Raw genomic sequence first — 72,089 nt, 5'->3', positions numbered from 1 at the left:
ATTTGCAGAAACTATAAATACATACTCCACAAATAAAGAATATTTCCCCAAAGGCTTAGCCTGTCTGTGGGGTGAACCATCAAATTAAATTCCTTTTCATGATATTAGGTATGTGCCTAGGTTGGTCCATCAAAAAAAGCTTCACCTTTCCCTTGAATATCCCTTGAATAATATCCACCGAATGCCTAATATCCACCGGAAGAAAATTATAGAGTTTACAGGCCAAGTACTCAAATGGCCTCTGGGATATTGTTTTCGAGGCATATTGGGTGCGAAGTATTTCATTTATCTTAGATCGTGTGTTGTGGTGGTGATCGATATAACTAAGTTCGGTTTATTTACCATAAGTCCAATTACCTATTTGAGGAAATATGGCATGGTCAACCCTTGGAAATATTTGTATTCTCAGATGCATCCCTGAAAGCATATGGCGCTATAGTATACATAAAAACAACAGACACGAATGGGAACACCCACGTGGGACTACTCACTTCCAAATTGAAAGTATCATTACTAAAAAAGACAAAAACATCCCGCAGTTAGAACTCTGCGCAGCTCTTCTTCTAGCCAAACTCATCAAACGCCTCGTTACGGCCCTGAATCGCAACAATTCAAAAATGATCAATCAAGCAGTGTTTGAAATATTTACAATGATAGTTACTCTGAAATGTTTTGAAATATGTGTGTTTGTTTATTCAATGTAGCAAAAGAATATTTCAAACATTCATAGGTGAAACCATCCTTTAAAGTGTAAAATATTTTTAATAAGAGCAACTCCGCAATTTTTCGGAATATAAGATTCGAAGATATTTCTTAAATATATCACCATCAATATTCAGACCTTTATAAATTAGGTCATTCTGACACGTTTCTAATGTTCATAAAAACAGTAACCTTGAAATATTTTAAAATATTTGATTCTGAAATATTTATGAAATGTAAATAATAATATGTTATATAATAGTAAAAGAAAAGATTCGCAATTGAGGTCATTCTGAAACGTTTCATAGCAACTCTGAAATATTTCTGAATATAGGATTCGAAGATAATTCTTTTACATATCACTATTAATATTCAGACCTTCATAAATTAGGTCATTCTGAAACGTTTCTAATGTTCATAAAAACAGTAACCTTGAAATATGTTAAAATATTTTATTCTGAAATATTTATGAAATGTGAATAACAATAATATAATAGTAAAATGTTTCAAAGATTTGCAATAGAGGTCATTCTGAAACGTTTCAGAGCAACTCTGAAATATTTCTAAATATAGGATTCGAGGATATTTCCCAAATATAGCAATATAAATGTTTTAAACCTCCATAAATCAGGTAATTCTGAAACATTCTTATAGTTCATAGAAACAGCAACTTTGAAATATTTTGAAATGTATAATATTCATGAAATGTTACAGTATAATGTTTCAAAGATTCGCAATTGAGAAAACAAATGCTGACAAAAATAATTGTTTTTTTAATATTTCTCTTTATATGATATATATCCGGGATGTTTTTGAAATTTTTCAAATTTTTCTGGAACATTTCTGCATTATACCAATATTACGTTTTAAATATTTGAAATTACAGGAATATGGAAATTTTTTATATACATCACATGTTCACCGCGTTGTACTGTTAAATGATTGTTACTGCAACTAATTAATGTTTTCCGTAATTTCCGAATCGCTTGCTCGCTGTTTTAAGATTCCATCCAATATATGTAAATCTAATTTTTTCGCGTAACATATGCTGGAGGATTGCACGGATGTCGTTAAGCCAGTATTCATATGGCTCTCGTCCGATGAACTACAGACCAATTTTCCCGTATAATATAAATTTTCTTCGAATAATCCACGAACTCGAACCTCAGCGAAAGTGATTATTTCGCGAGTGAGTGCCTAGACGACGAATTCAGCCGTACTGTGAAGCCGCAGGTAGGCAGAAGTCGGTACTCCAGCATTCGCTTTTCTGCTCTTGCATTTTGCATATTTTTTTTTCATATTTTTCGGTCCTTCATTTTCAAAGGCCCTTGTCGTGCCATTTTGGTCCTTCGAGCCGGATTTTCGAACCGCGTTTTCAAAATTAATGCGATCAAGCATTTCGGAATTTCATTCATTCCATATTGATCCAACCTCAAAAAAAACTGATAACATATCCAACTTGACATTCAGGAATCTTATGACCATAGACAAATTTATGTTCATAACCATATATCTGTTATACTATATCTAATATAATAGATATATGTTCATAACCTGTTGTTTTGAATGTCAATTAAGTCATCTTCCATTTTCTCAGAACATAGACAACTTCTGATTGTTTTCTGATCTATGTTCATAACCTCTTTTCAAAACATCAACAATAAAATCAAACTTTCAAATTTCACATTTTCAAAACAATTTATTATTGAATCTATATTGTTTCATTTCAACAATTATTGTACTTACTCATTCTTAAAATTATTCAGGTAGAATTTTCAAATAACACATTGTTTTCTGCAGTATACCTTGAATAACCACTAATCATGGCAACAAAATTGAAACAACTCAAAGCTCGTCGACAGATACTAAGTGACGATCTTGAAGAAATCTTAAATCTAGCGCAATCTGCCATTACTGACGAAAGTCTCCACGTACGATTCAAGTTAAGATTTGAAAGACTTGAGGAAATTTTCGTCGAATTTCAAAATTTACATTCGTCAATTGTATCTATTATAGCTTCTTCCGAAGAACCTGAATTAGAAGCTGAAAGGTTTACTCGAACGGCCTTCATGGATAATTATTACACCATTAAGACGAGTTACGTTAATTTATTTCCTTCAGTAAAACAGGAAAATAGTAACCCCTCTCTCAGTTCGCCGAATGTGAAACTTCCAAAAATAGTATTACCCATTTTCGATGGGAATTATAAAGAGTGGCCTACTTTCTTTGATATGTTCAAAAGCTTGGTGCACGAAAATTCTAACTTAAGTCAGATAGAAAAGTTTCAATACCTTCTTAGTTCACTTTCTTCTCATGCTTTGAGTCTATTAAAAGGATATCCACTGACTGCTCAAAACTATGAAAATGCCTTTCAGACATTAACTGAAAGGTATCAGAATAAACGACTTCTTGCTAATACTTGTTGGAGGGAAATTTACAATGTTCCAAAACTGCAGAATGATTCATCCATAGGCCTTAGGCGAATCCTGGAGGTTTTTGCGGAAAATTTATCGGTATTAAAGAATTTAGGTTTACCTACTGATCAATGGGATTTTGTTTTATTTCATCTTCTCATTCAGAAACTGGACTCAGCTTCGATCACGCGCTTTGAATTACATGAGTGTTCAACGGATATTCCTTCATTTGTTAATCTACGAAATTTCCTCACGAATCAATGTATAGCATTGGAGTCTGCCGCGCTTTCTATTCCTTCAAAGACTCAAGCAGTTTCGAATTCTCAAAGTTCGAAATCTAGTTCTGTCTCAATGCAGAAACGAAATTCTGCACTTCTTGTTCAAACCAAATATGATTCAAATAAGAAACACATAAGCTGCAATTATTGTAAATTGAGTCATAGTATTTACAAATGTCCAACATTTTTGGAACAATCCACGCAGGATCGTTTCAAAATTGTGAAAGATAAAAACTGGTGTATCAATTGTCTGCATTCAGGGCATCAGATGAATACTTGCTCTTCAAAATCAAATTGTCGTACGTGCAACGGTAAACATCATACCCTATTACACATGCGCAGTACTACCGATAATAATCCTTTAACGGAAACTTTGTATTCAAACAGTGCAAGCACATCAGGTTCCACTTCAGGTTCAGCTCAAGTTTTAACGAATGTTTCTTCAAATTCAACCGTCCTCTTGGCAACTGCTCAAGTCGAAATTCGCGATTCTTGGGGTAGATTTCAAAAGGTCCGAGTTCTTTTGGATGGTGGTTCTCAGATAAATATCATAACTCAATCTTGTGTGAATAAATTAGGTTTGAAAATTTGTAAATCTTCACTTTCTATTAATGGTATTGGGGAAGGCTCATCTACTGCTAATGGTAGCACCGAATGTACTATTCGTCCAACGGGTCAAATAAATCCGTCTTTCACATTCGATGCTGTTATTATTCCAAAGATATGTACACAAATGCCAAGTTCTTTTATCAATCCTTCTTATTGGACTTGTATCGATAACAAAAAATTAGCCGATCCGGACTTTTCCATCCCGAAGTCAATCGATCTCCTTCTTGGAGCAGATATTTTCTCTTTAATACTTCGGCATGGTCGCATTGAAGGAAACGGTTTGGAACCGACTGCACTAGAGACGATATTTGGTTGGATCTTCATGGGGAAGATTCAATCACCGAGCATATCAGTTAACACATTTCATTTGTCATTATCCGAGTCCTCTTTAAACTTTTCGTTGAAAAGATTCTGGGAGATTGAAGAGGTTTCAGATACTACCGTAATATCACCAGAAGATCAACTTTGCGATACCTTGTTCGCACAGAATTATTCGAGAGATGCCTCTGGACGCTACACGGTGGCCTTACCATTTAAACCTGATCATTCCACAATTTCATTTGGTGACACATATTCTCTTGCATTACGTCGTTTTTTCTCTCTTGAAAATAGATTGGTCAAGACTCCGCATATTTACGAGGAATACTGTAATTTCATGAGGGAATACCTGGAAAGAAATCATATGACATTGATTTCTTCAAGTTCTGACAATGAGAACGTGTTTTACATTCCTCATCATTGTATAGTTAAACCAAATAGTCCGTCAACAAAGTTGAGGGTTGTTTTTGACGCTTCAGCACGCGTACCGGGTAAATTATCTTTGAATGATGCGCTCTTGGTAGGTCCAAATTTGCAGAAAGATATAATAGGAATTTTGTTGAATTTTCGTGTCCATAGGTTTGTTTTCACAGCCGATATCAAACAAATGTACCGACAAATATTAATTCAACCTTCACATCGTGATTTTCAAAGAATACTGTGGCGGTTTTCTCCCTCGGATCCCATAAAGGTGTATCGGCTGAACACAGTTACGTACGGAGTGGCGCCGGCTCCTTTTCTTGCACTTCGAACCTTATTTCAATTGGCCAAGGATGAGAAGGATCGATTTCCGAATGCCTGTCGAATACTGCTCACAGACATTTATGTTGATGATGTTGTTACAGGCTGTGATGATTTAGAAGAGGCGAAACTTTTACAGAAGGAACTGATTTCCTTATTGAATTGTGGTGGCTTTCAACTCAGAAAGTGGAGTAGTAACCATTCTCAATTACTTTTGTCCATACCGTTGGATCATCAATACCAAAGTTCTTTGGATTTTGATCTCGATCCAACAATCAAGATTCTGGGTTTGAGGTGGTTTCCTTCGTCGGACGAATTTTCGTACTTTGCAGAGGCGAGTAGTTGTGTATCTACTAAGCGAACCATACTCTCTGAACTTTCTCGGATTTTTGACCCTCTGGGATTCCTTTCTCCTTTCACTTTCCTGGCAAAACATTTGATCCAGCATCTTTGGACACTGGGATTGCAGTGGGATGACTCACTTCCAGATGATGTCAATCGTCGCTGGAATCAGTGTAAATCAGAGCTGAGTGAATTAGATAGTTTGAAAATACCTCGGAAACTTGCATCGAAACCTTTTCATCGCTGTGAACTTCATGGTTTTGGAGATAGCAGTGAGCAAGGTTACGCAGCAGTTGTCTACTTCAGGTTTTTCTACTCTGATGGCTCCATTGACACATCATTCGTATGTGGCAAATCAAAGGTTTCTCCGTTAAAAAGAATCTCACTTCCACGACTGGAACTGTGTGCATGTCTGTTATTGTCTAAACTTATTCATATGATTTCATCAGTTTATCGTTCTGCCTTCAGAATTGACGAAGTTTTCGCATGGTCTGATTCTATGGTAGCCCTAACTTGGATAAGGTCCTCTCCTCATAGGTGGAAAACGTTCGTAAGTAATCGAACAACTCAGATTCAGGATTTAGTTTCAACAGAAAATTGGTATCATGTCAAATCCAAGGACAACCCGGCTGACTGCGCCTCACGAGGTTTAACGCCAACCGAACTGTTGAACTGTTCTTTATGGTGGGCGGGCCCTGACTGGCTTCGTTCAGAAAACATCAGCTTCGGAAGTAATGAGATAGAAAATTCTTTAGATTTTGTACAAGAAGAAGAACGTCACATCTCCTTAACGACTTTCACTTCTCAATCGTTTGTAGACCACTTTCTCTCAAAGTTTTCATCTCTTTCAAAAATTCAGAGGATAGTTTCTTATATTTTCAGATTCGCTCACAACACAAAAAACTCAAAAGCTCCTAAGGCAAACGGATTGTCCTCATTTGAACTCAAAGAAGCACTTTTTTTCATTATTAAACAGGTTCAACGAGACGTGTTCAAGGAGCAAATAGATAATCTCATGTCGGGTAAGCCTATATCCAAATCGCTTCGAAAATTAAATCCTTTCATTGGAGAAGATGGTGTTCTCAAGGTGGGCGGTCGCCTGTCATTTTCTGGTCTGGCTTATGATCACAAACACCCAGCTCTACTTCCTTCATCTCATCGCCTTACTGAACTTCTTATTCAGCATTTTCACAGAATATATCTGCATCCAGGTGCTCAGACCCTACAGTTTCTTCTCACTCAACAGGTCTGGATATTATCAGCGAGACGAGCTATAAACAAAGTTATCTCTTGCTGTAATACCTGTTTCAAGGTTAATCCCAGAGTATCTCAGCCTCCCATGGGCAACTTGCCACCCTTGCGCATCAATCAGTTGAAGCCGTTTCAGTGCGTAGGAGTAGACTATGGTGGTCCATACTTTATAACCATGTCAAAATCTCGTGGCTCCAAATCGTTAAAGGCGTATATATGTCTCTTTGTATGTTTTACAACGAAGGCATTGCATTTGGTGTTAGTGTCCGATTTGACTTCCGACGCTTTTCTCGCGGCATTGCGTCGGTTCATTGCTCGAAGAGGTAGATGCAATCACATCTTTAGTGATGGTGGGACAAATTTCAGGGGAGCTTTTCGGGAGATTTCGAGTTATATGCACAGTGCTGTGTTGGAAGAAAAAATTGAGTGGGGTTTCAATCCGCCTTCTGGTCCTCATTTTGGGGGTCTTTGGGAATCCGGTATAAAATCTGTCAAATCCCATTTATTAAGAGTGATCGGTCATCAGATTCTAACCTATGAAGAATTTTATACAGTTCTCACACAGATTGAATCTGTACTCAATTCACGCCCTCTGTGTCCGCTTAGCAACGATCCGATTGACATGTCTGCTTTGACACCAGGCCATTTTCTTACCTTAGCCCCCTTAACTGCTATTCCGGAACCCGATTTATCGCACCTATCTATCGGTCGATTATCACGTTGGCAGCTCTTAACTCGTATCCATCAGGATTTTTGGAAACGATGGAGTTTAGAGTATTTGAACACATTACAGCAACGGAAAAAGTGGTTCAATACCAACTCATCTCCTTATTCAATAGGCGCACTGGTCTTGATAAAAGACGATCAAATTCCGCCATTACGTTGGCGACTTGGACGCATTGAGAACTTGCATCCTGGCACCGACAAAATAGCTAGGGTAGCTACTGTACGAACTACTCAAGGTGTACTGCAGAGACCAGTGGTTAAATTATGTCCATTGCCACTGCAATGATTGTATTTTATATATTCGTGTATATAAATTTTTTTTAATGTTCGATATCTTTTCACTTTTGTATTTTTTTTTTTTTTCATCTCATAAAATATTCTATTTTAGGTGGGCGGTAATGTTACTGCAACTAATTAATGTTTTCCGTAATTTCCGAATCGCTTGCTCGCTGTTTTAAGATTCCATCCAATATATGTAAATCTAATTTTTTCGCGTAACATATGCTGGAGGATTGCACGGATGTCGTTAAGCCAGTATTCATATGGCTCTCGTCCGATGAACTACAGACCAATTTTTCCGTATAATATAAATTTTCTTCGAATAATCCACGAACTCGAACCTCAGCGAAAGTGATTATTTCGCGAGTGAGTGCCTAGACGACGAATTCAGCCGTACTGTGAAGCCGCAGGTAGGCAGAAGTCGGTACTCCAGCATTCGCTTTTCTGCTCTTGCATTTTGCATATTTTTTTTTTCATATTTTTCGGTCCTTCATTTTCAAAGGCCCTTGTCGTGCCAATGATACTTCTGGAAATTGAAAACCACTTGCATGTTCATGATTGGCTGCCACGGAGGGAGAAAGGGACAGATTTTTAATTTGATGATCATTATAAAAGGAATATCTACACTTTTGAAATTCTATAATTATATTTCAATTCAATAACATCCTAACTATTGAGAAGTGGATATTAATTGGATTAGTATTATGCAATACATCACAAGATAACTGTGCTTGGTGAACAAGAAAGGACTACTGCTTGATATCAAATTATATCACAAATTATAATTTTTCAAATGTTCCTCACTTTTTTTTTCCTGCATAGGTTTCATAACATGAGGGTAACTTGATTTTTTCCTTCTTTTCCAGAGATTGGAAGAAATTTCATATAGAAGGTTTCAATAAAACTGGATTTCAATTTCGAAAACAGAATCCATCAAGCGTTCACTCTCAACTGTTCTCACCTTAAAATGTTATATCCAGAAATTCTCAGCAATACACGTGACGAGAAGTAATTAAAATTATATGTTGCTCTTATTCTTCCCATAACAAAGTTTTCGTTGCTTAAACTGAACCATTTTTAATTCAAAATATCACCTGAGCGACATGCGCAGCTTAATTCAATTTAGAACAACCCAAAATCTTGCGATGTTGCCAAAATGTATCGTACAAGTCGACCATTTCCGTAACGTATACGTTGCCGATGGTTTCGAGAATAGATCCAATGGGTTCTATGCGCTATCATATCCGTGCGCCGCGGCTCGTAAACTCCGGTATCTATCAAATTCAAATTCAAAACATTTATTCAGTGTTATCATAAGTACATGTCATCTATTAACATTTATGGTAATTCAATTGAACTAATGGTTCCTACATAGTGTTAGCCATTTTTGGACAAAAAATATACTTGAAGTATTAAGTATTTACAATAATTCATCGAAATAGTAGAATTATATTACTAATCTGTCTTTGGATCTGATATTTGAAGATTTTTACAGGAAAATAAAAACAAAAAAACCTGCTCTAATTAATTGACAATTATTTAATGCTATTTACATATTTACAAAATGTATACACTATTTACAATGCTTCGAGGTTATTCTCGGTCATCCTAGTGGGCCATTTCCTTCCGGTGCGTTGCGCCCTTCGCTGGGCGGAGTCAGTCATCCAGGCCTCGTCGAACTCCAATCCGGTGGCAGGTCGGTACCTATTTGGTTGGTTTTGGGAAGTCGACTTGGTGGCAGGCTCCGCTCTCTGCGCTGGCTGGCCAATGTCCTCAGGGATGGCTCGACTTCACAATGTTTCTGTAATTACGGATAATTATGCAGTATCAATGATACAATTAGCGTTGTGGGGTTGGGATATTCATTCATTCATTGCTGTATCCCGTTACCGGGAATAAATCTACAAATAGAAAAAAAAAAAATAAATAAATTCGAACAGACTTGTAATTTCTTAGTGCTAGTTGCGACTGTGTGCCCTCCTGTGACTAAAGAGACCCAACCGTGACCTGCAGATCCTTCTACACTCAGGGCATGGATAGTCACCAACCAGATCTGGCCGCCGCTGTATCCTTCTCGATTCTCCATTATAACTGTGTACCAAAGACCTCCACTGTGACCTGTCTAACGCTAGTTGTTCCCAGTTATGATTGGCATTAACTGATTTTAGGGATTGCTGTAGTGTATCCTTAAACCGCTTATACTGGCCTCCTGGTTTCCGGGCTCCCTCAGTGAATTCGCCATATAGAGGCATTTTGGGGAGTCTTGTGTCTTGCATCCTCAGAATGTGGTCGCTCCATCTGAGTCGGGTCCTCGTTACTTGAATCTCAATTGTTGTACAACTCTCGCGCTGCAAGACTTCTGCATTCGAAACTTTGTGGAACCATCTGATGTGCATTATCTGTCTTAGATGACGTTGCTGCGTCTGTTCAAGCTGTTTAATATGTCGCCTGTAGGGAGTCCAGCTTTCGCTTCCGTTAAGAAGCGTTGGGAGGACCACTGCTCTGTAAACAGCTGTCTTGGTCTTCAGATTGAGGTCGTGATTTTGAAATTTTGAAATTTTGAAATTTGGGATATGGGATATGGTGGAATATGGAAAGGAATTGGTAGAGCAGGGGGTGAGGATGTTGAGGATTTTTATTATGTATCCTCGTTTTCGTAACTTTGTCGAGTAGGACGTTCCCGCGGCATTTTTTCTCTTAGAAATTATTGGAAATTTTATCGATGAATTCCCTGATGGTGGGGATTTCGGCGATCTCGTGAAGTGTTGATATCCTAGTTGAGAGGTTTCTATTCAAAATTAGACGTAGGATTTTGTTTTGAAGATTTTGTAACGGTCGGAGAGGGAATGGTCGAAGATGGCAAAAGGCGGGTGCCGCATATGTGATGAGCGGTCTTATTAGAGCCGTGTATAATAATTTTTCATTTTGGTTCAACTTGCTCTCCTTGGAGAGGAGGGGGTATAGATTTTTCTTGGCAGCGTAACCTTTGCATACCGATTTTTTAATGTGACTGTCGAAGTTCAGTTTACTCTCAAGTTCTCCACCTAGATAGGTACTTGACAGTATTTTTCGGGGTGACTACATGACCGTTTATTTGGATTGGGGATTGAATCGTTTTGTCATTGACCCTTCTGCTGAACACGGTATCTTTCAGTGCTCGAAAGTGTTTGCCGGCTGTTCTGACTTCTGACCTCTACTAACGGACGAAGTCGAGATTCTGGGAGATGTGGTGGACTCCGCCTCCAATCTCCCCTTCAGTTTCACAAACATGAACATGGCAGAGGATATTTACCCTCTGGCATCGAGAACAGAATATCTTCGGTGGCCTGCGTCATTCTCGACGCATTTTTTACGTTTTTCTAATTTTTCTAAGTTGTCCATAGAGATCCTACTAGTCGATTGTAAATAAAGGTCTCCCCACTGCAGTGACCACATACGGCGGGGAAGGCTATATGTACCACGTGATGCGCTTTTTGCCACGTGGTAAGGAAGTCTAGGGACGGAACACCCCTCGGCCATGCATCCCGTCGGCAACCTCTACACCTTGGGATTGGGGATTTTTATAGAGTCTATCTTATCTCTATATCTATACTCCATTCACTTTTATTTTAGCAGTCGGTTGGCCATGGAAATTTGACACTTTTCACTCTGTATAGTACGAAAGTGTGGGGTTATGACGCTTGTCAAAAGATTTTTGGGTTTTAAGTCAACGCTATGTTGCCCGTTCTACGAAAGTTTCTGTGATTACGTATTTTATCACAATGACAAATCTCTTCGGAAAATATGTGACGAACATAATCGAAGTTTATACAAACTGATTGAAGGCATACCAAATCCAGTTATTTGCATGGAAAATACAAGAGATCATCAGTACAATATCATAATATGCAATAGCCTGAGGAGAGTTAATGTTCGTTATCCTCTTTGGCTAGAATTTGAATACGTTACATCAGTTGTAGATTTCAAAAATATTGGCCCGAAGATGAAATGTATATGATGCAATGGTTGGGAATGGGTATCTACCTAAGTAATTAACAGATAATTACAAGAATGTTAAATTCTCCAACAAAAAGCATCTTGCATCAATATAAGTAAAAGGAATGAAAGGAAGTTTCAAGTCAAGATGAACTTCGCCTTTGAACAAAAATTTCACATGAATAAACAATTAACAGGACAACTGGCGCGTATTTGTAGCTGTTCATCTTAAAACATTGATATAATAATAATAATTAGGTATTTAGTGCTACCTTAAGACATTTACAATGTATAGGACAAGTCAAATGAAGATTAGAAAAATCAATCTTCGGGAACTTATTCTACGATGACATTATCGAGAATCCTGTAGTGAACTTTTCGCATTAAATCACTCAAACATAAAATTCTCAAATGCCACCCCTTTTTTGGGTCTCCCAATAGAAGGAAATTCTATGTCATCCTCTTCATTCACAATCTTTCTGATTGTGGAAATATTCAGCTGAAATATAAGTCGTTTAGATTCAGATGAAACATTACATAAATCCTCTTACATTGAATAGGTATATTCGCTAGCCATGGGCGGTCCTACGGGGGGGGGGGTAAAGGGGGTAATTCCCCCTCCCCAGGGCCCATAACGAATACGATTTTTTGAATTTTTCATATAAAAAAACTAAGAAGAAACAATATTATAATGAAATGAAAAGGAGAGATTCCTTTACAGTGCATCTCATCTTGGCTGAGACAACCAGGTTTCTCGCTTGTTATTTAAGATAAATAAACATTCAAGGACATTTTTTACAACATTCGCCGAATGTCGATCAAAATATTGATTGTAGTCACTAGTTTGTTTTTCCCTCATCATAATAAATTGTGAATCTACTCAATCCGAGTAGATGAATAAAATTGATTTGAAGTAGACCAGAATTTAACCCAGAATATATGTGTACTATTTTTTCCATAAAAATGGCGGCAAAATATAATGTCTTATCACACAGACAGCGGACGACTAGTGAAGTTAGCAACATGGATGTGGAGCCTTCTCTAATTAACAAACTAATATATTAAATTTTCATTCAAATAGTGCTATACTTGAACCGAAATCCACATTGTAACTCCACTGCTTTCCACAATTCTTGTCTTGTGTTAGCTTCCCACAGGCCCTCCTTCAATCTAAAAACAGATTCTTATACCATTTTTACCTATCAACTCTTCGAGTATGCTCTCTCTCGACCAAAGTCAAGAAATCGTCTTCGAAATTTAATTCAGTCCAATTGAACGAATTTTCGAGATCTTCTTATATGTATGAATCCGATTTTTCTGTTCTTTGAATAACTCGTTAACTTTTTCTCTATTCACTTTGTTAGTAATTTCCGGGACAAGTTTTCATTTAAATAGTGATACTTGAACCGAAATCTACATTGTAACTTCACTGCTTTCCACAATTCTAGTGGTAGCAACGCTTGTCACAGGACCTTCTTCAATCTAAAACAGCTTTTTACACTATTTTTTAAATACGACCTATCAGCTTTTCCAACTTATTTCCTCTCGACCAGACTCAAGAATTCGTCTTCGAAAATGTATACAGAAAATTTCTCAATGTTTTTTTTTAAAGAAAAACATCGTTGCAATTAGATTTTTCTTGAAACTACGTTCTATTGAATTATTGTTCCCAAACGATATATTGGTATCACTAACAGAACTTTATATTTTTCGGTACATGCTAAAGAATATAGAGATCTCGATGACAATTTCTAATTTTATCGCTCAGCCAACTCTGCCAAATCGGATGAATTTGCGGGATCACCTTGTTATTCATAAAAATCCGATTTTTATGTTCATTGAATAACGGTGATAACTTGTTCCCTATTCCCTTTGTTAGTCACTTCCAGGACCAGTTTCAATTTCAAAATCCATAGTGCGAACGCAATAGTATTGAAATGACTTGTGCACAAAAACGCACCTCTCGGCACAACTAAGGGTAATAGTTGATCAGATGTTCAAATGTTTTCAAACTACTAGTTGGAGAATATGGTGGTGAAATATTCAAAAAGGAACAATGGTTGAGAGTAATGCAATGTTTAGAGAAACAAGTTGTTGGTTTATTCTGCAGAATAGATCTTTTATGTTCCTCGAGTCTAACCCCGAAAGAACAGCCAGTTTGATCTATGTAAAATGCAGGGCATTCATCACATAACAGCATATATACACCACTTAACTGCGAATTAGTCAGTCGATCCTTGCCATTAAAAAATATTGATCTTAAATTCTTCTTATTGGTACATATAACATCAATTTCATTTTTTCTGATTCTTTTACAAAGTTTTCCACTGAGAGAAGGGATTTATTTATTTATTTATTTATTTCAACAGGAACCCCAACAGGAAACCCAATAATAGAGGTTCACAAATTTTTAACTTAATTATAAATAAAAAACATGTATGTGGTTTCTTAACATCTAACAGAACAAATATTCAGAATGAGAAAACATATTCGCCTATATACGTTATTCACTTTCAAGAAACCAGAAAAAAAAAGAGAAAAAAGGAGGAAACATCCCATCACCGTGAACTCTCATCAACATGATGACTTCAAATATCCTATAACCGACTTTCTGAAACAACCCATGCTCACGTTGAAGACGTCTATGTTACTTATGTGCCAATTATAGAAACGCATGATCCTGAGAAACACTGAATGATATCTCCCATTTGTAGAAGCCTTAGCTATATAAAAGAGCGCCTTCCGACGATCCGAATATTGAGGAATATTGAAGGTGATAAAATTCATCATAGGATAGTCAAAACAGTTGTTCAAAATCCGATACAGAAACAAACAATCGAAAAGTACTCTTCTCTGCTGCAGACTCAGAATATTATGTTTCCTCAAATTCTCCCCATACTGAACCGATAGCTGGCGGTGACCGGATCTATAGTCAAGACTTTTGAAAAACTTCTTCTGCACTCTTTCGATCCTGTCTATATACTTGTGATAATGGGGTGACCAGATAGGGGTTGTATACTCTAAATTTCTTCTGACAAGGGAAAAATATAAGGTTTTCAATGTTGAAATACTTGTGAATTCCTTCGTTACACGTAAGATGAAACCAAGCATCCTGATACTTTTTGTGACTATATTATCAATGTGGAGACTGAAGGAAAGCTTAGAGTCTAAAATAATACCTAAATCCCTCACATGGTCAACCGTCCCTAAGGTACACCCCTCAAGCGATAACGGATATCTAATGACGTTGATGTTTCGCGTAAACGCAATATGAAAACATTTTTCCAGATTTAGAACAAGATATCTTTCTGCACAAAACCCACTCAGCCGATTCAAATCTTCTTGTAAACGTAAAAGATCTTGTATAGTTCGAACATTCTTATAAATCTTGAGATCATCAGCATACATTTCAAATAGAGCATAAAGAAAACAATCCGAAATTTTATCTATGTACACCTCAAACAAGTATGGACCCAAGTGTGAACCCTGTATGACCCCCGATGTAACCTCAGCATCCTCAGATGAAACGCCATTCACAACTACAAATTGCCGCCTACCCGAGAGATAGGACTCCATCCACTCCAAAAATTTTCCCGTCACGCCATAATCCGCCAAAATAGCTAATAGAGTAGGATGATGTACCCTATCGAAAGCCTTCGACATGTCCGCATATATCGAGTCTACTTGAATACGATCGTCCATATTTTTTGTGATAAAGTCAATATAGGGGGCCAAATTTGTCAATACCGATCTCCCTTTGAAAAATCCATGTTGACGATCTGATAGTTTAGATTTCATCTCATGAAAAAAAAAATCGGATATAATAGACTCAAAAATTTTTCCGAAATGGCTCATGATAGATACCGGTCTGTAATTCTTTATGTCATTTTTGCTACCGTTCTTTAGAATGGGGACAACTTTAGCCAATTTCCACCTATTGGGGAAAACACCCGTGAGCAAGGATTTATTAAAAATTATGTGTAGTGGTTCCGCGAGCAAATCACCACATGACTTTATGAAAACAGGAGGAATCGAATCGGGCCCAGAGCCCTTATTCTGATCTAAACTATTAATTTTCGTTTTTATTGCATCCAACTCTATACTGTCAATACAAACTGTCGTGCTGAACGAGCTTCTACTCTTATAAAGAATTGGCTTATCCGAACCCTCAAAGACACCAGCAAAATAAGACGAAAAGGCATTAGCTATGGAAAAATCATCCTTGAAAGTTAAATCTCCCGAGTTCACTACAGATGGGATGCCTGAAGAACCCTTCCTCAAAGAACCAACGTATGTCCAGAAGGCTTTGGGATTACCAGGAATATTCATCTCGACAGAGGAAATATAACCCTTATAATCCCTTTGAATCAAAAACTTCGACTTTTTCCGAGCCTGAACAAACATTTCATAATTGAATCTGTCTCGGAATCTTTTGAATTTTTTGTGAAATTTAGTCTCAACATTGACGGCAGCGATTGATTCTTTTGAATACCAAAAGGGATACTTTACTGTTTTCACATTTCTTTTAGGGACATATTCTTCTATTAATTCATTCAAAGTTTCATAAAAATTATCAACACACTTATTTACATCCGTATCCGATAATCGCTCCCTCCAATTTATCAAAGACAGATTCGCCCTCATCCCCTCATAATTGGCACGAAAAAATTTATGTTGTGATCGGGATTTAAAAGCAACCCTGGAAACTGAGATATCAACATAAATATCTAATGATGGATGATGAGCATCCTCCGGCACAAAGCATGATGCATTTTTACGCACTCTAACATGCTCCCCATTATACATAACTAAATCTAAAATTCTATTATAGGAATTCAACACATCATTAAATTGAAACAAAGAGTTCAATGAAACAAAATCTCTGAACGCAGAGTACACGTCATTATCAACTAAATTACATTCCAAACCTGGGTCCCCCCCAACCGTCCATGAAAACTGTCCCAGATTGAAATCACCGAGTATCAAGAAATGTCTCTTCGGGTTCTCCTCCATCAGGGACGACACATAATTGAAGAAGCGCATATAGTCCTCAGTACTGGTGTTGGGAGGGCAGTAACAGACACACAATATGAGATTTCTCCCATCCTCAGCAACAGTTATGGGATGTAATTGATGTACGTAAATTTCTTGATTTCATCTCTAAATTGAGGTGGATGAATTAAAGTTAACAATTTTGTTTGTTTTTTTTTTTGAAAATCAATTTGTCTATTATGTAAGTGGAATAGCCGTTGTTTTTGGCTAATAATTTAAGGACTCTTACTTCATTTTCAAAACTGCTTTTTGACAAAGGGATCGAAATTAACCTATGTACCAGTATTTCATTTCCTCACTACCGCTACATCAGTAGTAATGCCAGTGAGCTTTCCCCAATTCCAATAGGGACGCGCCCGATAGAGGTAACTGGTAAATCCCACGGGATCGATATATTTTATCGTTACTATTTCAATTTCATTGGTTTCAAAATGTGGATCTGCAATTGCGAATATACCTTTTTTTGCACATCTCCATTTGCAGTTGCATTTGTGCTTGATATTTTTCAACAATAATATCCTGTTTAACCAAATTGGAAAGGGATTCTTTGAGGCATTTAACTCCAACTATATATTGCTCTGAAATAGCATCAGGTGAAGCCCCAGAAGCTGGTAATTGCTTATCCAAAACCAACCCACATTTTCTCGTTTTAATTGTGCACATTTCTTCAACTCTCTTCATTACATCATCCTCGAGCCTCAATCTTCTCTGCATAGCTTCCGTTGGTGAAACTTTGGGTACCCCAAATATTGCTTCCACCAATGAACCATCGGTAGAACAAATTTTTCGAAGCAAGCAGATTGTTTGGGTTTATCCAAAAACACCCTTTGTGTAAAAATCTTTTTTATTTTTTCCCAGTTTCGACTGACAACTTGTTTTCAATCAATTTTTTTTTTCTGTCAACTACTCAAAAAATACTTGATTTGAAAATTTAGAACAATAAATAATGTAACGAAAATTAATCTTCAACATCTTCTCCTCTTCGTGAAGAACCTATTTCTTCACCCATCTCTGAACACTCTACCTTACATAGCTTGGATAATGGTCTACGATAAATACCACTTTTTAATTTAATGTCTACAATTCTAACTTTGTCATCCTTTCCTGGGTACGTCTTGTACACTACTCCTTTAGGCAAATTGTTTCTTGGCAACATACAATCCATCACAACTATTAAATCACCTTCTTTCAAATTTTGATTCTGTTCGAACCATTTCGTGCGTTTTTTCAAGGTAGGTATGTATTCCTTGACCCACCTGTTCCAAAAATGTTCGTTTAAATTTTCAGCTATGAGCCACTGTTTTCTCACGTTCCATTCTGTTCCATCGAAAAGTCCAGGTGGTTTCAACATACTAAAACTCCCAATTAGAAAATGATTGGGAGTAAGGCTTTCTTCGTCTTTCGAAGATGAAGATATGTAGGTGAGAGGTGGAACATCTACTGTTTTCCTCTCCTCGACATGAAACGTTTTATCGCCAGAAGACTTGAATCAGTGTTTAGTGTCTCAGCAATCTCAATGTGTATAGCTCTTTTTATTATTATTATTATTATTATTATAAACAGAAAGGAGTTTTCTCAACTCATATAACATTCGAAATGAAAAATTACAGAAAGTGAAACTTATGATAAGAAACAAAAATTTAACATCAATAAACTGAAAGAGTAATAGAGAGAAATAGAAAGGAAATACAGTAACCACTGGCACACAAATCCCACAACTAACATGCACCGGCGCCGCACCAAACGTCCAATTTATTCTTGAAGGAGTTGACACTAGATGCTCCAACAACTTCGTCCGGAAGACTGTTCCATTTATGGAATATCCTGTTAGCAATGAAAGATTCTCGTGGGGCACACTTGAATCTTTCACGCGTCAATTTGAACCTGTGGCCCCTTAGTTGGCTCGTACTTGCTAGGTCAAAAAGATCAGACATATCGACCCCAAATTTCTGCGTCAACGCCCGAAATGCAATGATCAAATCACCACGATCCCTCCTAGCTTGAAAAGAGGGCAGGTTAAGAAGAGCCAAGCGCTGTTCATATTTTGGTCGCACTCTTCCATATGGGATCCTAGTAACACGCCTCTGAATGGACTCCAACAATTGTCTCTGCCACACAAGATCGGGACACCAAACTGGGCCAGCATACTCCAGAATAGGTCTAATATGTGTCTTGTAAAGTTCTGCACATACGGAGAGGTCACAAAATCGGAAGGAATGCTCAAGAAACCCAAGCATCCATGTCTTACTGACATACATGTAAATAGTACACCATATTTTTTTCCCTTCGCCTACCAATAGTTCTTCAAAATGTCCGAAAAAATCTATACCTGTGTACACAAAGGCTCTTTGTGGTTGTGGTTTCTTCAACCTGAAATCAGGCAACTGTCCCATTTGTGTAACTAACTTGTAAATTGGACAATATCTCATCGCTCTTTTAATTGCCTTCCTTGCTTGTAGTATCCGAAATCTTTGACGAAGTTCATTGAGGATTACTTCTACACCTTGGTGTCCCATTATCACATGATAATGTAGAATCAATAATTTCACTGCAAAATGACGGCTTTCAAGAATAAATGGGCTTTTTGCTGTATCAGGTAAATCTGTGGAATAATTTTTTCGACCTCCTACACATAAATATTCGTTTTTCATATACGGTGTTAACTGATATAATTTGCTTTTTTTGTTAAAGTTCCTCCTCCTGCGATTTCTTTCCTAAAACAATCGTTTTGTATCCTCTTAAACCATATTTTTTCAACTTCTTCGATATCCTTACATGTTATTATTTTATTTACCTCCTTTCTCGCACATAAACTGATGAATTTCAACACTATGGCTGTACATTTTTCGGACCTTCTATTATTTCTCTAGTAACAATCAGATCCCAGTTATCTCGACCTATGAGGAGTTGAGGTTTTACATTTAAATAATCAGCAAAATCAATGTTCCTAAGATGTTTCCACTTTTCTCTTAATTTCTTTGCATTCACAGATTGAACAGGAAGATCCATGTCAGGAAGAGAGTAAACATCATTCAATTTATGCACATTCTCATCTGCACCTATAATACCAAACGAAAGCTTTTTACTTAAGATTTCTTTTTTCGATTTCCTATCTGTCCATCTTATTCCTAAAACAGTATTCTCACCTCTGAGATCTAAACGGTCTACAAGAGATTCATCTATAAGTGTTATAGTAGATGCTTCATCAAAAAGTGCATATATCCTATAGCAGACTTATTACCATTTTTAATTGTAACAGGTGTTACCCTTAGCAAAATCTCATTACTTAAACGTGAAGTGTGAGCAACGAGCCGATTCTCTGATGCATTGTGAGTATCAGAATATTCTTGCTCTTGATCATGCTCCTGATGAAGTTTTAGATTATGCAGTAAAGCATGATGAAATATCTGACAAGTATTGATACCACATTGTTTCTTCTTCGAACATTTATTTATTCTGTGAGCAGACTTAATACATGAAAAACAGAATTCCTTAGATTTAACAAATTTCCACCGGTCTTCTGGAGATAAATCTTTGAATTTCTGACAGTTTTCCAAACTATGTTCACCCTTGTATAATCTACATAATTTCCTATTTTTGGCCATTGAAGTAACTAAAGTTGAATTAATTTTATTTTTGTTTACATAATTAGAAGAATTCGATGATTTGTAAGGAGTCAACGTTCGAACAAAATTAACTGCTTCTGCTTCACTAAAAATCCAACTTTGAAAATTTTCTAAACAATTTGTAGATTGCTTGCTGACTAATCTCTTTCCCCAAGATACTTGCATGGCATATGGCAGTTTACACAAAAGATCTTCCAAAAGCTGTGGACACGTCAGATAATTTTTCATATTGAGATTCTTCAAAGTTGACACCAAATTTTGAAGTTTGTCTGAGAATAATGCCAATGCATTGAAATCGTGGGTTTTTATGAATTGCAAAGATTTAACCTCTTGGATTAATACCTTCACGATTAATTCAGGTCTGCCGAATCTATTTTGCAGAATACGCATTATTTCTTCAGTACCCGTGCAAGATACTAATAATCCCTCTACGGAACGTCTAGCTTGCCACGTTCTTATTCATTCACCTAATTCAAAGAAACATTAGTATGTCAACAATAGATTCCTTAGAACTAAAAGTTTAAATTCAAATTCTGGCTCAGACCCGGTCAGGTCAGGGTACCTACCCTCGATATCACTTTGTGGCAAAAGTAAGAAAAAAAATGGTTCGTTTATTGGTTTATAACAATTCAATTTAGATGTATCAATCTCAAGTTATACAATTATTTAAATATCCGAAAAAAATTTGTTACAATCTGTAAAAAAAAATCATGCAGGGAGACTTCTCATCATAGCCAGAATTCCATGAAGTTCAAGAAAGTTATAAGAGAACTGATAGTGAAATTTATAAAATAGAAACAAGAATAATGAACTTCGATAGTAGAATTTAGAGATTGCAAAAAAAATACAAGAAAGGAAAAAATTAAGTTACAATGATAAAAAAAACCATACGGAGGGACTTAACTTAGAGCGAATGCCACTTCTTGATCTTGTTGGTTGACCTATTTCTGGTATGACAAAAGGTACGGCTTGGTTGCTCTTTCTGGTTTGTACCAATATAATATGCTTGCTTTTTCCCCTCGGGAAGCTCGTCAATGGGCTGGTCGGTGTCACCATTCAATTTTGGTCGAACTAAATTGAGGTTGAAGCTAATATCCAAATTATGTATGTCCAGAATCCACAAAAGTAATTTTAAGGCTATCCGAATTTAATCGATTCCAAAATAATGCCTTTACACTGAATTAATAAGCCAAACTAAAATATCAAACGAAATGGCTTCAACAACTCGGCTGCAATTTACTATTTTGTGACTATGTCTGAACTCACGAATTTTTCTCAGAATAATGGCGACTTTTAAATTTAAATTTATCGGAAAGCCAGATTTCCGAAGTTACAAAAAATGAGTAAAAAAAACTGATAGTGAAACTACAAAAACCATAATAATACGCAGAATTAATTTTGAAGAAAACGAACCGGTTGACCAACAGTGACATCTACCCATGCATTGACGAACTTACGAATGTGAAAATTAAAAAATGAAATCTATAATCATCAAACTACAATTAGATGAAAACTTTAAAAAACTTAAATTACCATCAGATAATGAGAATTGAGACCTGAAAACAATATCCTGAACTTGAAATTCGTAAATAGAAAATAGAATTAATCTAATAACAATAATGTGAAATTTCTATTCTGAAATGAACAAATTGATCAAATAAAGCAAAAAACGAATTTTGTGAATGAAAAAAATGAACTGTAACAAGCTTCACCAACCAAGCATCTCCTTAAACGACAAATATTCTCGGAATCATTAAAACCTAATGAATCAGTGGTGTTACGAAACTGCATAGGTATAAAAATTAATCCATTCTTTTATATCTCCCGAAAACTTAGGTAAATCCTTATCAACACATTGTCGAGCTAAGAATATTTTGAGAGTATCAGTATCCCTATTTACTTCGTTTCCCTGAGGATTACTTTTTTTTTTCGGAATGAGAATTCCTATTGAAAACTGCTACAGAATGGACAGAACTCACAGATTTAAATTTGACAGAACTATTATCATCTAACCATTGCTTTACCTTTGCTTTTCCACCAACAGATTTTTGTAGAACATTCAAATCAATTGTACACAAATCATTCGATTCATCAACACTCCTTTCCTCGAGATGAAGTTGCTGTAAGGCTAATCTGCTTTCTATTAATTTCTTTTTTAAATCTATCTTTTTTCTAGCGATTTCCTTTTCTTCTATTGCCAGTAGTAACAATTCATTATTGGCCTCTATTTGACTCTCAAGCTCTCTACGTGATGTACATTTAGAGTGTTTAGAGTGGGACTTACCAGTTGAAGCTGCTACCTTGTGCTGCTTCCTCTTTGTTGATCGGCTTGATATTCTTGATTACTGCTCCGAAATATTCCTCACAACACTGGTCGATGAAAGAGGTGGAACCATCGCTCTGGATATTACTTCAGACCTGTTTTCTGTAGTATTCTGCTTGACCCTGGATTCCAATACTATTCCATCTTCTTTCCCCTCCACAAAACAAGGTTGGGTATGAAGAGCTTGTAAAGATTTGCTTTTACTTCTTGTAACTACACCGTACTGCTCCATATTTTAGTTACTTTTATGCCGAAGGACCACTAATGTTTGGGTTTATACAAAAACACCCTTTGTGTAAAAATCTTTTTTATTTTTTCGCAGTTTCGACTGACAAGTTGTTTTCAATCATTTTTTTTTCTACTGTCAACTACTCAAAAAATACTTGATTTGAACATTCAGAACAATAAATAATGTAACGAAAATTAATCTTCAACACAGATGCTTCAAAAAATTTTCAATGAAGATATGGGACGAGACGTACTTGTTTCATGACACTCTTTATATGCAGAAAATTATTTGATAATTCACCTTCATTGCTGTATCCCGTAACCGGGAATAAATCTACAAAAAGACATTGAAAAAAAAGAACTAAGACTAAGACTTATAATTCCTTAAGGCTAATTGCGACTGTGTTCCCTCCTGTGACTGAAGAGATCCTTCCACACTCCTGGCATGGATAGTCACCAACCAGATCTGGCCGCCGCATTGAACTCTAAAAGAACTGGAAGGGCCTCTTAGGTACCGAAATACGACGAAAAGTGTGTCCAACTTAAACGGAAGATGTAGAGCAACTCAACTCTTTCTAATGGTTCGGCAACCAATCGAATCACCGCATCAGACGTCGGACGCAGCAGTCGTCTCACTTGAACGCACAGGGTTGTTTTTGTTTACATCGTTATAAACCAATTGACAGAGCGCAGAGAGAGATAGATTGCCCTACATCTCCCTTTCAGTCTTCCTCAGTTTGCCTGCATCGAGATGCCGTTCCAGTTCTTTTATGGGTACCACCATAGACAAACTATAGATAGGCAACTCCCGGGCAAAATTTGGTTCATGTAAAAGCGCCATCTATTGAGATGTATCGGAACTAATGTCGGTAAAATTCAATGAATGCTGGCAGCGCCATCTATCGGTTCTTTTTGGCGGTAAGTAATATTGGTGTAATAATTCAAACATTTGTTTTCAGCGAGTTTTTCATTAGACCTGGCGACAACTTTGATTGTTGTCGCCAAATCTAATGAAAAATTCGAATTCTTTGTGAAAAAGTAATGAATATTGATGCTTTCATGAAAAAAATTTATTCAATACAATATTCATTTGTACTTGGAACATGACAATAACTTCGCATAATAATACTCAGAAATACATGTGTGTAATATTGGGGAATACATATAACAAACTTAAGGTAAATTCATGTGTTACAGAACAAAACTGTAAAGGCTCTATACTGTTTTCTCTATGGGACTCCAATTACTGCCTCAGTACAGGACTCCACTGTTAACAAATTTCGACAAAATTATAAATCAATATAAAAAATAAGTAGCAATTTTCTCAAAAATTTATTAATTTCAAGGAAATCAACAATTTACCTTCAGTACTTGAGATTGTGTGAAATTTATGCTAAATTTATGAAATGTATAAAATTATACATATGTACAGGATCAATTCATTTATCTGATTTGTAAATTCAAAAGAATGAATAAATACAATATTGATAATATATATGAAATATAAAATAAATATGAGGAGATAGAATCATGAAAGGATAATACTTATATCCTCCTTTTTTGGTATTTTTTTGAAGCCATCTTCATGATGGGATCAGAAAAATATTGTCTTTTTTTACCACAAAGAATCTTATTTGATGTTGTAGAAGAGCAAAATGAATTTAACACCAAATTCAATGAAATCCTTGTGGACATGCTTGTGCAGTGAACAGAACAACGATTCAATGTCCTCCCCACATAAATCTTTTACTACTTCCCTCTTAATACCATAATAATTGATTTTTGTGGGAATAGCTGCTAATACTAGACGAGAAAAATCATGAAAAATAGTATTATATGTCCTAGACGGACTTATCATTGTAAAATTTGGAAATGTTCTTGTTCTTATCAAGAAATTTGTTGGTAAATATTTCTATATGCCTCAATAATCTCTGAACAGTCTGGACAGTTATTAATATTTTTCATGATTCTTTTCATCAAATATCCAGCTACATAAGGGGTTGCCAAATCTCTTTCGATTTCCGAATCTGTTGTCTCTTGCACTGCATAAACAGGTGGTGATACTTTTAACGCCGGTTGCGATTCTGCAGGTTTTTTTTTGAAAAATTTTTTTGAGATTATCAAGGGCGCTAGAAGTATCATCCCCCTCACAATTCGAACCTGGTGAATGTGACGACAAAATATTATTTAGTAGGAGGGATTTGAGGGAGGAAATGAAGGATGAACAGGTGGGATTAACATTTCTCACCCCGTGGCTTATTATTTGGGAAAAAAAGTTTTCCAGGGGATCCTGATTGAAAACCCTTGCTGCGAACTTCTTTATTCCTTTTTTTCTCAAAGAAGTTGAAATATATAAGAAGCCACGGATGGTGAATTTAAAATGTTTTAAGGAGGGAGTGATGATTGGATTGGAGGATGGGCTAGTTTTGAAAGACATAGACTCCAGGACTTGGAGGGATTCATTCCAGAAGTCTATGTGGGGAGATTTTTCTGTCACCACACCCACTAGGGGCTTTTGCAGAGGAGAATTCTCGTAACGACCATTGATACTATCAACAAGTTTATCAAAAAAGAAGAGAGCATCAGCAGTTTGTGTCGCAGAGGGATCAAGGTAATACTTTGAATTAACTGGCTTGTCAGCACTTAATCCACTTAATCATATCCATGACTGCACCCACAGATCGGCTGAACACCTGTGCAGCACACTTAACTTTCATTTTTTTTATCTTTTGGGGTACGACATGTTCCTCTGTCAACTTTGGCACAGTACTATACCTGTTTAGGCTGTCCACATTGTACATAGCCAGAATATGTGACAGAGGCAACTTTTGGAATGCCCTCTTGTCTGAAGCATAAATCTTTTGTCAAGAGAGCATTACGAATACCCTTGAGCAGATGAGGTGGATCATATAGATGAACAATTTCTTATTCATCTATAATGTATCCTTGAAAAGTATTTTCAAGCAGTCTATTTACTGCTGCAATATGATTTAATCCTTGATAGTGGCCACAATGTGCAACCCTGTCAGACGAACATGTCGTACTACATCTTTGATGATTTCGACTAAATCAGTCGTTCCAGTCGAACTTTGACAAAAATAAAAGCTAAGTGGCTGCTTCCATGTACCGCGTATGCTCCTAATCATGAATACAAGGGCATGATCTGCCAATTCTGCTCTGCGATCACCACTGCCCATGTCCACTATTCCTTCCACATAATCTCTGGAAAAATTATATGAAAGACCAGGACTTAAAGCAACCTCATCAAACATCAGGATACAATATCTATCTAACCTTTTTTGTTTACCGACATTGAGAATTGATGCCACACTCAAACGGAATATTACTGGGTAAATCCGTCAGAGTGCGTTTTGAAGGTAAACAGAATATTTTAGATAGATATCTATATCCTTCACCACTCTGTTTATATAATGAAAGGGCAAACATTTTGTCATCAAGACAGTATCGACGACCCCTTTTCTTTTGCTTTTGATTCAATTGTTGAGACATAAAAAAATTGAATGTTGTTCTGTTCGCCTTGTTGAGGCATTACAAATTGTTTGATTTCTTCAACATCATCACTTCTCCTTCAAAGCAATGTGTCTGCACCTCAATCGACTCTCCTTTCTTCTCAAATATGTGAGTTGCCGGACCAGAAACATTTCCTCATTACTCATCGTCTTCTTTTGAACTGAAATACCTCCAATTAGAAAAGTTTTCTTATACAAGCTGAGAGAACTTTTCTCAAGGGAGTCATAGTAGATAATTTAACCTTCCTTTTAGGTACTACTGGAGATTCTGAAAATAATTTTCAAACATTATACTCAGAAAAACAATTACTATATTACTACTATATACCTTCTGGGATATCTTCCGGGTTAATTTCTCCTTCATTCTCTTCTATTGAAGGTTGAGATTCTGAAAATAATATTCAATCATTATATTCAGAAAAACAATTACTATATTACTACTATATACCTTCTGGGATATCTTACAGGTTAATCTCTCCTTCAACCTTTTCTCTTGAAGGTTGAGATTTTGGAAAATAATGCCAAACATTACACTTGAAAAAAAAAAATAAAGACTGTATACCTGGAATATCTTCCCACTGTACTTCTTCAGAATTTTCCTGTCTTGAAGTATGAGATTCTGCAAAATCCAACAATTACAACAACTACACAATAGTTACGAAAGAAAACATACCTTCTAGAATAGATTGAGAAACTGTTCGTTCTGTAGCTCTCAAAATATCTTTCTTTTTTTTTCTCACATAACACCTCGTTGGAACCAGCACCTTCAAATCTTCATCAAATTTCAATAAAAAATAGAGTCAATAAAAGTCGAAAATCATAATATTCGCATAAATACCTTGCGTAAAAATGTATTTTTCATTGTTTTCAAGCACCTAATTAGTTTTCAAAAATTTTCCGGGTAGAACCCCGGATCCCCCGATATAGGGCCTCTTAAAAGGTCTCAGCTGAGGGCCCCAAGTGGTCCCAGTCCGGGCCTGTGTGTGTGAATTAAATTAATGTGAACGTAAACGAACACTATACAGGTGGGATTGTGAATAACGTCCGTAGTCCACAGCATTGACTGGAGAATAATAATCAAATACTTAATAATAATAAATTATTAGGATATAGTCCACACCATCAGTCTGAAAACAGAATGCGTCGCCACAGCCTTCTAAAGAATGTCTGGAGTCCGATTCGACAGTGATGGTGAACACATGTGAATCTTTCGTTCCGCGTAATTTGCGATATTCTACCTGAATTTGTTTCATAAATACGATAATTTCGACGAAGACCAGTGAAGCAATCGACAGGAATGTAAATCAGTTTTTGGTTTCACATTATTATCGCGCATAGACGCTATAAAGTGATCGCCAATCTTTTGGCTTTGTATTCAGACCTGACTTTTTTGTGATTATTATTGTTATTTATCGGGTGATAAGCGATAACCTCAGCCTATCTCACAGATTCTTTCATTTTCTTTGAATAGGCAACCAACAATACATCTGTGGAGTATTGCTGGTTGTCAAACCAACAATTCATCACTCCGAATAAATTGCCTTTGACTACATCGGCAAAATAATCAAACAAACATGAACTCATCCAATATCTCACCTGTAACCAACAACCAAAACACCTCGTCCTATGTAGCTGCAGCAAAGGCAACCCCAAAACCTAATTTTCCGAAGAAAGAACAAGCAATACTGTTCCATTGTGAAGAGTCTTTGAAACTTTTCGATTATGTAAAAGCTATAGGCAAAATCATCGGCCCCAAAAATATCTGCTTCGCATCTAGAATTTCTAATAATAGAATTTGCATATACCTGAGCAAAATCGAATATGTAGACCAATTAATGGAAAATAATAGAATCATTAAAGTCGAAGAATACGACCTTGCTATCCGAAGACTCGTCACACCAGCCAAAAGAGTGATAATATCCAATGTTTGCCCGTCTATACCTCACAATCTCATAGAAGAAGCCTTAAAAAGCATGGAGCTCCAGTTGGTATCTCCTATAACATTCCTGAGAGCTGGTATTCCAGATGATGAATATAACCATATCCTCTCTTTTAGGCGCCAAGTCTATGTCATTCCGCCATCCGAATCTTTCACCTTACAGACTTCCAAACTAATTAACTTCGAGGAAAACGAACATCGAATTTTCTTCTCCACAGACAAAATGGAATGTTTTATATGCAAGCAAACGGGACACATAGCTGCAAATTGTCCAAATACAAATTCAACTAGAGACACCGAAATGCCTCTCACACCAACACCAATATCAAGTACAGAAGTGTTTGCCTCTACATCTCTCCTTACTCCTCAACAAGAGAACCTGCCCGAACCACCTGAAGCAACAGAGACTACCGTCCCAGAAGAATCAGCGACAGTACTCAGCCTAAAAAGAGTACTTTCTAGCTCAACTGAACAAGATGATCCTCCTTCCCCATTGACTCATAGCCCATCAGAAAGTCCTCAGATGCCTCCACCAGTTGCCCCTGCTAAGAAACCTGCCGCAAAACACACCAAGAAGAAAGCAAAAAAAGAGGACTCCAAAATGTCTGATCACTCAAGGCAAACTATCGAACAATTATACAAAAATGACCCTAGCTCTTTCAATATACCCATACAAAACCTTCTAGCTTTTCTTGAAAATTCCCATGGTAGCAACAACCCTTTGAAAGAAGCACAGGAAATAACAAATGATATCAAACTACTACTTATAGATCTCCACATCATATATCAGTCCTTGTCTGACCGATCACTTAAAAATAGAATTACAAGAATGACAAAAAAAATCAGGAAAGAACTGAACATTCCTGAGCTAGATAACAATTACTCAGAATCCTCCCAAGAACCAACAGAAGAGGATTGCTACTCAGACAACTCCCAGATGTGAATTCCAATTAAACAACGCTCTTCAATCTTATTCAGTGGAATTGCGAAGGTTTCTACCCCCGCCTCGAGTATATTCAACACCTAATATCCGAGGCTTCCCCTGATATTTTATGTCTACAGGAAACGAACTTCAAGAAAGAACATAACCCCAAACTAAAAGGATTCCACGGCTACCACCATATAAGAACTGTCTGTAACAGAGCCAGCGGGGGAACCTCCATTTTCGTCACCGACAACATCTACTCTAGTAATATACTACTCAAAACGAGCTTGGAAGCAGTAGCCATATCTGTTTGGAGTCCCTACAAAGTCGCCATATGCTCCCTTTACATCCCACCGGACTATGACCTAGCCTTGACAGAGCTTATAGACCTGATCGATCAACTTCCTTCTCCATTCATTATCGTAGGAGATTTTAATGCACACAATAAAATGTGGGGATCTGAAAAAACGTTTGGCAAAGGCAAGATAATTGAAAGCCTTCTCAACAATTCCTCCATATGCTTACTAAACACTGGCAGTAACACTCATTTCAACCCATCAACAGGAAGTTTCTCTGCTATTGATCTTAGCCTCTGTGACCCCAATCTAACATACAGGTTATCTTGGTGTCCTTTTGACAACCTATTCGGGAGTGATCATTACCCAATCTTGATAACTGACAAAAATGACTCTCAATCAAGGAAAATAATCAAATGGAACATCACAAAAGCTGACTGGAACAACTATAAGGCACACACTGACGAACATCTTGCAGAACTTCAACTATCGGAAGACATTGATGAAGCCCTTTACCGGGTTAATCATTGTATCGTTTCAGCAGCCGAAATGTACGTGGGCACAAGCAGCAGCACTAATAAACGCAGAAGTGTGCCCTGGTGGAACGATAACTGCCATAAAACAGTTAGCGACAGCAAAGCGGCCCTCAACAAATACCGTAGAACCAGAAACGCAGAAGATCTAATCAATTTCAAAAAACTGAGAGCTATAGCAAGGCGCACCCTCAAAAAGAGCAAAAAAGACTCATGGCGCAATTACGTATCCTCAATAACCAGCGACACTCCTGCCTCCGAGGTTTGGCGGAAAATAAAACGGATGAATGGCACTAAAATACATAACACGATACCAGCTATCATACTTCAAAACACAGTACTGAATGATGACCAAGAGATAGCAAACACACTGGCCGATCACTTCCAAGAAAGGTTCAAGAACAGCAACGCGACTGAATACGATCGTATGGACCCAAGTCCAACAACTCTAAACCATGGTGAAGTCGATGACCACACTTTCCTGAATCAACCCATCACCTTCCACGAACTGACAAACGCCCTTAAGAAGTGCAAAAACTCTGCTGCTGGTCCTGACAATATTCCCTTCATTTTTCTGAAGAAACTGTCTGAGAAAGGCCTTGAAAAATTGCTTGAGCTGTTTAACAATATATGGACTAATCAAAAATTCCCAAAACTATGGCAAAAATCGATCATTCTACCAATACATAAGCCCGATCAACCGCCCGACCGCGCTAACTCATACAGACCTATAGCCTTAACCTGCACCATGTGTAAACTTATCGAAAAAATCATTACCCTAAGACTTCAGTGGTTTCTACAAAAATATAATATAATCTCCCCCAACCAATCAGGTTTCCGCCCTCATCGCTGCACACTTGACAACCTGGCATCCCTGCACGATTACATTTCAGAAGCTTTCAACATGAGACAAGATGTAATAGCCGCAATTTTTGATATTGAAAGTGCCTTCGACCGTCTATTCAAACACGTCATTTTAAATTGCCTATCAAAACATCACTTCAGTGGGAACATCTACAAATTCGTGGACAACTTTCTAACAAATCGTAAATTTGTGGTGAATGTTAATGGAAAAACTTCTGTTGAGATGCCGCAAGTACATGGATTACCAGAGGGATCTGTCCTTAGCCCAATTCTTTTCATACTGGCCATAAACGACATCTCAAAATCAATTATCTGTCCTGTACAGTTTGGCCTATACGCGGATGACCTAATAATATATTGCCGAGGTAAAAGTACTAAAACCACATCTTTACAGATCCAAGCCACAATAGATCAACTACAACAATGGTCAAATAATATCGGACTAAAATTCTCCACAACCAAATCAAAAATTATCAAGTTCAGCAGAAGAACTACCAGCACAATATCCCCACATATACTTCTTAATGGTGTCCCACTTCCAGTTGTCGAAACCCACAAAATACTCGGTGTGATATTTGACAGCAAACTCACATGGAAAGAGCATATCGTGAATCTCAAAACTAACTGCATGAGGAAACTCAACATCTTAAAGACGCTATCCCACACACAATGGGGCTCAGAAGAAGAAGTACTACTAAGATTGTACAGAACCCTCATCAGATCGAAACTCGACTACGGCAGCATAATATACCTCTCAGCCTCCAAAACCAATCTTAAATCACTAGACGCCATTCACAACACCGGACTCCGACTTTGCTTAGGAGCTTTCAGGTCGAGCCCAGCTGAGAGCATTTATATTGAAGCAAACGAACTCCCCCTCCAACTGGGGAGGCAACAACTACTGCTTACATACGCAGCACGCGTATCTGCTGATGCTCACAACCCTCTATACCCCCATCTCTTCTCTTCTGTATCAACGGTTCAAACTCCTGTGCACAACCACCCACTGGCATATACTCTCAAAAGTCTAATACCCGATATTGATTTTTCAAATACCTTACCATACCCAATCCCCCTGACTCCACCATGGCAAAAATCAGTTCCACCTGTTGACCCATCCCTATCTAAGCTGCCTAAGCATGTAACACAAAGTCGCCTAATCCAACAGAAATTTATGCAAAAAATTGAAGAGGGGTCATACGACATTGTCTACTTCACTGACGCCTCGAAAAGTGATGCTGGACTGTTTTGCTCTGTGGCTACTGAGAATAGTGTTCTACAACAATACCAACTACCAAACTATGCAAGTGTTCTTACGGGGGAACTATATGCCATCCTCAAAGCAATAGAAAACATAAATACCAACCACCATAATGTTGCTATATGCACCGACTCAGCGTCTTCCGTAGAGCTCATCAAAGACCGACACACTCAGCATCCTATCGCCCAAAATATCCACGACCACTATCAACAGCTAATTAATACCCATCACCGCCTGACAATAATTTGGACACCTTCACATGTAGGCATAGCTGGAAACGAACTCGCCGACAAAGCCGCTAAGAGCGCCTCCAAGCACCTCACCGAAACACCCAACATCACCACACAAAAAGATCCACAAGCACTCCTAACGTCCAAAATTCAGGAAAGATGGCAACAAGAATGGGACCGCAATTCCTCTAAGCTACATGATATCCACCCAAGCGTGAAACCTCTCAAGTTCACCATATCAGACAGACGGACCACAGTCATAATGAGAAGACTCAGAATTGGACACACCAGATACACCCACGGTTACCTTATGGCTTCATCTGCGCCCCCGCTATGTGAACACTGCAACACAGTGCTCACTGTCAAGCACATCCTAATGGACTGCTCCTTCCACTCTGCGAACCGAGAATTACATGGCCTCCAGGGAAACTTAAGTGCAGACCTCACCAAGCCGGACTTCAGTGTTAACATAGTGAACTTTCTTGATAGTCTATCCATTGCTCATTGTATTTAATTTACCTCATTGTTGATTTTAATGTCCCTTTGTGTCAATGACCATAGCAGTCGAGACACCTTCTTTTAATAAAAAAAAAAAAAAAAAAAAAAAAAAAAAAGAATGTCTCTATTGACGGATGTGGCGTCGCATAACAACCAACGCGATAACAAAGGCCATGTCGAGATATACATACTTACAAAAAAACTATCGGAGACCGATTGGGGCGCAAAACCATAGCCGATTGGGGCTATTTCCTTCAGAACATAGACAACAGTAGCTCCTTTTATCTCAGACAACGCTCGTGCATTTGTGTTTCTAAGGGTTTTACTTCTTCTTATTATAATATATACTAAGTTATTGAGTGAAAATATAATATGAGCCTGGAAATCATTCGAACTGGAGAGCTTGTAAATTATCACAGATAGAGGTTACAGAAGAGGAAAAAAGAAGAAAAATAAAATAGCCTGGAGGAGAAGCTGATGATGAAACAATTTAATTTTGACTAGAAGAATAAGCTGAAAAAGGACCTCATTCAAGTATTGAACTATATTTCACTGCAACTTGATGAAAGATTCAGTGTTTTGCCAGAAGTTTCTGAAGACAGCTTCCTCGAGGGAATATTTTTGCAAGGCTTTCTACTTGGCGAACTAAACAAGAAAGCATTGAAGTATAGTCCCGATTCAGATCCATACAAATTTGTGGCCACTCAAAATATTCTTGACTTTATCAGTAACTACAGCTGCCACAGCTACATATTAACGTTCTTGATTGAAATTAGTGGAAACCTATTTAAGGTCTTTAACTGGACAGGAAAGGCTGACTTATTTAGCATAGCAGTCCCATCAATAGAAAAGAAAAAGAATCACGACATCATTGATATTCTTGCAGAAACCAAAGCAAGAGAAGTCAAATTATAGTTCATTTTGAATGCATGTTATTGTTATTTCGTATCCCTTTTATTTTGATTATTTGATTATTCCTTTTATTATTAATTTCTTTAAAATGGGAAAAATTTTTCCGAGCAAAAAAAGCTTGGTATTCGATCATGAAAGATAAATACAAATCAACATGAGAAAGAGAATTTCTTAGGGGCGCATTATGAGAATTCGCCACAAGCGCCAGAATCCTAGTTCCGGCTCTGCTTCAAAGCAATGTTTCTGCACCTCAATCGACTCTCCTTTCTTCTCAAATATGTGAGTTGCCGGACCACAAACATTTCCTCATTACTCATCGTCTTCTTTTGAACTGAAATACCTCCAATTAGAAAAGTTTTCTTATAAAAGCTGAGAGAACATACCTTTTCTCAAGGGAGTCATGGTAGATAATTTAACCTTCCTTTTAGGTACTACTGGAGATTCTGAAAATAATTTTCAAACATTATTATGCAATTGAACCAACATAGATTTCCGCAAGGAAAGAGGAATAATGATTCGGTTATTCCATAGCAAAACACCATCTTCTAGAGTCAATTGGTTTCTGATCATAAAAAATCGTTTGTACTCATCATTTTTCTTTGCGAATTTAGGCCAACCATTTTTAACAAAGTTTGCGATTTTAGACAATTGTGGATCAAATCGTGTTTTCAGTTTAATTAACTCAAAATTCATGTTCACATCACTATTCTGAAAATAATTTAAATAATTCACATCAACATTATCAATAGGCTCTGAATAATTAATTGGTAACCGGGATAGAAAATCAGCAACATTTCTCTCGGATTTAATGAACTCAACATCATACTGATAGTTCTATAGGAAAACAGCCCACCTCCTCAGTCTATTTGCGGAAAATTGAGGGATTCCCTTTGCCGGATTGAAAATGGACATTAATGGTTTATTGTCTGTCACTAAAGTGAACTTCCTTCCAAACAAATATTGGTTAAATTTACTTATACCAAAAATAATCGCTAATCCTTCCCGTTCAATCTGGCTGTAGTTTCTTTCAGCAGATGATAAAGTGCGTGATGCATAAGAAATGACCCGTTCTCCACCCGTATTATCAACCTGTGAAATCATAGCTCCTAAACCAACTGGGCTAGCATCAGTTGTTAGTTTAATTGGCAACTTTACATCAAAATGTGATAGAACTTTATTTGACATTAATATTTTTTTAACTATAGAGAATGCTTCATCGCATTTTCTATTCCACATGAATTTAGAATTTTTTTTTAGAAGATCATGTAACGGACTCAAAATAGTTGCCAAATTTGGAACAAATTTTCCGTAATAGTTTATTATACCTAAAATCGATTTCAATTCTGTTACTGATTTAGGAATTGGTGCTTCTTTTATAGCCTGAATCTTTTCATCATTCGCATGAATACCATCCTCACTAATTGTGTACCCCAGATATTGAACTACCCTTTCATTAAATGAACATTTCTCTATAGACACTTTCAATCCGGAATTTTCCATAATATTTAGGACTCGAAATAAACGCTCATCATGTTCAGCTTGATTCTTTCCGCTTATTAGTAAATCGTCAACAAAAACTTTTACACCTGGTATACCGCTAAAAAGCACTGTCATCAATTTCTGAAATTTAGCACACGCCGGAGCTACTCCGAAAGGTAATCGCAAATAACGAAAGAGACCTTTATGAGTACTTATTGTAACTAACTCTTGCGATTCCTCCTCTAATTCAACCTGATTGTATGCATGTGATAAATCTATTTTAGAAAAAATTACTGATCCTCCTAGTTCGGCCAGAATATCGTCAACAAGTGGAAGAGGAAACTGATCAACCTCGAGGTGGGGATTGATCGTTATTTTAAAATCACCACAAATTCGTACTGAACCATCTTTTTTGAGTACAGGTACTATAGGGGAGGCCCATCTCGAATAATCAACCTGTTTCAATACCCCCAACTCGATGAGTCTATCAATCTCCTTCTCCACCTTTTCTTTGATACCGTAAGGCAAGGGTCTGGCTTTAATGAATTTTGGTGATATATCTGCATCTTTCAATTTCAGTGATAATTTTTCTTTATTGAAACACCCCAATCCAGGTGAAAATACGTGTGAGAATTTCTTTTTTAAGTCTTCTGTTGAGGTAAAAAAATGAAATGAACTCGAAATTTTCAAACCAAACATGTACATAAAATCCCGACCCAAAATAGGAGGTCCACCGTTTTTGATAACGTAAATATCTAACCACTTTATGATATTCCTGAATCTAATTTTTAGTTTGCAAACACCCGCCAGAAACATTTTATCGCCATTGTAAAAATACAAGCTACGTTCAGCTTTGCTCAATGAATATTTACGCAAGTTATTTAACCAAAAAGAATATGAAACTGCAGATACACTTGCTCCCGAATCCAGTTGAAACCTATGTTTGAATTCATCAATATAAACGTGAACGAAAAAAGGTTCATTGAATTGGTTGATTGATTTTGTATCTGTCAAATTAAAAAAATCATCTTTGACTTCTATAAAATTCTGAAATCTTTTTGGACCATTTCTTTGATGTTCCCTATTGGGACATAATCTCGCTAAATGACCTACTTCATTACATACATTACATGTATAATCCTTAAACCTACAATCACTGGTGAAATGGTTGCGTCGACCGCAAACTGTACACTTTTTCCGCCGATTCTGGACGCCACTTCCTGACGCACCACTATCACTCATCACACTGCGATTCTGCGCTGTTGATGGCGTTCTTGGATGCTGAGAAATATGGTGTAAGCCTGGTTCAATTTTAACTTCCTCCATACATGAATTTTTCTGGGCCGCCATTTTGCTGGATGCAATGGTGATGACGTCACTGAAACTGCATGTAATTTTCTCTTCGAATAATCTATCTTGAATGGGTCCTTTTTCGAAACCAATTATAAAACGATCTCGTAGAACCCAGTCATAAACAGTGCTGCCAAATTCACATTGTCCGGCCAAACTTCTTACTCTAGCAGCCCAGTTAGCTACTGTCTCGTGGGCATCCATTGCTGAATTATAAAATTTATAGCGAGCTGCAAACGGTGACAAAGAGCTCTTAAAATGCTCATCAAATATAGACGTTAACTCATTATATTGCTTATTTTCTGGAACGACTGGCATGCATAAATTATACATCAGTTTGTAGGCCTCTTCATTCAGCGAATTCAGAAGAATCGCCCGTTTCTTTTCATCATCTTCAATACCATTCGCTTTGAAATAACTCTCCAAACGGCGATTATAAATTGTCCAATCACTATGAATATCATATTCACGTAATGCACCAAGCTTATCAGACATCTTGAACTCACTAATCGACTTTTATCCTCGTCGCCAATGTAATATCTTCCAGAATAATTACTACGTTGGATTTTTCAGAATTTTATTTAAGCATCAATATAAATCTCCTTCGATATCTAGCATACAACTGACGGGCCTGACTCCGTCTCATTGAACATTACCATCATTGGAACAAGTGGTGTTTCTCAGATAACGAATACATACATTCAATACATAACACTCAGAAAAACAATTACTATATTACTACTATATACCTTCTGGTATACCTTCCGGGTTAATTTCTCCTTCATTCTCTTCTATTGAAGGTTGAGATTCTGGAAATAATTTTCAATCATTATACTCAGAAAAACAAGGACTACTATATACCTTCTGGGATATCTTCCGGGTTAATTTCTCCTTCATTCTCTTCAATTGAGGGTTGAGATTCTGAAAATAATATTCAATCATTATATTCAGAAAAACAATTACTATATTACTACTATATACCTTCTGGGATATCTTACAGGTTAATCTCTCCTTCAACCTTTGCTCTTGAAGGTTGAGATTCTGAAAAATAATGCCGAACATTACACTTGAAAAAATACTAATAAAGACTGTATACCTTCTGGAATATCTTCCCACTGTACTTCTTCCAGAATCTTCCTGTCTTGAAGCATGAGATTCTCAAAAATCCAACAATCACAACAACTACACAATAGTTACGAAAGACAACATACCTTCTCTAGAAGGTACATACAGAACGAACAATTTCTCAATCTATTCTAATAGATTGAGAAATTGTTCGTTCTGTAGCTCTCAAAATATCTTTCTTTTTTTTTCTCACATAACACCTCGTTGGAACCAGCACCTTCAAATCTTCATCACAATCAACTAAAGTCGATGCTGTACTTGATGACTCTGTGAATAATTTCATTCATTCATTGCTATATTCCGTTGCCGGGAATGAATCTTACAAAAAGACGAAAAAAGGGAAAAAACAAGAAGAAAAAAATAAGGAGGTGCGAACAGACTTATAATTTTTCAGGGCTAATTGCGACTGTGTGCTCGCCTGTGACTACAGAGACCCAACCGTGACCTACATATCCTACCACACTCCGGGCATGGACAGTCACCAACCAGATCTGGCCGCCGTTGTATCCTTCTCAAGTCTCCACTATAACTGTGTACCAAAGACCTCCACTGTGACCTGTCTAACGCTAGTTGTTCCCAGTTATGATTGGCATTAAGTGATTTTAGGGATTGATGTAGTGTATCCTTAAACCGCTTATACTGGCCTCCTGGTTTCCGGGCTCCCTCAGTGAATTCGCCATATAGAGCTATTTTGGGGAGTCTTGTGTCTTGCCCTCGTTACTTGAGTCTAAATTGTTGTACAACTCGCGCTGCAAGACTTCTGCATTCGAAACTTTGTGGAACCATCTGACGTGCATTATCTGTCCTAGATGACGTTGTTGCGTTTTTCAAGCTGTTTAATATGTCGCCTGAGGGGCGTCCAGCTTTCGCTTCCGTAAAGAAGCATTGGGAGGACCACTACCTTGTAAACAGCTGTCTTGGTCTTCAGATTGAGGTCGTGATTTTGAAACACTTTATCCTTTAGCTTCCAGAATGCCCGTGATGCCGAATTGATACGGTTTTGTATTTCCGTGTCGAGATTAGCCCTAATATTTATGAAGCTTCCCAAGTATTTGAACTGCTCGACCTGTTCTAGAGTTTCATTCTCCAAGCTGATATCTGTTTGAAGGCTCTGTGGCGGACTTACCAGGATTTTGGTTTTGTCCATATTGAGTCTAAGGCCTAAAGCTTCGTATATATATATATAATTTTTTTTTCGTATATATAGAATAGAATAAAATAGAAATGAGTTTATTCAAATAATACAATGATTGTTTAAACTCTAGAAAAAACTGTGAGTTATTTATAATAACTGTTTACAGTTGTTTAAAATAAATTTCACTCTAACTAAAACCAATTTATAAAATACTGAAATAAAGATCTTTTTCTGTCTCCTTTCCTCGTCACGCCGTTGTATACATATATTTCGTCTTCATCGGGTTCACAGTCACGTTCGGGAATATCTGTCACAATCGGGTTATTTTCCTTTTTCTTAGTTCATATTTAATTTTTTTTTATTATTGTATATAGTTATTCTTTATGTTGAATTGATTATTTTATGTATCATGGATCTATCTTCTGAAGTCAACCAGTTCTTTATTTCCTTCTTTATGTTTCTTAGCTCTCTTATTTCCGTAGGCACATTTGGGTACAATGTAGAAGCTAGGTATGTGCAGCTTCTCTGTCCAATTCTTTTTTCTGCCCTCTGTCTTTTATAGTTGACGTTTCTTGTTCTGGTCAGGTAGTTGTGCTCTCTGATGACTAATTTTATCTTCCTCTGTTTGATATTTATTATAATTTTATTTGCATAGATTTGCCTTATATCTAATGCTTTTGATAGTTCGTAAATCTGTCTACTAGGGAATGTGAACTTCTTTCCATAAATTATTTTCAAAATATATTTTTGCAAGACATCTATGCTTCTTTTATGACAATCCAAGACGTCTCCCCATCCTATGATTCCATATGAGAGTTGTGATATGTTGATAGGTGTCCAACATTATCTGTAGATCCTCCGAGCTGCTAGCGATAAGTGAACAGTCGTCTGCATATTGAAGTTCAGTGATAAACTTGGTACTGGTTTTTGCTCTTAGGCGCTTCAGGTTAAACAGGCCTCCATCAAATCTGAATCTTATCCCAACACCTCTTACGGGTCAGCAATTATCGATACAGCTATGGCGAAAATATTGAACAGTAAGGGCGCTAATACGCAGCCTTGTTTTATTCCAGAGTTGGTTGAGAAATAGTCGGTTGTAGAACCATTATGCTGTATTCTAGCGGTGTTGTTGGTATGAAGGCTTTTACACACTGCTAAGAATTTTTCGGGTACTCGAAGGCGTCCCATGATTTTCCATAGCGCTGTTCGATTCACCGAGTCGAACGCCTTTTTTAAATCGATGTAGGCTGTATAGATCCTTGATTGTTGTTCACGGGCCTTCTCTTGCAGCTGTCACAGTGTGAAAATTAGGTCCACTTTGATTTGGTCCAACGATTAGCCATAATCTTCGAGAGAATTTTGCCGGCCACGTTAAGCAACGATATGCACCTGTAATTGTTGCAATTTGACGTATCGCCTTTGTACTTATGGAGGTTGATAACTAAAGCGTCTCTGAAGTCTTGTGGCACATCTCCTTGTTCCCAGATCTTGCGAAATGGTGCTAGGAGACTATTGACAATATCTTCATCCAGGGCTTTGAATATCTCCGCTGAAGCTTACTTATCATTTTTAATATTTTTTATCGCACTTATTATTTCCGACATTGAAATAGGGAATACTCCTTCTAACGAAAAAAATGTATTTTTTATGAAATATCTTTGAAACGTCACACTTTGAAATAACCATTTCAACCGTTTCCCGAAAAAAATTATTTTAAGCACTTGAAAATAAAAAATAAAATCGTTATTTAATCAACTAGTGAAAGCGATTAATTATTGAGATATTTTAACGTGCGAGCGAAGCGAGATCATTAATCGCTCAATTAATAAAGGAGTTGATTACAAGGTTTTTCCGTCGACTACATTTTGAATTGAATGTGAATTCTTGATTGCAAAAATTATCTATCGATACCTAGTCAAATTTGACACCTCATATAACTTTTCTATGTTCATATCGGAATGTTGATATTTATGCGGCTGATCGAACAATTCGGGAAGTCCATAGAGGGCATTTTCGAGTTGTGACATTTTGAGTAAATCACATTGATATCGTTTCCTATAATATCTGTGAATGTGTGAAGCTGGTGGAAGCTGGAGTTGTAGTACATGGATATATTGATTACTCTCTAACCATCATAATTTTTCTGCAACCTCCACAATTCATCTCTTCTTAATTCACCCGCTAGGTACTACGAAAATCAATGCGACATACAAATAAAATAAGTAACTGCTGAATACTTTTATGTTCGATCACCCATGACAATAATGCATTAAAAGAAAATCAGCCAATAAAAGGGTTCATTAACAGCTGATTTCGTGTACGTTAAACAGTGCTATTATTAGGAGGTCGGCGGAAAATAGGTATTTAAAGTTTAAAGCTTCTTGCCAGAATTTCACAAGCTGGCAACGTCGACTGAAATATGCTTTGATAATAAAGGACAACAAATTATCTTGGTGAGATAGACAAAGATGGCTGTCTATGAAGTCTGCCACAGCCCTCTTAAACACAGAGCCATGAACACTATGTCGCAACACCGCAAATAGCTTGGTGCGGAAGGCCGACTTTAGGCCGCAGTGAGTGCGCTATAGGAGCGCGATTTTCGAATACAGTTCAATTAGTATTCTAAAAACCGACATGGGATGTCTCAAATTTAATAAAATATCTATAAGACACTATCTTGAGCCATACTTGGTCAAAGAATTGGATTGACTCATCATATTATGATTCGAGAACAAGTTAATGAAAATAATTTGATCTGTATAATAGCAGCAAGAATGAATGATAAATACAATTATTGTGACAAATTTGCATATTTCAAACCCTATTTATCATTCAGCAAAAACCAACAAAAAGGTGTGGTGTCATCTCTTCCCACAAAATTGTGTAAATGAACTCATGAGTCCAAATATTATGAATGAGTTAAGAGTTAAGGAGTATGAGCAAAAACTGAGAAGAACTGTCCGTTGAATATATTTTCTCACACAAAAAACAAAACTGAAATAGAATTGTACATACCAATATTTAACTCAAAATATAAATATGAAATTCAAATACCTACATAAATAATTACAATCGACAGAAGTGAATCTTGAAGAACTATCGTATTCCCATTTTATCCAATTCTCTATTTTTTTGGTAATGTAAATAAATTATCACGATCCAGAACCTTCTTCTTTCTAGAGAGTTGGATAGGGTTTGATAGTTTATATTTTTCACATAATTATTCAATTGAATATGTAAACAAAAGTTGAGCGAAGTGGATACAAAACTCTTTTTCAAATCACTTTCACAACTGAAAGTCCGTGAAAAATCACCAATATTCAATTCTAATTCAATACTACGTTCTTTTAATTCTGCCAAGTCTTTTTTTGATATGTAGCAAGAAAAACTTGGATGCATTTGATGACTTTTTCAAAAACTCCACATTCTTTCAATTGTGGACATTTATTTGGCATAGATGAATGTTTCAGTGGTGACTGTCTCGGAGTGCTATCAGCTTATAATATTTGATGAAATTTCACAATTCACAATATCGTTAGTATCAAAATGAATTTCGCAAAATGCACTGTATGTATTGATTCATTTTGGAATTTTTGGAAAAGGAAAATATACTAACATAATAATTTTCTGAAGATTTATTATTGCCTTGCAGCTAGATTCATAATATTTATTAGGTATGATACGAAATCATACACACTACAAGCAAAATCGAGTTCAAAAACGTTAGGTACGTTACCAAATGAAAGTTCACTTCATTTCTTTCCAATCTTTTCATCAAACAATTCACTTCACTCATAGAATTTTTTTCTTCAGCATACAATTCACTTCACTCATAGCCTTTTTTTTTCCCTCAGCACACAATTCACAGCACTTTCAAGCACTAAAAACAAAAAACCAAAAACTACACATAACCTACGAACAACACATTCTAGGCCTTCCCCTGTGTTGCCAAACTTCCCCTCATCACGGCTATGTGTTAAGAGAGAGTCCAGATCCCCATTATTGAATCTTCGGTTTCCAGTGTGGATGGTTTTTTCCCTTTTGAATTACTTCCTTCACAAAATATTTCAACAATTTCTTCCCAGCATGTATTTTTAGTAGCTATTCATCGATTGGAATAATCGAGAGATTCCATATCCCACAACAGAATTTTCTTTTTGCAATTCTGACATATAAAGTGGCACTTTTTAGAACTCATTGACGTTTGAAACGTAATACAAGAGACTGATTTGCTGAATATTTTGTAAACGAGTCAACTGCCCTGACAAAATCAAATGGTTTAATAATTTATGTATTTTTCCAAGTAACGGAGTACTTTTTTACTTCGTATAATCCTACTTCGCGCACTAATAAAAATGGTTTACTTATCCAAAGCTCTTTTTTCTCTTCTGAATCACCTTCTTCAGAAAATCTATAAACAATTTCTTCCCAACATTTTTTCCGAATACGATTGAAATATTTGGGTGATTCCATATCCCACAACAGAATTCCCCTTTCAACTTCATCGATAAAAAGTTCAATATCGTTATCGAGTTCCATTTCGAAATTTCACTTAATCCGTCCTCACGCAGCAACCAACGCATGTGTACTGGACGCTACCATTGATACCCTAGTATCTCGACACGCGCGTAGAACGCGCGAGTCGAGATCCCTGCGATTGATCGCGTCGAACTTGCGATTTTATTGCACGCGCGTGTGCATGTGGACGGGATCTACTGTGCTCTAGTATCTCGACACGCGCGTTTGTAAACGCGCGTAGTGAATCGCGCGTTTCTCGCTGCATCTGGACAGGCTCTAAGAGGGCTGTGAGTCTGCGACGAACGAGGAAGGTCGTAAAATTTTATTGGATTTTTATGGCCGGTTGCAGTTGAAGCTCGCCAGTAAGAGCTTGTCCAGATGCGGCGAGAAACGCGCGATTGACTACGCGCGTATCATTTCATGTTGCGTCCACATGTAGCGTTTGTCTACGCGTCAAAACGCGAGTTTCCAGTCCAGTATTCCCTATTATTGAATCTTCGGTTTCCAGTGTGGATGGTTTTTTTCTCTTTCGAATCTTCCTTCACAAAATATTTCAACAATTTCTTCCCAACATGTATTTTTAGTAGGTATTCATCGATTGGAATATTCGGGAGATTCCATATCCCACAACAGAATTATCTTTTTGCAATTCTGACATATAAAGTGGCACTTTATAGAACTCATTGACGTTTGAAACGTAAAAGAAGAGACCGATTTGCTGAATTTGTAAACGAGTTAACTGCCCTGACAAAATCAAATGGTTTAATAATATATGTATTGTTCCAAGTAACGGAGCACTTTTTTATTCCGTATAATCCTACTTCGCGCACTAATAAAAATGGTTTACTTATTCAAAGCTCTTTTTTCTCTTCCGAATCACCTTCTTCAGAAAATCTATAAACAATTTCTTCCCAACATTTTTTCCGAATACGATTGAAATATTTGGGTGATTCCATATCCCACAACAGAATTCCCCCTTCAACTTCATCAATAAAAAGTTCAATATCGTTATCGAGTTCCATTTCGAAATTTCACCTAATCCGTCCCCACGCAGCAACCAACGCATGTGTACTGGACGCTACCATTGAGACCCTAGTATCTCGACACGCGCGTAGAACGCGCGAGTCGAGATCCCTGCGATTGCTTGCGTCGAACTTGCGATTTTATTGCACGCGCGTGTGCATGTGGACGGGATCTACTGTGCTCTAGTATCTCGACACGCGCGTTTCTAAACGCGCGTAGTGAATCGCGCGTTTCTCGCTGCATCTGGACAGGCTCTAAGTAGGCTCCTGTAATTCAACAGCTGTTATTTTATAAAGAAGCTGATCGGACATTGTTCTTTTCATTGTTTGGTAGGCGCTCTTGCCAAATCGTAAACTCGGAACCAAGCGATTGAAATTTTAAAACCCTATATTTGAAGGATGATTTTGAATAGTTTCCGAGGTGAATTGGAAAAAATTATGAATGAAAATCATAATTATTCAGTTCAAACTTGCATATGCAGTGATAACCCAAATTGAGGAGAATTTCCCATTTCGTCATCAAGCGATGTCATCGGACTATACGCGGGGAGCAGGTCTAAAATGGATAAATCCGAGTGGTTATTTTGATTCAAGACCTGAGAGTAATGCTCCTTCCATCTTTCGAGAATTTTTCATCAGTTAGTATAGCTCCATGAGCATCTCTTATAGGAAAGTCAGATTTTCTGCTTGGACCATAAACAGTTTTAATAGCTTCGAAAAAACGCCTGTAGTCTTTTTTATCGGCGTAAGCTTGTATTTCCCTTGCTTTTTCTTTCCACCAGCTATCCTTGATTTTTCTTATTTCTTGTAGGACCTCGCGTTTTATGTTTGTAAGACTATATGGGGCTGCAACATCGCCAGGCTTGTTTATTGCCGTTTTCATCGCTTTGTGTTTTGCCTCCATAAGAGGTGCGATATGAGTTTCGCTGTCGGCGAACCAGTCTGGGGATTTTGGGGAGCGTTCTGTGCCCAGTATTTCTTTCGCTGTATTTGTAAGAGATGACTTGAGGCGGAGCCAATGAGTCTCAATGTCGTCGTTATAATCCGGTGGTGTTAGGCTATCTTTGACGGCACCATAAATACTAACGAACGTTCTGGAAATTCACCAGTAGTAGTTGAATAGTATATCGAGAAGCAGGCTTATGGAAATGCATAGCAAAGTTCATGAAGCTTCCTACACTATTTACTATTTTTTTTTGGGATGAGGAAGGCTACCGTTCTTGTGCTCACCAAATGGCAACTAATGCAAGATTAGTTTTACTATGATGACGCACATCGTCATTTCACAGATCATATTATACAGGGTCTTTCACGAGGAACCTCACCCATATTTATACGGGAAACTACTGAACGTATTTTCATTAAATTCAGCACTTATAAGTATTTCACGATGCTGATGAAATCTAAAATATTTTCAAGGCATGAGCACCTCCGGTTGTTCCGGAAATGACGTCAACTTCCGTTTTACAAATAGGAACACCATTTTTTTATTGCAGAAATAGATTCCTTAGAAAATTTCAAGTTATTTTGATGTAACATTTTTCAGTTTTGGTTGGAAAATTCTCTCTGAGCGGGAAAATTCGAAAAAAAAATCGAAAATAGAGCTCCGCTGAAAGAAGAATAACTTCGAGGTTTTTGGATGGAAAATTTTCATTTTTGGGATTTTTCAAGATGTAAGATTGATGTATCCACTTTAAAAATCGAAATCGCAATTCATGATGCAGGGGGTGAAAAAATCGCTTTCAAAGTTAGGGATGACAAAATCGTGAAAAATCAATTTTTTCAAATTAGAACCCCATTTTTTTATGACAGATATTGAATCTACTTAAAAAAATAATGTGAGTGTAGGCATCACACCCTTGCCCTAAAATGGATATTTTCTGAGTTATTCACAAAAAACTGTTTTTCGTCTTGAATTTTCAGCTATTTCTTTTCCCTTCACGCCAAAAAGATGAAATTTTCAGGAACTGTTATTTGAACCATGCTGTAGATTTTTCACCCCTTCTTAAAACCGACTTCAAGTTACTATTAGGAGAACCATGGCAAACTCTCGCAGTTATAACTAGAGAAGATGCTCAAAGTTTTGACCGTTAATTTCTAGACATTTATTTATACGTCTCAGGAATGCTTGGTGCGTTGCTCTTCTTATTTCATCGGGAGGAAGAGATCTGCAAAAGTGTTTGAAAACCAAATTGAGTTTCAAAACTATGAATCTAAAAATCTGAACAAACCTGAACGCATTTCTTACTCGTTCTATGCAGTCCTCTTTATCAGTCAGGGGAGTTGAGTAGACAATATTTTTTATCCTACCCCAAACATAATAGTCTAAAGGAGTTAGATCGGGAGAACGTGGTGGCCAAAGATGTGGACCATTGTTCGCCAACCATCGATCTTCAAATAGCCTGTAGAGGATATTTGACACATTGAGTGAATTGTGTGGAGGCGTGCCATCTTGTTGATACCATAAGTCATTATGGTTCTGTACTAGCGGCTCAATTATTTGAGTCAATATGTCAGAATATCTATCTCCTAATGGAGAACATTCTTTAAATAATGCAAACATGTGTAGTGTTCTATCTTACCAGTTAAAGTCCCATCATAAATGTGAACATCGAGAATTGCATTATTTTTGATGGCGCAAAAAACATTGAAACTCCAGGTCTCTTGAAAGTTCCATTGTCTGAAGTGGTGGTTGTTCTCTTCATCCCAATAATGACTGTTATGCCTATTGAAAGAACCATTTTTTGTGAATTTAGATTCATCTGTCCAAATTATACAGTCCAAAAAGTTTTCATTCTCTTGAAATCGAATCATCATAGCTTCGCAAAACTCTGTTCTCCTGACGAAATCAGTTTCCTTCAAATGCTGTACACTATTGAATTTATATGGGTGCATTTTATGTTTTTTCTCCAAACACTCGATTGAGATAATCCCAGATCAATCTCGAGAATTTTGAGGATTCACACGAAAATATGCAAGAACTGTAATTTCGTTGTTTTCATCTTCTACTACACTTTTTTCTCTGTGTATAGTTTTCTTAACGAAAGATCCGACATTTCTCAAGTTTGTCATGGTTCTGTTAATGGTATCTCTCGTTGGTCTGGGTCGGTCAGGAAACCTCTCAATGAACAGTCGAATCGTTCTATCTACAACTTTATTACATTCTCCATGAAGTAGAATGAGATTTAAATAATCTTCATTGGTAAAATTAGGCATAGTGATCGATTTTATAACTTAATACGAATTATCACCAAATTAATAGTAAACACAAAATGCTACTGAATAAAGAGGAATTTGGCAGATGTAATTAATGATATCTATCATAAAAAAAAAAAATGTAAAACATGGTAAGTTTTTGCATATGGTTCATAAGGAATTATTTATTTATCACTGGAGAGAAAACCGATGGCCGATTAGTTGAAATAAAGAGGTTTCCGATACAAATTCGAATCAAAATTCGCCATCTATTTATTTATTTAACAACCTGTGACTTTTTTCTCTTGCATATTAGGGTAGTAAAATCTAAAACATGGTTTAAGTAACAGTTCCTGAAAATTTCATCTTTTTGGCGTGAAGGGAAAAGAAATAGCTGAAAATTCAAGACGAAAAACAGTTTTTTGTGAATAACTCAAAAAATATCCACTTTAGGGCAAGGGTGTGACGGATACACTCACATTATTTTTTAACGTAGATTCAATATCTGCCATAAAAAAATGGGGTTCTAATTTGAAAAAATTGATTTTTCACGATTTTGTCATCCCTAACTTTGAAAGCGATTTTTTCACCCCCTGTATCATGAATCGTGATTTCGATTTTTAAAGAGGATACATCAATCATACATCTTGAAAAATCCCAAAAATGAAAATTTTCCATCCAAAAACCTCGAAGTTATTCTTGTTTCAGCGGAGCTCTATTTTCGATTTTTTTTTCGAATTTTCCCGCTCAGACAGAATTTTCCAACCAAAACTGAAAAATGTTACATCAAAATAACTTGAAATTTTCTAAGGAATCTATTTCTGCAATAAAAAAATGGTGTTCTAATTTGAAAAACGGAAGTTGACGTCATTTCCGGAAAAACCGGAGGTGCTCATGCCTTGAAAATATTTTAGATTTCATCAGCATCGTGAAATACTTATGAGTGCTGAATTTCATGAAAATACGTTCAGTAGTTTTCCGTATAAATATGGGTGAGGTTCCTCGTGTAAGACCCTGTATAGATATTTGGTTACTAACCAGTATCTTGATCGTCATATTTGGATTTTCAATTCACGCATGTGTGTATGTCCCTTCTGACAACGATTCACTTCATTCATACCATAAAACATATAGGTAATATAATAGATATATCGAGAGCATGAGCTTAATACTTTTAATGTTATATTATTTGGAAAAAAAAAAGATGAAAGAGAAAGTGCAAGCTTTCTTACATCCTCCCTGACCATCCTATATTGGCAAACGTCTCACAGAAAATTCTTCTCCATTTTGCCCACACTGACTTCACTGATAATTTCAGAATCATACTATATACTATACCAATTCAAAGAAGGTTTGTCAAGTAGAAACTTCAACGCCTCTATTTTTCTCACATCCTTTTGAATACCGAGTCTTTCACATTCCTTTTCAAATTCTTCTATCCATTCAGTAGTATTCACCACCTTACTATTGAATTGTTCAACCATGAATTTCTTAGTTAGTTGTGACAAAGTTTCTTCTTTAGATTTCTCAGTATTTTCAATCAGCTTCTCTAGTAGTCTCATCATTGGCTCTTCTTTATAAATTGCTACCTCATTCATTTCGCTCTCTTCTTCCAAAAATAAATTATTGAACTGCATCTCTTCGGAAAGGGTAATCCAGACCTTTCTTGATTGATGCCTTTTTTAAGGCTATTTTTTACATTTCTGAATGTTTCAGTTGCTGCTACCAATTCATGATTCTTCGCAATTCGATCTCCTTCTGATAATATGATCCTTCTGTTCAATAGTGTATTAATCGAATTGATAACTATAAGCTTCGATTTTCCATCTGCTGAAGCAATAAGTTCGAACTCAAATTGAAGCTTCTCCATTGTTCTCGTGAACGACAATGTAGTTTTATAATGTTATATTATTTGGAAAATAAACAAGATGTGTTTCTTATCCTGAAATAAAGTAACATTCATTCAATTCAATCAATAATACAAATTCAACTTCAAACAAACCTGAAATAAAGAAACTACATTCAAAGTCCCTTTTCCATCTTTTGACAAATCTGAAATTTCATTCTGACATATTTTGATGCGCTGACGAATTCACATTTTTCATATTATGTCAGCGTTTCAACATGAAACAGTTTGTTGAGAAAGTGCACATACTAATCATGTAATTCAGTCTATAATAGGGATCCCAAACACACTAGCACATCTAGCGGCAAATTCTTAAACGATAGCTCTCATTCCTTCGAAAAATGAACATATATTATTAAAAAGAAAAAAAAGCAGAAAATTGATAAAACGTTCAATAGAAAAATAAACAATCCTCATTTCCAACAGATTTTTTCATCAACTGCTTTTTTGTAGATGGCCAACTGCCACTGGAGGTCCGCTTCACGACGACCTCCTTGGTGGTCGCGAAAAAGCTGATGGAGATGGTGAAACGACATTCAAACGCACACACGGTTGATTTTTCATCAATTTCAAAAAATAGATCGAAGAATAACCCGAATTATTCGTGAATGGTTCTGTGCTATCAGCTATCGATAACGTGGATGCTGTAACAATTTCGAGGATATTGTTATCTTGGTTTATTTATTGCATCTTAGTAAAATATTCACGTTGGTTATTTTCCATATTCGGAGATTAACTGAAACTTGATTGAATTATGCGTAGGAATGAAGGTATTGAACTGGCTGGTACTCCAACTAGATGGATACCTATCGTACCCAACCGAAAATTTTCAAGTATTTTAGTGAAAGAGGGAGAAACTTTATTTCATAATCAAATGGCTATCGACTTAGATTTTCTAGCCTTAGTAGTATAAAGTATAGTATAGTAGAAGGGGGACTTATGAGACCCAGTAATATGCTCAATTCTGATGTGAGCCATGATGGCATCCAAGGATTTGAGTAGGAAGAGAATTCCAGTTAGGTTTTCCGTTTTTCTTGGCTGCTCATCAGAGAAGTAATCCATTACAATTCCTTCATCTTATCCGTTGCTAGAAAAAAACTCATATTTATGGGGAAATTCCCGAGCATCACCGGTATCATTTAAAATCGGCGAAGAAGTAAATCTATATTAAGCGGAACTTTTACGACTTTCCGTTGGAGAACTCAGCCAGGGGAAACTGTTGAAGTTAGAAGTGATTTCTTTGGAGCTGCAGTCGTAGTTACTGCTTTAATGGCGTTTGTAAGATCTTTGGGTTTAACTGGATTGTGGACCGATAGACTGCGAAGTGGTTCTTTTCCTATTTCTTGCTATATCTGCCAAAGGAGCCAAATCGGTTTCTGTATTGGCCAAACGAGCAGATTTTCTTGATTCTAGCAATCTTATTTCTTCAAGATTCTTTGCACCTCGTACAGCGACAGCTACATGCTCTTGTTTTCATGTCTTTCATTGCTGTTGAGGCCCAACAAACATTTAATTAATAATAATAATAATAATTTATTGTCTAACGAATACAAATATTCAATTATAAGACAATTTAAAAGTCAGTGAACAAATCAACATTAATACAATGCGTAAAGAGAGATACAGAAATCAATATAAAAAATAAAAAAGCGATAAAACAGAATTTTCAACACAAAACACATTAGAACAAAGATATAAACCATCACAACTGATTGGTCCTGAGAACCTGAATGACTGACCTCTTGAAGGAGTACTTGGTCAAAGGAGCCAAAACATCACATTGGTCTTCAATCGACGAATAACACGATATCATATGGTTGACAGATGAAAACTTCAAAAGGTCAGTACGAGATCTGAGCCCGTAGAACAAGCTTTGACCGCGACCAGACAGACGAGGGATACGAAAATTAAGCCTCTGCAAGATAGTGGGACAGTGTATGGAATTATGAAGAACATTGAACAAAAACATTACCTACACTGTGGAGCAGTCGACGATCCTCCAAAGACAGAAACTGATGTCTCAGAAGCAATATACCCTCAGGGGTACCCCGAGGTGGATGAGATTTATTCCGTCTGAAGGAAAGATATTTCAAGAATCTTCTTTGAACCCTCTCAAGCGACTGAGCGTAAATACGATGGTGTGGGTTCCATACGGCACAAGCATAGTCCAGGCCAGATCTCACCAAGCAACAATAGAGGGACTTCATGCAGTCCACGTCCGAAAAATGTCGTAGATTTCGACAGATAAAACCCAGATTCGCTGCAGCAGTAATGATCTCAACATGTTTGCCGAACGAAATTTTTCTATCGAATGTGACTCCAAGATCTTTGACGTACTCGGGTCTCCCCAACACAATTGAACCAAAGTTATAATGAAAAACTTTAGTGAGTCTCTTCTTGGTGAAGCTCATGACAACGCATTTCTCAGCATTGAGAGGAATTCTATTCATAACACTCCACCTCACAACCGCCTCGAGGTTTTCCTGAAGAGTCAGACAATCAAATAAATAATTAATTCTTAATTCTCAAATAGATCTACAGATCATCGGCGTAAAGAGAAAAATAAACCGTTAGTTCAAAGGAGAGGTCATCGATAAATATAATAAACAGAATAGAATTGCAGATTTTATATTTTTCACATGCTATTCGTCATTTTTTTCGGCTGAATGATTGTTGAAAGCTTTTATTTGGAAACGCATATGTCATTAGGACGAATCATTTCTCTTCCTGCAAATAATTTTCTTGAAACACATTTCACTGCAATTCTCAATTCTGAATCTTCCTTTCTTCGAAATTCTTGCTCCGCATTTTTGTGTCGCTTTCTTTGTGAGAACGCGTTAACTGCTCATTTTCACAGTGCACTCATTTAGAGCTGCATGTCAGAGGACTACAACACATTTTCTGATTGGTCCGCAATATGTCTGTGCACATTTTTCTATTTCTTGTTCCAGTGACCATAAACGAAACGTAAAATATTTCAATAAATATTTTTGCAATGAATTTATGAAATATCATAAATTCAAATAGCATTGCACTCAGAGCCGGAGCGAGGCCGTGGCGAGAGAGGCGGTCGCCACGGGTGCTAGCCATCTGGGGGCACAAAACAAAAATAATAAAAAAACAGTAATCTCTCCAATTGAATATTTTTCATTTAATATTTAACACAAAACATAATATTATAAAACTATGCCAAAACACATTATACATATGTGTGTGAATTAAATTAATGTGAACGTAAACGAACACTATACAGGTGGGATTTTGTGAACAACGTCCGTAGTCCACAGCATGGACTGGAGAATAATAATTAAATACTTAATAATATTAAATTATTAAGATATAGTCCACACCGTCAGTCTGAAAACAGAATTCGTCGCCACAGCCTTCTAAAGAACGTCTCTATAGACGGCTGTGGCGTCGCATAACAACCAACGCGATAACAAAGGCCATGTCGAGATATACATACTTACAAAAAAACTATCGGAGACCGATTGAGGCGCAAAACCTTAGCCGATTGGGGGTATTTCCTTCAGAACATAGACAACAATAGTTCCTTTTATCGCAGACAACGTTCGTGCATTTGTGTTTCTAAGGGTTTTACTTCTTTTTATTATAATACTAGCTGACCCGGCAAACCTAGTTTTGCCATTTAAATTATTTCTAGGGTAGATAATAATAACTAACTCATCGTGATTGCTCGATTGGTCGAAAGAAAAAGGAATGCCTTTTTTTCTGTTCTGTACAATTTTTTTTGGGAATATTTTGTTATATAAACCTTGCCCTAACAATAATAAACACAACAAAAAAAGAATTGTCCAATTTGGTGCGATCGTTTGAACAATGAAGCATTATGAAGTAAACCATAGATCCTCTTTTATTAATATAGATATACTTAGTTATTGAGTGAAAATATAATATGAGCCTGGAAATCATTCGAACTGGAGAGCTGGTAAATTATCACAGATAGAGATTACAGAAGAGGAAAAAAGAAGAAAAATAAAATAGCCTGGAGGAGAAGCTGATGATGAAACATTTTAAATTTGACTAAAAGAATAAGCTGAAAAAGGACCTCATTCAAGTATTGAACTATATTTCAGTGCAACTTGAAGAAAGATTCAGTGTTTTGCCAGAAGTTGCTGAAGACAGCTTTCTCGAGGGAATATGTTTGCAAGACTTTCTACTTGGCGAACTAAACAAGAAAGCATTGAAGTATAGTCCCGATTTAGATCCATACAAATTTGTGTCCACTCGAAATATTCTTGACTTTATCAGTAATTACAGCTGCCACAGCTACATATTAACGTTCTTTCAACAAATTGAATTGGTGAAAACCTATTTAAGGTCTTCAACTGGACAGGAAAGGCTGACTTATTTAGCATAGCAGTCCCATCCATAGAAAAGAATCACTACATCATTGATATTCTTGCAGAAACCAAAGCAAGAAAAGTCAATTTATAGTTCATTTTGAATGCATGTTTTTGATATTTTGTATCCCTTTTATTTTGATTTTATTTGTATTAATTTCTTTAGAATAGGAAAGATTTTTCCGAGAAAAAAAAAGCTAGGTATTCGATTATGAAAGATAAATACAAATCAACATAAGAAAGAGAATTTCATAGGGGCGCATTATGAGAATTTGCCACAGGCGCTAGAATCCTAGTTCCGGCTCTGATTGCACTCGCTCATTTACTTCTTAAAAAAAGGATGATTTCATTGATAGGTATTGAACAAAAACGTACTCCAAGTATTTATCAATCGTGTTTTATTATCAGGTAGAGCGCATTCGCCCAATCGCCATCCTCAGTATTTTTATAATATTGAAAAATTAATACAACAAGTTGTTTTGTTGAAATTTATCACTTAGTGTCAAATTAAATACGAAAAACACAATTATTCTATACATCTCTACATCGACAATACATAAACTGAATGCATCGAATATTCCAACTTTTACAAACTTCTTGTTTTCAATCTCAAGTGAAAAGTGTGGAATTAAACAGTCTTGGGTTAAGTCAAAGAAGGAAAACGACATGCCTTAGAATATGTTCAATCAACTGATAAGCAGCTCTCTCAACACTATCACCAACTTGTGTATACAGGGTGGGCAAAATTCGTTGTCTACTGAAGGGATCTCGAGAACTATAACAGTTAGGCCCGGTACTTTCACCTTCGAATAAATTTTATTCAACCAATAATGACGAACCGACATTCGATCTATGACAAATAAACTCTTCTAATTAAGTTTCAATGACAGATTTATTCGATGAATAACACTATCTGAAAGTGAAAAGACTGCATTTTTACTAATCTTACGAATAAGACTTGATAAATGCGAATAAATTTATTTATTCGCACGTGAAAGTACCGGGCCTAAGAAGAAAACGGACGAAACATTCTCGAGTAATTTTTTCCTGACTATTCCAAATCTGAAAACAGATACAGCTTTGGCGGTATGTGCTGGGGTGAGTTCACGCCATTTGAAGAATGGCGTGCTCTTGGGGTGATTGTTTCGTCCCACTGCTAGGGTCGGACTCATCAGGTAGGTTAATGAACCCTAGCAGCTACCTACGACAATCGCCGAAACAGCGTAGTTTGTGCCTGCTATAAACGCCGGTTACGTCGAGGGTATAGAGTGTTGCGTCGCCGGTGGCGCCATCGTTTGGCGTATGCTGCACCGCAATAGACGTATAATCTACCCTGTGATCGCAACCGTCGTGCGCAGTGATGCCATCGTTTGGCTACCCTTGGTACCATCATGGTGAGATGAAGTATTCCTCTACCATGGGTACAACTACGCCGCCACAACACTCCCCCACCAGCGGCGCTGACTGGGGAAGCGATGCGATACGGTAGGCAGGGTACCGCCGTTTACGAAGATGGGAAAGGGCGTCTAGAGTAGCGTCAGAAATACCAGAGATGGGAACGTGCATTGTGAGCGAGCTATTGTCTCAACCGGTCTGGCCTTCTGGGATACGTCGTTAAGACGGCCCTCCCTCATCACGTCGGGGTCACCACTTTGGCGGTATGTGCTGGGGTGAGTTCACGCCATTTGAAGAATGGCGTGCTCTTGGGGTGATTGTTTCGTCCCACTGCTAGGGTCGGACTCATCAGGTAGGTTAATGAACCCTAGCAGCTACCTACGACAATCGCCGAAACAGCGTAGTTTGTGCCTGCTATAAACGCCGGTTACGTCGAGGGTATAGAGTGTTGCGTCGCCGGTGGCGCCATCGTTTGGCGTATGCTGCACCGCAATAGACGTATAATCTACCCTGTGATCGCAACCGTCGTGCGCAGTGATGCCATCGTTTGGCTACCCTTGGTACCATCATGGTGAGATGAAGTATTCCTCTACCATGGGTACAACTACGCCGCCACACAGCCTAACGTTCGTAGATTTTGAGTGATGAACGGATATTGAGAAATTGTCATTTCCAATGAAGCTGAATAACTCGCTTGTTTGAACTCATAACTCATATTGGAAATCCATTGTTACAATCTATAGGCACTTTTTTATGAGGAATTCCAATATGATATTATTAAATTTTCTGATCCAGTCATTTTCGAGTTACGACAGGGATTTCTGATTTTTCAAATATAAACTATAGTTCAAAGTTCTTTCATCTTGCTGAAATTTTTTTGCTGATATCAAAAATATATCATATGTCGCTATTCATATGTATATGTTACGTTACGGCTGAAGATAGGTGTGAGCATAAACTTAAGATTAGCCGGCTAAACTTAGGTTTATATTCGAGGATCGGCTAAAGTTCGATGAAATATTCATCTGCGTCAGGGTATTTCATCTTTAGCCGGCTAATGTGCACATTACCCAAAACGGAACGGCTAAAAATGTATTCAATGGATACGCGGAGAGGTGATGTCTCATTAATGGTCAGATGGGAGAGGACGAACGCACACGGCCATACTTTTTTGTTTAAATTTTTAGAATTGAAATATGCAAAAGAGCATCGAATGTATCAGGGTTGTATTACATAACGCCCGTGGGTTTTCAATTCAACATTTAACGAGTTATTTTCATCTGTTTAGGAGATTAATGCTCTTCAAACCGAGCCTAATTTGTGAAGAACCATAATATGACCTCACAAGAAAATGAGATATTAGACAAAGAAAATTTTTTCCGTAAACAAAAGTATGTTTTCCCTACCATTCAATAATTGCGTTTATGGAAAAATTACGAAATAGGAACTATAGTTTCTAACGTTGCAATTTCTTTCCAACCAATTTTTCGCAAAAAACAACAACAAAAAAACTATGAACATGAACATAGTTGAAAACACTAACTCTAGCTGATTTTGTTAAAAATTTTTTCACGAGTCATTGAACATACGGGTTCCAAAATATGGCCTGTCGCCACCCTTGATGAATCATCCCGGGGGATACAAGTGCATTCATCGTAAAGCTTATCAGCCAAATCAAAGATTATTGAGTTAACTCTATAATCTTTGAGCCTAATAGTCCGGTTAACTACAAACAAGATTGGGTACTTCTACTTTTTCTAGAATTTAACTTTTGGTATCAAGGGCGGCTCGTCAGAGGAGTCAAGGGAGGCTAAGCCTCCTCATAAAGCTTAGAGCTAAAATACATTCATTTTGGGCATGTCCTTATTTTCAGAAAGTAATTTCTATATAAATTTTCCGAACACCTGAACTAGATATTCAGATAAAATTAGTTCATTTTTCGGTCCTCCGCTCATAAAAATCCAGCATAACGATCATACAATCCACCGGCCGCGTACGCGTCCGCCGCATCGAATGTGAATATTTCCTTTCCTAGGACTGCCTATTCGGACGGAGGCTGTTGGGCCTGCTGCTTCCGTTGATAGTGTAACTCACGCATACGTTCTCTGGACTCACATACTAGCCGAACAAGAATTCATCTGACTTACTGTACCATATTCGCCCGTGAAATGTACCAGAGGAGGCACAGCTCCCTTGTTCTCCATCGATTCTTTCGTGCCGTCTTCGACTATATTCGCTTGATCTCCGGCGGTAGGGGCGTTGTCCGGCGGTAGTTGTTATGATTTCAATTTTAAATTTGAATGTAACGACTTCGTGGAGAACTGGAATTTCGGGAAATTTGTGATATATTCTTGTTAAGATAGGTTGTTCTGTTAGGGCGTTAGGGGTTAGTACTGATACGGATCAAAAAATAAAATGGAATTGAATATTGAGAATTAACTGTACACGTTGTTAAAACCTTTACAAGACCTCCACCAAATTTAATTACACTAAATCGTCAGAATAGAGGTTTCAGTGTTGTTTGGTACGATAAATGTGATTGGTTAACTGGATCGATCAAACGGGAAAAATTATTTTGCTGGCCATATTTACTATTTTCTCATCAAACAGAATATACTTCATGGTTCAAAACGGGGTTTTCAGATTTGAAAAATATACCGCGTTCTATCGAAAGGCATAACAAGTCAAAGGAGCATATAGCCCCTTGCATTGAAAATTAGTCTTAGAACTGGCAACTTTTCATTATATTGAAGAAGTATACTTTATTGACTGATAAGAGTTTGTTCCAACACTTGTAACGGGGTTTTCCTCGGCTGACTCGAGCGCCAGCTATTCTTTAAGGGAGAATAGCAAACCTACCCTGGCAGCTACTAGCCGGAGACAGGGCTCCCTGGTGTCTAGGGTGTTAGCGACGCACAATGAAAGGCAGAATCAACGTATACAACTTTTATTCGTCGAAAAGGGGAACACAAATAGCACTACTACTGAATTTTACAGTGATTCGAAAGACGGACGGAATAGCACGGGATCCGATCTCAAGCGTTATACGGGGGTTAACGGACTTGTTCGCCAGCCAGAACCTGAGACGTACACTTGACGGACAGATATCGGGTCTTCAGCCAGGTGCGGGGATGAAAGACGGCACAGATTCACAACAGCTCACCCCTAGTTGCGCTCTTCGCCCCCTGAGTGTCCACGCCAGCGGGGTTCTTCGATAGCAACTGAAGTGAGCGTCGAAACAACGGGGAAGGGAAGAGGGTTCGCCACTCCAAAGTGCCTCCGCACCCCCTGAGTGTCCACGCCAGCGGGGTGCTTTAGCAATAGGGGTGGAACTTAACCCGGGTTAGGAAGGGATGAAGGGAGGCTGAAGCCAATATAAAAGCAAATAACGGCGTGTCGTCTTACCTAAGTTTCTGTTTGGCCACTTGCACTTCGGGCAATCACCCAATACGGTGAACAATAATTATAAGAAAAAAAAAAAAACTAAAGAAAAATTCTATCCCGGATGAATGAACTCAAAGAGAAAAAAAAATTCTGAACTCAAAAATACTTTTCTAATACTTGGAGGCAACGGCGGACGGTAATTAACGGCAAGCGTACTACTTCGGCGAATAATTAGTCAATCGTAAGCGAACAGATAGAAAATAAATCGTAAGTGAAGTGGCCTGCGGGGGAACATTGATTTTATACCCACAGGGGGGGTGCGGAAATCAGATGTGCCCGACAGTCGAAATTCGGCAATTTCGCGTCGATGAAAACGTCTTAATTTCGACTTATCTGTGCTAGCGAACAAAAAAACTCGGTTATCTTCCAATTCAGGATGTTTTATACGGTGCGACATCGTTTTTAGGAAATAAAAACGGAATAAAAACGGTGCGGTATGTTTACAATTCCGAACGATGTCGGAATCCTGAATTGGAAATTCGAAAAGATTTCTCGGAAATTAATTCGAAACAAAATTATTTAAAAAGGAAAACTAAAATGATTATTCTAAAATGAGGGAATAGGTTGGAAAACCCATTTTCTCATTACATCCCCTCGTCTCCGGTTGAAAAATTGAATCCACGATGAAATAGGGGATTAAATTTTTCACGGTGAAATCTACTAAGTCCGGTTAACGGTTTGACTATTCCCGGCAAGACGATTGAGATCGGATTTACAATAAACAAGTTCACCTAATCTACTCCAGGTGGCGTATACTCGGCCAATGCTCCCACTCTATGGTCCGCGTTGACGTATGTCCGCTTCGATGGTGCTGTCGAAGCTCTATGTTCTATCAGCTAACCTCCAAAGTCCAATTGTCAAATTTCGCCGGGTGGTTCCAATGTTCCAAATTTCGATTTCCATTTCCATCGGTGAAAGAAATGCCGGAAAATAGTGGAAACAGTACAGGACGGAATCTTCAAAGTGAGTACCATTTCGATTTGTCATTCGTTGTGTTATTTCTGAACCATTTTAGGGTGGACTTCACAAAGCCGGCTCCGGGCACATGTCATGGGGGTTAACAGTTACTAATATCGTCCAACCAGGGTAGTTTGGAATACTGGACAGCGTCGTTGACTCCCCCTGTGACGGTGGTGAGCTTCTCCGAGGGTGTTGGAGTCAGCAGCAGTTGGAGGTTGCATAAAAATGAGAGAAAAAGCATTTAGTATACTGATATCCTGGAGCAGAGGGATAACAGGGTGTACGGTGGAATTTCGTAAGAAACGGTAAGTACGGTCGGTAATTTGAATAAGGAGATACCAATATACTGTTCTATTTCACTTACCGTTCAGGCCAGTTTGTAATATCGGTGTAAGCGGTGTCAGCCTTCTATTGCTATTTTCTATTCGGTTATTGTATTTAACAGTGACACAGGGGTGAAATAGAGACAGACAGGACGGGTGAATCTCACTTGTTATTATCGGTCTCACAAATAATACAGAAAAATTGAATTAACTGTTCCTGTTCCTGTTTTTCCATTGAATTAACGGAATTTTCTGTTGTAGGTGTGTGGCATACCACTTACCCACTGGATGACAGTCAGACGGTCCTGTTTGGTGGCAATAAAGCTGCACAGAACAAACAAAACTGTACGGAACAGAATCTTCCAACACTGGCAGACCAGGTTAGATCTATCGGTTATGGTGGAATCGCGGAAATATAGGTATGTACATTTTGTCAGTTAATAAGGAGATACAAGTATAAGGCTCTATTTCACTCACCTGGGCACTTATTCGGTGAAAGCAGGGGTAGTACCCCATTACTAACCTATTTACAGCGATGAATATTATTTTTAACGGTAATAAAGGGGTGAAATAGAGACGGACAGAACAGATGTATCTCATTTATTATCGGTGATCAGTAATATAACGGTACGGTTTATTTTGATTACGGTCATTAACGGGACTTCTTGTCGTAGGTTTTGGCCACATAGTGGCACCTCGGACAGGCCTGGGTCGTCTTCTTGGACGTCTTCCGGGGGAGCGGTTCCTTCTTCTGAACTGGAGTGGTCTTCCGGGGAAGCGGTTCCTTCTTTGGGACTGGAGCTGTACGGAGCTTCTTGTTTCCTGGACCGGTAGGAGACGGTGTTGGATCTTTCTTCTTTGCACCTCCACATGGGCAGTCCCGGGAGAGGGTGTCCAACAGACCACAGCGGCTGCAGAACAGGGTGGGGGTTCTGCTACAGGTGGCTCTGGTGTGTTCCCCCTGGCCGCACCTCCAACACAAACCCGGGCGGAGCTCTACATACACCTGGGGGCCCATAGTCCCAACGGTTCTGGTGTTTGGGGGTAGGTACTCGTCTTTGTCGGTTTGTTGCTCTTGTGTTTGTGTTCCCTTCCGCATCCTTGCTTTCGTCTCCAGGTACCTTTTACTGATACCGGTTTTTCCCCAGGACTCAATGGTGCTGGATGGGACCTTCTCCCTGGGCGGTGTTGTCCCTGGTAGTCTCGCCGGTCCGAGCGCTGGGGACGGTGTTGTGGAGCAACCGGCGGCGATATTCGGCGTCGGGCGGAGGAATGCCTTCGCTGCTCCCAACGGTAAGGGGACCGGTCTGGGTGGATCTTCGGGTGTGTCCACCTCCTCGGGGTCCACAAATCCCAGCTCTTTATCGAGGCGTTCCAGGATCTCCACCTCCATGTGGTCGTCAGCCATGGTGGTGTCGGATGGAGCACAGTTCGGGGTTTCAACGGTCGGTTCTTTCTAGAAAAAGAGACAGGTGAGTGTGGTACTAATTTTGTATGTGATTATTAAAACAAAATTTTCGGTTCCCTCAGTCCCACTGGGACTGGAGACGGACTACCTCACGTTTCCCCGGTCCTGTCTGAGTCCGGCGGCACCCAGATACGGCGTACGGTGCCGGACGGGAATCTGAAGCGGTGGCGGACACGGGGGCCTTCTCTACCCTCTGGCAGTAATGCCCGCACCCTCCGCTTCAGACTCCTCGTCCATTCTGAGGGATTTTTTACTGTTCGGAGACGGTCTGCCAGGTCCGGTGGTAGGCGAGTCACCCACGGCCCATCGGACGGTGGTGACGGGGTCTTCTCCAGGTCTACCACGGTGGACAGATGAACGGCCGGCCACTCCCACTGGTCGGCGGAGCGGCGGAGGGACGGCTCGTCCATCAACAGCCCTTCGACGAACCAGACCACGGACGGGTGCAGCTGGGCCAACTCCCTCTGGCGTTCTCCGCCTGGGGAAGAGGCCCAGTGCTCCGTAGCCCGGCCGTCGGTTTGGCAGGGCCGGCCCGTGGCCACATCCATGGCCACGAGCCCTAAGGCCCACAGGTCCACCGCGGTGCTGTCTGGCTCCCGGCGGAGTTGTTCCGGGCTCCAATACAGAGGAGTGCCAGCCAACTCTGTTAGGAGTGGTCGGCACGGTGTTAGTTGCTCGGCCACCCCAAAGTCGGCTAGCATGAACCGAGCCCCCTGTCTCAGCACGTTACCGGGTTTCAGATCGCGGTGGACCACGCTCTGCCGATGGCATTCTGCGAGGCCCACAGCGATCTGGCGGACCACCCGGAAGATGGATGAGGGGCCCCTCCTCGGACCCTCGCGGGCGAGGAAGGTCCCCAAATCCTCCTCACATAACGGCAAGACTAAGTACAGGCTTGGGGGCTCCACCAACATCTCGATGAGCGGCAGTATGTTGCGGTGGTCAAAGAGGCCCATGAATTCTGCCTCCCTGACGGCTAGGGGATCCAGGTGGACCTCCTTGATGGCACGCTGCTGACCCTCCTGGCCACTTTCCCTGGCGCGGTAGACGCGGCCGAAGCCGCCTTCCCCCAGAATGGCTTCTAAATGGTATCGCTCCATCCTGCAACGGTAATAAGTATTAGTTCAAACATTCAGAGAAAACACGGTTCTGGCTGGTCCGGGTGCCGCGTCCTTGTTAAGAAAAAAAAACTTTGTTATTATTTTTTTTTTCTCTCTAGGGGTCGGATAACTTGTGATGTATTGACGAACGGACGGTGCGGATTCACAACCCGGCATGGGGCCACGGACTGCACACTTGGAGTAGGACGGAGTACGGGGAAAATGGTACCTGTCGAGGGAAGGAAAGGTAAAACGGTTATTTAGTTTACCAAGTGGAGGTGCTGTGAATCGGTGGAGCATCTCGGGCATGCTCGAAGAGCAAGCTCTTCGCTCGTCAGCATCCGACGTGGCCACGGGGTATCTTCCCTACCCTCGATGCAGTCACAGGCCTCCAGTGTGTCCCACAGGCCACAACGGTCACAGCTTCGAGTCGACGGTCCCCTAGTCAGCCAGATCGATCCGGGGAGGCCACAACGCCAGCACGCCCCGGATACGGTTGTCTGCAAATCGGACATCTGAAACTGATTTTAAGTTCAGTACGGTGGACGAAACGGGGAACCCCTCGAATGAGACCGGAACCAAATGGTGAGTTCGGTAAATTTTCTAAACGGTTATATACGGTATACTCACTAACAATCTGACGGGTGAAACGGTTTTAAATCCTTTACATGAATATTGGTGATTTTCTTACCACTGTCATCTTTCAGGTCATAAACAACGGGTGACATCACTTTCACAACGGTATACGGACCAGAGAACTTCGGAGCCAACTTGGCTGCAAAGCTATCCACGGCGGACGACAGCGGATTAGCACGGTGCAGAACTCTATCACCGACATTAAAACGAACTTCTCTTCGACGGAGGTTGTAATGGTGAGCTTGCTGCTCGAATGCACGGTACAACCTGGTATTGACAAACTCATAGGCCTCCTGAAGATGACGGATTTGTTCTGTACGGTGAGTAAGATTTACTCTACTTTCTTCTGGGCTTCTGTTTGTCTCCTCAGTGTCTTCGTCTTGGGTGTTTGACGAGTAGATTGCCTTTGGAACTGTTAATTCCCTTCCATAGTTCAGGAATGCCGGTGTGAATCCTGTAGATTCTTGTTTTGCGGTGTTCAGGGCGAAGGTTAGTTCACCTAATTTCTCATCCCAGGTACGGTGGTCGGCTTCACAAAACTGACCTATCATAGTTTTCAACGTACGATTGGCTCGTTCTACGGCGTTGCACTGTGGTGTATACGGAGGGGTGAAACGGTGAGCAATGTTTAGTTCTCGGAGACTGTTTTTGAACAGTCTACTGTCATACTGTACCCCATTGTCAGATATCACCAGCTTCGGACAGCCATATCGGAGTATAACTTGTTCGTACAGGGCTGAATAAACGGTTTTGGCGGTGGCTTTCCGCAACGGACGGCATTCAACCCATTTCGTGAAACGGTCCTGCATCACCACTACGTAAGAATTTCCCTTCTTGGAACGGGGAAGTGGCCCAACCACATCTGTACAGACCTCTTGGAACGGTGCATCAGTCATTCTATGTGGTTGCATTTTTCCAGGCGTCTTCTGTTGTGGTACTTTGTACCTTTGACAGGATGGGCAGTTTCTTACGTATTTTGCGACATCTCTGAACATCCCTGGCCAGTAATAATTCCGGGCTAGCCGAGAGATGGTTTTGGAGATTCCCAGGTGACCAGCTAATTCCGAATCGTGATTTTCTTTCAGGACCTCCAGTCGTTGTTCGGTGGGTACACAGAGCTTCCATGGTTGTCCGGATCCAACTTCAGTAAAGTCGGAAGAGTCCCAGAAGTGACGATACAGTTTCCCATCCTCAACGGCGAAGTCAGGGAAATCTTCTGGGTCTCTTTGTACCTCTTGGAGCTTTTTGTTGTACCAACTGCAGCGAACTTCGACGTCGGCCAGGCATACGGAATCTACAGACGGTAACGGGTTTCGGGACAGACTGTCGGCGACTTTGTTCAGGGCACCTTTCCGGTATTGGACTTCAAAGTCGAATTGCTGAAGGAAAACGGCCCATCGAGCAATTCTTCCGGACGGTGACTTGATGGAATTCAGCCATTTCAGACTCATGTGGTCGGAAATTACGGTGAAATGAAATCCTTCCAGGTATGGTCGCAGTTTCTCTATCGAGAAAACGATGGCGAGACATTCCTTTTCGGACACGGAGTAATTTCTTTCGGCGGTGTTCAAGGTACGGCTGACATAGGCGATCACCCTTTCCTCTCCATCCAGGACTTGGGTCAGGGCTCCTCCAAGGCCTACGTCACTGGCGTCTGTTTGCAGGACGAACGGTTGATTGAAATCCGGACAGGCCAGTATCGGTGATTCGGTCAGTTTTTGTTTCAGGAGGTCGAACGCTTTTTGTTGTTCCTCACCCCACTTCCAACGTGGTTTCTTCTTTAACAGGTGAGTCAACGGTGCAAGACATCGGAAAAGTTCTCTATAAAACGGCGGTACCAGCTAGCAACTCCCAGAAAACGGCGCAATTCACGGATAGTTTTCGGCGCTGGGAATGCTACGATAGAGGAAACTTTATCCGGGTCGGTACGGATTCCTTCGGAAGTAACGACATGTCCTAGGTATTTTAGGGATTTTCGCACAAAGTCACACTTTTCGGGGTTGAGACGAAGATTGGCTTCTCTCAACCGCCGGAATACTTCTCTTAAGTTCTCCAGGTGCTCCTCGAAAGTTTCCCCCAGGACAACTATGTCGTCCAGGTAAGCGAACGCCTCCGGTTCCATTTCTGGGCCAATAACGGTGTCTAAGAATCTCTGGAATGTGGCTGGACTAGCGTGAAGACCAAACGGCATAACGGTGAACTGGAACAATCCCCTTCCTGGAACTGTGAAGGCAGTAATCGGACGGCTTTCCTTTGCTAACGGTATCTGCCAATATCCTTGTTTCAGATCCAGTGTGGAGATGTATTTGGCCTTACGCAGTTTGTCCAGAATCCCAGAAATGTACGGCAACGGGTATGCATCTTTTACAGACACTTGGTTGACGGCACGGAAGTCGATGCAAAAACGGTATTTTCCGTCTTTCTTCCTGACCAACACTACCGGTGAACTCCACGGTGACTTGGAGGGTTCAATCACTCCCTCAGTCAGCATACGGTCTACTTCCTGATTGAAGATCTCCTGCATTTTCGGGTTTAGCGGTCGGTATCGTTGTTTGATCGGTTCGGTGCCCGGTTTCAGTTTGATCTTATGTTCAATCAGGTCGGTTGTACCATATAGGTCTTCAAACTTCTTTAATTCTTCTTTCAGAAATTCCTCCAGCTCCTGTTTCTGAGACTCCGTCAACTCCAACAGGTGTTCTTCGGCGGTGTGAACTTCTGCGGTGGTTTCGCCAGGAGTCATCGGTTTCGAGATCAGACGGCCTTCCAGAAAGCACTCGGCGGTACTGAGATTTACGGAAAACTTGAAAGTCGACAGAACATCCATCCCCAGAATAATGTCAACCGGTAAGTTTGGTACCAGTAAGAATTTCAAATCAGGCAGTGTGTAATCGGAAATTTGCACGGTGGTGGTGTACAGTTTCGGTGTGACGGTGGTTTGTCCGTTCGCTATTACGGCGAAACTGTTGTGCATTGTTTGTCCTGTGATTCCTTTACTTTCACACTGATCGGATACGGCCTGACTGCAGAAACTCCTGGTCGCTCCGGTATCTATCAGTGCTCGGAAGTGTTTGCCGGCTATTCTGACCTCTACTAACGGACGGTTATCATTACAGGTAGTCGGTGCCAGTGGAGTCAAGATTCCGGGAGATGTGGTCGACTCCGCCTCCAATCTCCCCTTCAGTTTCCCGAACACGGACAGTCTCGTGAGAGAATGTTTTCCCTCTGGCATCGAGAACAGAAGATCTTCGGTGGTCTGCGACACTCTCGACGCATGTGGCCATATCCACCACATCGGAAACACTGCGTCTGGAAGGACACTCTCCTCCCTGATGGTGGCTCGGTCCGGTCAGCGGGGCTATTTTCGGCTGGACGGCGGGGTGGCGGTGTTGCAGGTCTGGATCGACCTTCGGACCTGTCTCCAGAAGTCGGACGGTGAGATTCCTGTCGCTGGGCTATTGACTCTCTGGACCTGGGTGGCTTCGGACGGCTTTCCCCCGGCGGAGAAAGTCGTGTCTGGTTGGCTTGTGTCGGCGGGACTGATTCCCTGTGATCAGCTGTTTGGCGAACCTGTTCTCCGGTATCCATAGAAAAGCTCGCTTGGTATCGGCTCAGTTGACGGGGACTGTACGTCAGGTGAGGTTCCACGAAACCTGGTTTGGAGGGTGGCCGGGTGTACTGGCTCATCTGCCACTGGACCAGTTCAAAAACTTTTCCCTTACGGAGAAGTTCATCATAAGTCTTGGTCTCTTGGAAGGCCAAGGCTTGCTGTAAGGGCGGGATCAACCTCTGTCGGATAAGCCGGATCTGCTCCACCTCGGATGGTTTTGCATAGGTGAGTTTCTGGAACAAGTTCTGCATCCGGGTAACATATAGAAGCAACTTTTCTTCAGGGCCCTGTGTTCGCCTTTTTATTTCCTCCAACAGATTCTCCTCGTAGTTAACTGGCAGAAATGCTTCTTTCAGTTGGTTGCTAAAATCCTCCCAGTCCTCGAAAGTACCTCTCCGGGGAATGAACCAATCCCTAGCATCCTTTCGTAGTAACTCATACACTGATTCGAAAACTTGTTCCAGGGACACTTTACGAGATTCAGCCAGCCTCTCCACCTCTTCAAGAAATCCGGTTACACTACCAGTGCCATCAAAGGAGATGTTCCATTTGTGTACCGGAACAGTTGGTACTGTTGATCGAGACTCCGGTTCCGACCTGGCAGGTGTTGTGATAATTGGCCGGTCAGAACTTATCCACGGTGCAGGTAAGTGTGGAAAAGATACCCTTCGTGTGGAATTAACCCATCTACTTTGTGTCGGACCCTCAGGTGTTGTTGCCCCACAGTCCTGTGACTGTGTGAGAGGTATCGCTGGTAATTGTTGTAGTAATGCTCTACATGTCTGCCTTGTCTCATTCATGACCCGTTCTAATGTTGGATTTCTTACAGATGTCCCGGTACGTGAGACATTAACTACAGCAGGAGGATCGACACCATCTCCTAAATCGATAAGTGATGGCTCAACCTTTGATAACCTCTCCGGTTGGATCGGTGACATCCCAGGTGAACTGGGCACCTCCTCATCCAAAAGAGACCTCTGACCTCGGTTGGATGTCTGCGGCTGTTCGTGATCACTCCTCCTACGCAGCTCCTCCAGTGCCTCCAATGCTTTATCTGTAGTCGCCTTCATTTGTTCAATCAATTGTAACTGTGCTGTGTCTGCGGTGACAATAAAGTTCAGCCTGCCTTGAATGTGTATTAATCTGTTGTAAATTCGCGAAAATTCGTTAGCCGCATTACTATGATTGAAGTTCTGAAGGGATTCCACCAAATCGGTTAGTTTATTTTGACAGATCTCAATCTCGGAGGCGGGATTCATTGATGTTGGGGGTAGTAGAGGTTCATTAGACTGAAGCACTTGTCGTAGCAGACTCCGTTTAGTCATCACAGTACCGGGTATCGATTGTCCCCTCAGTTGTAATTCGAATGTAAGTTCATCACTGAGTAACCGGTTCACATCCATGTTCGACATATTATATTTAACTAAGTCCAATTCAGAACGCACCAATATTTCACACTCGGTATGTCTTTCACAATCCGTTTAAGTTCTAAGTCCAACCCGGTAAGTTAATCGTATTCACTTGAGTTCGAAGTGGGTCTAAGTCCCGGTGTATCAGAAAAAAGTCTAAGTCCCGGCGCACCAAAAACAATCTAAGTCCGGATGTATCACAAAAAAAAATTTCAAAAATTTTTAAAGTCCTACGTTACTCGAAAAAAATTTCAATCAGTCCCACTAAAGTCCGAAAATATTCGAGAAATGCCGCACACAATCGCAAGTCACCTCGTATAGTCCGAAAAAATTTCCTGAAATTCGAATAGCACCAAAACGCACAGGTTAAACTCCAAACAGTCTTTCAAGTTCAATAGCCAGAAAATAAATCACAATAATTGACTTTCAGTTTTCAGAAAAATCAGAAATAATCGGTAAGTTTCAACAGTACAGGTCAAAAGAAATAGCAAACAGGTAGATAGTTTATCAATAGGTAATAGGTGATTCCCTATTGAACCGATAGGTAAATCACACCTATTAAATTTTACCAATTGCGACAATAAATTTTCAATTTTTCAAAGTCCGGAAATTCACTCACCTTAAATGTGAAATTAAAACAGTTCAATTCAATAAATCAGAAATATGCAATTAGAAATCGGAAATAATTTTCACTGATATAACGGCGGAATAACAGTTCAGATTTCAACAACTCAATACAGTAATCGGCAAAAAGAATAATCACAAATTATTTTCAACGGGGTTCAACAGTAGGAAAAATTTCCAAAATATAGTTCAATTCAATTCACAGTATAACAGTTCAATATGGAGTGGCAGGGAATAAAACACAGTTCAAGTTTATTTTTCACGGTTTTCCGTTCAAGGAATAGTTACTCACTGTTCTGAGGTTTTACTCACTGTTTCGGGAATTCACTCACTGTCCGGTTAATGTCTCTCACCTCAGTTGTTTCCTGGTAGATTCTGAACGGTCCCTGCTCGGGCGCCATTTTTGTAACGGGGTTTTCCTCGGCTGACTCGAGCGCCAGCTATTCTTTAAGGGAGAATAGCAAACCTACCCTGGCAGCTACTAGCCGGAGACAGGGCTCCCTGGTGTCTAGGGTGTTAGCGACGCACAATGAAAGGCAGAATCAACGTATACAACTTTTATTCGTCGAAAAGGAGAACACAAATAGCACTACTACTGAATTTTACAGTGATTCGAAAGACGGACGGAATAGCACGGGATCCGATCTCAAGCGTTATACGGGGGTTAACGGACTTGTTCGCCAGCCAGAACCTGAGACGTACACTTGACGGACAGATATCGGGTCTTCAGCCAGGTGCGGGGATGAAAGACGGCACAGATTCACAACAGCTCACCCCTAGTTGCGCTCTTCGCCCCCTGAGTGTCCACGCCAGCGGGGTTCTTCGATAGCAACTGAAGTGAGCGTCGAAACAACGGGGAAGGGAAGAGGGTTCGCCACTCCACAGTGCCTCCGCACCCCCTGAGTGTCCACGCCAGCGGGGTGCTTTAGCAATAGGGGTGGAACTTAACCCGGGTTAGGAAGGGATGAAGGGAGGCTGAAGCCAATATAAAAGCAAATAACGGCGTGTCGTCTTACCTAAGTTTCTGTTTGGCCACTTGCACTTCGGGCAATCACCCAATACGGTGAACAATAATTATAAGAAAAAAAAAAAACTAAAGAAAAATTCTATCCCGGATGAATGAACTCAAAGAGAAAAAAAAATTCTGAACTCAAAAATACTTTTCTAATACTTGGAGGCAACGGCGGACGGTAATTAACGGCAAGCGTACTACTTCGGCGAATAATTAGTCAATCGTAAGCGAACAGATAGAAAATAAATCGTAAGTGAAGTGGCCTGCGGGGGAACATCTGATTTTATACCCACAGGGGGGGTGCGGAAATCAGATGTGCCCGACAGTCGAAATTCGGCAATTTCGCGTCGATGAAAACGTCTTAATTTCGACTTATCTGTGCTAGCGAACAAAAAAACTCGGTTATCTTCCAATTCAGGATGTTTTATACGGTGCGACATCGTTTTTAGGAAATAAAAACGGAATAAAAACGGTGCGGTATGTTTACAATTCCGAACGATGTCGGAATCCTGAATTGGAAATTCGAAAAGATTTCTCGGAAATTAATTCGAAACAAAATTATTTAAAAAGGAAAACTAAAATGATTATTCTAAAATGAGGGAATAGGTTGGAAAACCCATTTTCTCATTACATCCCCTCGTCTCCGGTTGAAAAATTGAATCCACGATGAAATAGGGGATTAAATTTTTCACGGTGAAATCTACTAAGTCCGGTTAACGGTTTGACTATTCCCGGCAAGACGATTGAGATCGGATTTACAATAAACAAGTTCACCTAATCTACTCCAGGTGGCGTATACTCGGCCAATGCTCCCACTCTATGGTCCGCGTTGACGTATGTCCGCTTCGATGGTGCTGTCGAAGCTCTATGTTCTATCAGCTAACCTCCAAAGTCCAATTGTCAAATTTCGCCGGGTGGTTCCAATGTTCCAAATTTCGATTTCCATTTCCATCGGTGAAAGAAATGCCGGAAAATAGTGGAAACAGTACAGGACGGAATCTTCAAAGTGAGTACCATTTCGATTTGTCATTCGTTGTGTTATTTCTGAACCATTTTAGGGTGGACTTCACAAAGCCGGCTCCGGGCACATGTCATGGGGGTTAACAGTTACTAATATCGTCCAACCAGGGTAGTTTGGAATACTGGACAGCGTCGTTGACTCCCCCTGTGACGGTGGTGAGCTTCTCCGAGGGTGTTGGAGTCAGCAGCAGTTGGAGGTTGCATAAAAATGAGAGAAAAAGCATTTAGTATACTGATATCCTGGAGCAGAGGGATAACAGGGTGTACGGTGGAATTTCGTAAGAAACGGTAAGTACGGTCGGTAATTTGAATAAGGAGATACCAATATACTGTTCTATTTCACTTACCGTTCAGGCCAGTTTGTAATATCGGTGTAAGCGGTGTCAGCCTTCTATTGCTATTTTCTATTCGGTTATTGTATTTAACAGTGACACAGGGGTGAAATAGAGACAGACAGGACGGGTGAATCTCACTTGTTATTATCGGTCTCACAAATAATACAGAAAAATTGAATTAACTGTTCCTGTTCCTGTTTTTCCATTGAATTAACGGAATTTTCTGTTGTAGGTGTGTGGCATACCACTTACCCACTGGATGACAGTCAGACGGTCCTGTTTGGTGGCAATAAAGCTGCACAGAACAAACAAAACTGTACGGAACAGAATCTTCCAACACTGGCAGACCAGGTTAGATCTATCGGTTATGGTGGAATCGCGGAAATATAGGTATGTACATTTTGTCAGTTAATAAGGAGATACAAGTATAAGGATCTATTTCACTCACCTGGGCACTTATTCGGTGAAAGCAGGGGTAGTACCCCATTACTAACCTATTTACAGCGATGAATATTATTTTTAACGGTAATAAAGGGGTGAAATAGAGACGGACAGAACAGATGTATCTCATTTATTATCGGTGATCAGTAATATAACGGTACGGTTTATTTTGATTACGGTCATTAACGGGACTTCTTGTCGTAGGTTTTGGCCACATAGTGGCACCTCGGACAGGCCTGGGTCGTCTTCTTGGACGTCTTCCGGGGGAGCGGTTCCTTCTTCTGAACTGGAGTGGTCTTCCGGGGAAGCGGTTCCTTCTTTGGGACTGGAGCTGTACGGAGCTTCTTGTTTCCTGGACCGGTAGGAGAC

At 39.1% G+C, this 72,089-nt stretch overlaps 4 protein-coding genes across 4 annotated transcripts in view; 1 reads left to right on the top strand and 3 right to left on the bottom strand.

Moving 5' to 3' along the window:
• The first annotated feature begins 27,968 nt into the window (after window positions 1-27,968).
• On the top strand, window positions 27,969-32,956 carry LOC123319246. The gene is made up of 2 exons (XM_044906116.1): window positions 27,969-29,272; window positions 29,476-32,956. The coding sequence occupies exons 1-2, from the start codon at window positions 27,969-27,971 to the stop codon at window positions 32,954-32,956; spliced, it is 4,785 nt and encodes a 1,594-aa protein (XP_044762051.1).
• A 2,523-nt stretch (window positions 32,957-35,479) lies between these two features.
• On the bottom strand, window positions 35,480-37,176 carry LOC123319245. The gene is made up of 3 exons (XM_044906115.1): window positions 36,483-37,176; window positions 35,558-35,891; window positions 35,480-35,495 (listed from the first exon to the last, which is right to left on the bottom strand). Exons 1-3 carry the CDS (start codon window positions 37,174-37,176, stop codon window positions 35,480-35,482), a joined length of 1,044 nt encoding a protein of 347 aa, XP_044762050.1.
• Window positions 37,177-60,720: 23,544 nt separating this feature from the next.
• LOC123319243 lies at window positions 60,721-63,581 on the bottom strand. Its single transcript, XM_044906114.1, has 2 exons — window positions 63,328-63,581; window positions 60,721-61,524 (listed from the first exon to the last, which is right to left on the bottom strand). Exons 1-2 carry the CDS (start codon window positions 63,334-63,336, stop codon window positions 60,721-60,723), a joined length of 813 nt encoding a protein of 270 aa, XP_044762049.1. The 5' UTR covers window positions 63,337-63,581.
• An 8,321-nt stretch (window positions 63,582-71,902) lies between these two features.
• Window positions 71,903-72,089, bottom strand: part of LOC123319242 (serine/threonine-protein kinase PLK4-like) — a 1,916-nt gene continuing 1,729 nt past the window's right edge. Inside the window, exon 3 of the mRNA XM_044906113.1 lies at window positions 71,903-72,089. This exon is cut by the window's right edge and continues 617 nt beyond it. Within this exon, the coding sequence (XP_044762048.1) occupies window positions 71,903-72,089 (187 nt within the window).

Source organism: Coccinella septempunctata, chromosome 8, assembly GCF_907165205.1.
Source record: "Coccinella septempunctata chromosome 8, icCocSept1.1, whole genome shotgun sequence".
NCBI classification, from domain to species: domain Eukaryota; kingdom Metazoa; phylum Arthropoda; class Insecta; order Coleoptera; family Coccinellidae; genus Coccinella; species Coccinella septempunctata.
The sequence above is the reverse complement of the archived record's forward strand: the minus strand, read 5'-3'. Positions and strand labels throughout refer to the sequence as shown.

What these genes read in the sequence shown, in the direction of transcription:
- LOC123319246 (XM_044906116.1), top strand. Translation starts at nt 27,969, where the DNA reads ATGAACTCATCCAATATCTCACCTGTAACCAACAACCAAAACACCTCG. An exon ending in TACTCAGACAACTCCCAGAT is followed by an intron (nt 29,273 to 29,475) that starts GTGAATTCCAAT and finishes TGTCTGTAACAG; the next exon opens with AGCCAGCGGGGGAACCTCCA.
- LOC123319245 (XM_044906115.1), bottom strand. Translation starts at nt 37,176, where the DNA reads ATGTCTGATAAGCTTGGTGCATTACGTGAATATGATATTCATAGTGAT. An exon ending in CAACCATTTCACCAGTGATT is followed by an intron (nt 35,892 to 36,482) that starts GTAGGTTTAAGG and finishes TGAAAGATGCAG; the next exon opens with ATATATCACCAAAATTCATT.